At 43.3% G+C, this 63,375-nt stretch overlaps 1 protein-coding gene across 3 annotated transcripts; it reads right to left on the minus strand.

Annotated features, from left to right (window-relative positions):
- Positions 1 to 10,061: 10,061 nt before the first annotated feature.
- avil (advillin) lies at positions 10,062 to 45,476 on the minus strand. 3 transcript variants are annotated; one of them, XM_072249802.1, is made up of 20 exons: positions 45,411 to 45,476; positions 45,026 to 45,100; positions 43,073 to 43,269; positions 38,503 to 38,611; positions 36,293 to 36,403; positions 35,467 to 35,672; positions 34,642 to 34,720; positions 34,004 to 34,102; positions 32,259 to 32,412; positions 29,969 to 30,069; positions 25,789 to 25,926; positions 24,100 to 24,258; positions 20,103 to 20,282; positions 18,906 to 19,051; positions 17,602 to 17,746; positions 12,825 to 13,013; positions 12,141 to 12,209; positions 11,865 to 11,898; positions 11,017 to 11,102; positions 10,062 to 10,175 (listed from the first exon to the last, which is right to left on the minus strand). In XM_072249802.1, the coding sequence occupies exons 1-20, from the start codon at positions 45,474 to 45,476 to the stop codon at positions 10,062 to 10,064; spliced, it is 2,457 nt and encodes an 818-aa protein (XP_072105903.1). The 3 variants fall into 3 exon arrangements, with proteins under 3 accessions (XP_072105903.1, XP_072105902.1, XP_072105904.1); XM_072249801.1 differs by lacking the exon at positions 11,865 to 11,898 and having other exon boundaries at positions 11,017 to 11,133; XM_072249803.1 differs by lacking the exon at positions 11,865 to 11,898 and having other exon boundaries at positions 11,017 to 11,111; positions 12,137 to 12,209.
- Positions 45,477 to 63,375: the final 17,899 nt, after the last annotated feature.

Here is a 63,375-nt window from a genome sequence, read left to right on the forward strand (position 1 = left end):
GCAGGCAGTGTCTGCTTGCCTTATACTGTTCTCTCCTGGAGGGGAATCAGATGAGAATACTATCCACTGAGTCATGAAGCAGCCAGAACCTTCTTTGAACATACTGCAGAACATTACAACACAGTACAGGCTATTCAGCCCAGAATTTTGTGCTGATCCTGGAGTACATTAAAAGGTCAATCTAACCCTTCCTTCCTACTTAGCCCTCCATTTTTCCTATTATCCATGTGCCTATTCAAGTGTCTCTTAAATGCCGGTAATGTATCTACTTCTACCACCATCTCTGGCAAGGTGTTCCACATACCCACCACTCTGTATTTAAAATAAATTAAAAGCCTCTGACATTCTCCTTGTACTCTCCTCCACTCACCTTAAAATTATGCCCCCTTGTATTACCATTTCCATCCTGGGGAAAAAGTCTATGGTGATCCACTCAATTTATGCCCCCTATCATTTTGTACACCTCTATCAGGTCACCTCTCACCCACCTTTGCTTGCTGCAAAGAGAAAAGGTCCAGCTCACTCAGCCTATCCACTCTCTAATCCAGGCAGCATCCTGGTCAATCTCCTCTGCACCCTCTCCAAAGCTTCCACATCCTTCCTATAGTGAGGTGACCAAAACTGAACACAATATACCAAGAGTGGTCTAACCAGGGCTGCAGCATTACCTCGCAGCTCTTGAATACAATCCCCCGACTAATAAAGGCCAATGCACCACATGCCACCTTAACCACTCAATCAACTTGAGCGGCAACTTTGAGGGATCTGTGCATGTGGACCAAAGATCCCTCTGTTCCTCCAGTTCTTGAATTGCATTATTGACTTCCACACTGAACAGTGCATTCACCAATTAACTGATAAACCAAATATGGCTAAGGACTATTGTTCAGTTGAGCAGTGCACAATTATTTACATTCACACTGTCAATATAGTAACAGGATGTAGGTTATGCAGCTGTCTTCAATTCATGATATCAAGTTTGCTATCCAGTAGTAAAATTAGCTCTGAGGGCAACAAAGGTGAGCTCAGCTTCTCAGGAAATAGTAAGCAGTCAAATAAAGTCTGACAACAGGTGCATGCTTTCCATCTGCTGTAGTTAAAATCGCATAAACATTGAAGTCGCTGCTTAAAAATAAAATTATTTTGCGCCCCTATCTGTTCAGTGAAGGGAATGGGAAGCAGATCCTCAACTCTGACCATGTTGTGGTTGGTACTGACACTGGGTGCACACATAGAGACAAAATATTCATATCCCCCGTTAAGGACATTCCCTGCTGTAATGAACAATGTAGTTTTCTTCCTCTTTCCAGTCATAGCATCAGCTGGCACATGGTTGTGATTAGAAACATAGAAAATAGGTGCAGGAGTAGGCCATTCGGCCCTTTGAGCCTGCACCGCCATTTATTATGATCATGGCTGATCATCCAACTCAGAACCCCGCCCTAGCCTTCCCTCCATACCCCCTGATCCCCGTAGCCACAAGGGCCATATCTAACTCCCTCTTAAATACAGCCAATGAACTGGCCTCAACTGTTTCCTGTGGCAGAGAATTCCACAGATTCACCACTCTCTGTGTGAAGAACTTTTTCCTAATCTCGGCCCTAAAAGGCTTCCCCTTTATCCTCAAACTGTGACCCCTCGTTCTGGACTTCCCCAACATCGGGAACAATCTTCCTGCATCTAGCCTGTCCAATCCCTTTAGGATCTTATACGTTTCAATCAGATCCCCCCTCAATCTTCTAAATTCCAACGAGTACAAGCCCAGTTCATCCAGTCTTTCTTCATATGAAAGTCCTGCCATCCCAGGAATCAATCTGGTGAACCTTCTTTGTACTCCCTCCATGGCAAGGATGTCTTTCCTCAGATTAGGGGACCAAAACTGCACACAATACTCCAGGTGTGGTCTCACCAAGGCCTTGTACAACTGCAATAGTACCTCCCTGCTCCTGTACTCGAATCCTCTCGCTATAAATGCCAGCATACCATTCGGCTTTTTCACCGCCTGCTGTACCTGCATGCCCACTTTCAATGACTGGTGTATAATGACACCCAGGTCTCGTTGCACCTCCCCTTTTCCTAATCGGCCACCATTCAGATAATAATCTGTTTTCCTATTTTTGCCACCAAAGTGGATAACTTCACATTTATCCACATTAAATTGCATCTGCCATGAATTTGCCCACTCACCCAACCTATCCAGGTCACTCTGCATCCTCTTAGCATCCTCCTCACAGCTAACACTGCCACCCAGCTTCGTGTCATCCGCAAACTTGGAGATGCTGCATTTAATTCCCTCATCCAAGTCATTAATATATATTGTAAACAACTGGGGTCCCAGCACTGAGCCTTGCGGTACCCCACTAGTCACCGCCTGCCATTCTGAAAAGGTCCCGTTTATTCCCACTCTTTGCTTCCTGTCTGCTAACCAATTCTCCATCCACATCAATACCTTACCCCCAATACCGTGTGCTTTAAGTTTGCACACTAATCTCCTGTGTGGGACCTTGTCAAAAGCCTTTTGAAAATCCAAATATACCACATCCACTGGTTCTCCCCTATCCACTCTACTAGTTACATCCTCAAAAAATTCTATGAGATTCGTCAGACATGATTTTCCTTTCACAAATCCATGCTGACTTTGTCCAATGATTCCACCGCTTTCCAAATGTGCTGTTATCACATCTTTGATAACTGACTCCAGCAGTTTCCCCACCACCGACGTTAGGCTAACTGGTCTATAATTCCCCGGTTTCTCTCTCCCTCCTTTTTTAAAAAGTGGGGTTACATTAGCCACCCTCCAATCCTCAGGAACTAGTCCAGAATCTAACAAGTTTTGAAAAATTATCACTAATGCATCCACTATTTCTTGGGCTACTTCCTTAAGCACTCTAGGATGCAGACCATCTGGCCCTGGGGATTTATCTGCCTTCAATCCCTTCAATTTACCCAACACCACTTCCCTACTAAGATGTATTTCGCTCAGTTCCTCCATCTCACTGGACCCTCTGTCCCCTACTATTTCTGGAAGAGTATTTATGTCCTCCTTAGTGAAGACAGAACCAAAGTAATTATTCAATTGGTCTGCCATGTCCTTGCTCCCCATAATCAATTCACCTGTTTCTGTCTGTAGGGGACATACATTTGCCTTTACCAGTCTTTTCCTTTTTACATATCTATAAAAGCTTTTACAGTCAGTTTTTATGTTCCCTGCCAGTTTTCTCTCATAATCTTTTTTCCCCTTCCTAATTAAGCCCTTTGTCCTCCTCTGCTGAACTCTGAATTTCTCCCAGTCCTCAGGTGAGCCACTTTCTCTGGCTAATTTGTATGCTTCTTCTTTGGAATTGATACTATCCCTAATTTCTCTTGTCAGCCACGAGTGCACTACCTTCCTTGATTTATTCTTTTGCCAAACTGGGATGAACAATTGTTGTAGTTCATCCATGCAACCTTTAAATGCTTGCCATTGCATATCCATCGTCAATCCTTTAAGTGTCATTTGCCAGTCTATCTTAGCTAATTCACGTCTCATACCTTCAAAGTTACCCCTCTTTAAGTTCAGAACCTTTGTTTCTGAATTAACTATGTCATCTCCATCTTAATGAAGAATTCCACCATATTATGGTCACTCTTACCCAAGGGGCCTCTCACAACAAGATTGCTAATTAACCCTTCCTCATTGCTCAAAACCCAGTCTAGAATAGCCTGCTCTCTAGTTGGTTCCTCGACATGTTGGTTCAAAAAACCATCCCGCATACATTCCAAGAAATCCTCTTCCTCAGCACCCTTACCAATTTGGTTCACCCAATCTACATGTAGATTGTTAATTATCAATATTTTACCTTTGACAATGAAGTATTCAGCAGGTCATTTGTGTTATCACAGCACAGCCAAAACCTAGTTATATCCAAGTCAGTGACATGAGACACTGCAGATGCTAGTAATCTGGAGGAATTCAGCAAGCATCTATGGAGGAGGAAGAATATTTGCCATTTCAGGATGAAACCCTGAATCAGGACTATTTCTCAGAGATACTCAGAATCAGGTTTATTATCACCAGCATGTGATGTGAAATTTGTTAACTTAGCAGCAGCAGTTCAATGCAATGCATAATATAGAAGAAAAATGTAATACTAAATAGGTAAATCAATTACAGTATACGTATATTGAATAGATTAAAAATCGTGCAAAAAAATAGAAATAATATATATTTAAAAAGTGAAGTAGTGTTCAAGGGTTCAATGTCCATTTAGGAATCGGATGGCAGAGGGGAAGAAGCTGTTCCTGAATCACTGAGTGTGTGCCTTCAGACTTCTGTATCTCCTACCTGATGGTAACAGTGAGAAAAGGGCATGCCCTGGGCGCTGGGGGTCCTTAATAATGGACGCTGCCTTTCTGAGACACCGCTCCCTGAAGATAACCATATAACAATTACAGCACGGAAACAGGCCATCTCAGCCCTTCTAGTCCGTGCCGAACTCTTACTCTCACCTAGTCCCACAGTCCTGCACTCAGCCCATAACCCTCCATTCCTTTCCTGTCCATATAGCTGTCCGATTTAACTTTAAACGACAACATCAAACCTGCCTCAACCACTTCTGCTGGAAGCTCATTCCACACAGCTACCACTCTGAGTAAAGAAGTTCCCCCTCATGTTACCCTTAAACTTTTGCCCTTTAACTCTCAACTCATGTCCTCTTGTTTGAATCTCCCCTGCTCTCAATGGAAAAAGCCTATCCACGTCAACTCTATGTATCCCCCTCATAATTTTAAATACCTCTATTAAGTCCCCCCTCAACCTTCTATGCTCCAAGGAATAAAGACCCAACTTGTTCAACCCTTCTCTGTAACTTAGGTGCTGAAATCCAGGTAACGTTCTAGTAAATCTTCTCTGTACTCTCTCTATTTTGTTGACATCTTTCCTATAATTCGGTGACCAGAACTGTACACAATACTCCAAATTTGGCCTCACCAATGCCTTGTACAATTTCAACATTACATTCCAACTCCTATACTCAGTGCTCTGATTTATAAAGGCCAGCATACCAAAAGCTTTCTTCACCACCCTATCCACATGAGATTCCACCTTCAGGGAACTATGCACCATTATTCCCAGATCCCTCTGTTCTATTGTATTCTTCAATGCCCTACCATTTACTATGTATGTCCTATTTTGATTAGTCCTACCAAAATGTAGCACCTCACACTTTTCAGCATTAAACTCCATCTGCCATCTTTCAGCCCACTCTTCTAACTGGCCTAAATCTCTCTGCAAGCTTTGAAAACCTACTTCATTATCCACAACTCCACCTATCTTAGTATCATCTGCATACTTACTCATCCAATTTACCACCCCATCATCCAGATCATTAATGTATATGACAAACAACATTGGACCCAGTACAGATCCCTGAGGCACACCACTAGTCACCGGTCTCCAATCTGACACACAGTTATCCACCACTACTCTCTGACATCTGCCACCTAGCCACTGCTAAATCCATTTTACTACTTCAATATTAATACCTAACGATTGAACCTTCCTAACCAACCTTCCGTGTGGAACCTTGTCAAAGGCCTTACTGAAGTCCATATAGACAATATCGACTGCTTTACCCTCGTCAACTTTCCTAGTAACCTCTTCAAAAAATTCAATAAGGTTTGTCAAACATGACCTTCCACGCACAAATCCATGTTGACTGTTCCTAAACAGACCCTGTCTATCCAGATAATTATATATACCATCTCTAAGAATACTTTCCATCAACTTACCCACCACTGACATCAAACTCACAGGCCGATAATTGCTAGGTCTACTCTTAGAACCCTTTTTAAACAATGGAACAACATGAGCAATACACCAATCCTCCGGCACCATCCCCGTTTCTAATGACATTTGAAATATTTCTGTCAGAGCCCCTGCTATTTCCACACTAACTTCCCTCAAGGTCCTAGGGAATATCCTGTCAGGACCCAGAGACTTGTCCACTTTTATATTCCTTAAAAGCTCCAGTACTTCCTCTTCTTTAATCATCATAGTTTCCATAACTTCCCTACTTGTTTCCCTTATCTTACACAATTCAATATCCTTCTCCTTGGTGAATACTGAAGAAAAGAAATTGTTCAGAATCTCCCCCATCTCTTTTGGCTCCACAAATAGCTGTCCACTCTGATTCTCTAAGGGACCAATTTTATCCCTCACTATCCTTTTGCTATTAATATAACGGTAGAAACCCTTTGGATTTATTTTCACCTTACTTGCCAAAGCAACCTCATATCTTCTTTTAGCTTTTCTAATTTCTTTCTTAAGATTCTTTTTACATTCTTTATATTCCTCGAGCACCTCATTTACTCCATGCTGCCTATATTTGTCCTGGGTAGCCAAGATGGAGCTGACTAGATTTACAGCCCTCTGCAGCTTCTTTCGGTCCTGTGCAGTAGCGCCAACCCCCCCCCCCCCCCATTACCAGACAGTGATGCAGCCTGTCAGAATGCTCTCCATGGTATATCTATAGAAGTTTTTTGGGTGTATTTGTTGATATACCAAATCTCTTCAAACTCCTAATGAAGTATAGTCACTGTCTTGTCTCCTTTATAACTGCATTGATATGTTGGGACCAGGTTAGATCCTTAGAGATCTTGACACCCAGGAATTTGAAGTTGCTCACTGATCCCTCTATGAGGATTGGTATGTGTTCCTTCATCTTACCCTTCCTGAAGTCCACAATCAGCTCTTTTGTCTTACTGACGCTGAGTGCCAGGTTGTTGCTGCAACACCACTCCACTAGTTGGCATATCTCACTCCTGTACACCCTCTCATCACCACCTGAGATTCTACCAACAATGGTTGTATCATCAGCAAACTTATAGATGGTATTTGAGCTATGCCTAGCCGCACAGTCATGGGTATATAGAGAATAGAGCAGTGGGCTAAGCACACATCCCTAAGGTGCACCAGTGTCGATCGTCAGTGAGGAGGAGATGTTATCACCAATCCGCACAGATTGCAGTCTTCTGGTTAGATACTGATGCTGTTTGTCCTTCTGTTCATCAGCACTCCCCTGAGTTTAATTAATGATACTCAGTAGGAATGTTAACATTTGCCAGAGAAATTTAAAATCACTGTGTGATGTGTTCCATTAAGTAGCGCCATATTGACATGCAGGTGACCACAAGTCTCTCAGCTTGGACTTGACCAACATTGATGAATGTGCAAAAGAAAGCTAAGTGTTTAAGCTAGAGTGTAGTGAACACAGACAAATTAATGGTTTTGAAACTATTTTTATTTGTTGTGAAGACACAATGGAAATAGTTTTCTATTAAAATCCCATCCCCAATGTGCTGTGGCAGAAACTACATCGACTAATTTCTAGTAAATACACAAGTTGCTTTAGCAAGAAATAAGATGCTTAGAAATTGAAATTGTAACAGAACAAAAAAATTGTTCAGCAAAGTTTGTGCAGTTGTTTCTAAACTCAAACACGAGGAAATCTACAGATGCTAGAAATTCAAGCCACACACATCAAAGTTGCTGGTGAACGCAGCAGGCCAGGCAGCATCTCTAGGAAGAGGTACAGTCGACGCCTCGGCCCGAAACGTCGACTGTACCTCTTCCTAGAGATGCTGCCTGGCCTGCTGCGTTCACCAGCAACTTTGATGTGTGTTTCTAAACTCAGTTTGCTAAACTCAGTGCAGAACCAAACAACACTTAACTGTAACACAATGGGCTCAGTTATGTAGGATATGGGAGAGGTTCTACTGTGGCTGCATTAAGCTGATGGTAAGGTTTCATCTGATGTAATGAGAGGGATTAGACAACAATTGTAGTTCAATCTAGTTATAATGAAATCTAAGAGATGCTAAAGTTTTATACTTGCTGGTTTTCTGTATTATTAGGAAAAATTCCTTACATAAAGCATTTTTGCAACATTCGCTGCTCTAAGAAACCCTTTAGTTTGCTGTCAACCATTGAATATTTGAATGTATGTTTAAACTCAAAGCAACTACTAACTTTTTCCAAAAAAGGAAATGTCATTGTTGGTAGGTGTGACCCAACAATAAGATACCCAAATGATTAAACAAAAGTTAACTGGATCACGGAAAACTGTTTCATAATGAGCAGGTTGCACTCCTTTCAAGTTTCATTAATCAAGCGAAGACTGAAAAAGAAGGCTTAACTTCTCAGGAAAGGCAATTTAATTGAAGTCTTAAGGCTGAATCAAACTGCATTCTCTAAAGTCTGAGCTGTGTGGCCAAATTCATCCAATTCATTTGCGACAAAACAACACAAGTATGCAGATACTTTCCCATTTATGATTTTAATTCAAACATTGATGACAACGATAATCTGCCGCATGCATTACTTGCGAGCTGGTTGCAAACTTTAATCTGGCTACTGACTATTTGCGGGCTATCTACACGTGAGCCAGCTGCTCACAAGTCGATGCTATTTGCGAGCCGTCTGCTGACTATTTGCGAGTGGTCTGCCTACTCCGACCTGGCTACTATGTGCATACGGTCTGGTTGCGGACTATTTGTGGGCTGCCTGCACGTGAGCCAGCTGCTCACAAGACGCCTGCTACTTGCGAGCCGTCTGCTGACTATTTGTGAGTGGTGTGCTGACTGACCTGGCTACCATCTGCATGCAGGCTGGCTGCAGTCTCAGCTTGTGACCTGTTTGCCGTTTGCTGTTTGCACAGTGAGCTACGTGCAAGCTTGCTGCTCACTAGCAATGAGTTACCAGTTACTGTTTGCCACTGCTGGTCTCTGCTCATTTGGTTTCAGACTTTCCATTGTTTGCTCTTCATACAGCCCACTTAGATCCTGTGAAGGCCTTTCTCAAAGCCTGGTTGGTTCAAATCTAGAAATTGTTTCTACTTTTTAAATTAAAAAAAGTTATCCTGACAAATGTGAAAGGGTCAAACAATATAATGGAGATAAAAAATTTAATATATATAGTGCCTTCTTCACAACCTCTCCCACCACTGTACCTCGTGTCACCATGGATTCTGGTGTCCAAATCGCACAACAGAGATGAAGTCTGTCACATCAACAGTGAGAGTGTAATTCCTAAAGGGCTACAACAAACTTTCTGGTAGCAGAGTCCAGGAAATGTGGTTGAAAATTTATAAAAGAACTAATTAAATAAGATAGTTTATTTAGGCCGAGGTGAATCGCTCTCAATTCATTCCCAGATACAGGAGAAAACTCAGTCACATGGACTTTCAACATTCAGCATCAAAATGGCCTTGCATCGACCGCAGCTATGTCCTACCTGATCCATTTCTATTATGTCTGAGTTTCCAGGGTTTGGATCTGTCTCATCAGCTTTGGGTATTTGAGGTCTTGCTCCTCTGTAATTATCCTAAGACTCTGGAATACCACTCCACTGGTTAATGTAGGCTGCTCAAACAGAATTGCAAAATATACTGCTCCCCAGTTACCCTAAATGGGGTAAATAAGGTACCTCCACCTTGTTTCTCCTCCTCCTTCCCTCCCTACTAGTGTGACCTCCTGAGCACCTGTTGAATGGCTTCTTGATGACAAGCCTTCAATGATTGGCATATTAGAGGAGTCAAATGTTACCTCAGCGGGTTTGGGTTAGATGGTGGCACAACTATTTTGATTGAACCTCAAATGGGCGGGGTAGAGTATGAGGCATAACATACAGACTAGAATGACTCGGACTCCTGGGCTTTAAGTGCTTTCGACCTTTCGAGATTTATGTGCATCTTGAGGAAGATGGGGGGGGGAGGGGACTAAAATCATTGACTTTATCATTAGGACACCTTGGGTCTAAACATACATTTTTATGTGTACTTTTGTTTATAAGCAGTCATACAAATCATCCATTTGGTTAGGAATTAAGAGATGGAAGATATGACATGTTTTTATTTGAGATAATTCCCTGCTCCTGAAAGTGGATCAGAATTATTATCTGACAGAAAGTTTAAAACAACGAATAAAGGGTAGTTGTGGACATAGAGCCAGGTGGGGCTGCTGTGATCTTTCCTGGTCCTCCTTTATGGCCATTGAGCCTTGAATGTTATCCAGTTCTCCATCTTTTAGAACATTCCTTTTGACTTCTTCAAGTTTACCTGTTTCCAGCTGGGCATTGCAACGAAGACCTCTCTCAACAGGCCAAAAACCAGTTTGAAATCTTGGTCTGTCAGTGCGTCCTGCAAAGGAAGTTCATGAGCTCAGTTTGATTCTTTTCCAGCCTCTGCTAACACCCTGCAGTATTGGGTAACCTTTGGAAAAATCTCTGAACTTTACTGGTTCTCTAACGACCCAGATTTTGCTCTGTCACTGATAGCTTCCTCTCCACAAGTGACTAACTTCTCTTTCTCTAAACCAAAAGGTCTTTGTCTATCTGATCCCCACAATCCATTAGCACCAGCTGCAAATCTGCAGGGTATTCCTGACCTGTCCCTTCCACTGGGAATGGACAGGCTTGGTATTAGTTACTTAATCCTTCTGCGTTGAGTTGGCTGGTGCTAGGTAACTGGAATGGTTCTATTCGTCTCATTTCTGGGCCTGGGTTCCCAGTGTTTTAAACCCAACCCCCCACCCCCAGCGTAGTTGCTGGATGTGGAGCCTGCTCTATCGTTCTTTTATGTAACGTATAGAGACCCTCAGCTGTAAGAAACATGCAGCATGAGGTTTATAGCATCAGGATCACAGGTTGCTAGCACACGCAGCAAATGATGCTTTGCTAATACATCTTAAAAAGGTGGCCCTGGAAAGAATAACACATGTCCTGCCACTTTAAATTGGGTCAATGCTAGGGTAAGTGACCCAGAGAGAGAGTGTGTTTTATCTTCACCTGTGACCACCCCCACCCATACAACTTTCTCGCAGTCTCTTGGCCCTCTGGCTGAGTTAAGAAATGCATTTTGTGCCCATTCACACTGTGGAGGCAGCTAACAAAAGCAGAGATATCAGCTTCTATCCTGTCATGTGCTTTCAATTTCTTACACTCCACACGTCCATTCCTGCATCACCATCATCAGAACTAACCTCTTTTCTGGCTGGGTTGACACCATCAGGCAATTCATATGTTTGTTTGTTAATCAGCGCCTCCGGTGGATAGTGCTTGTGGGTGGCTACACAGTCTAAGTCCATCCCAGCTACATCCTGCAATAAATAAAATGCATTACTGGATTTGTTACAATTTTTTAGATCTCCACTTAAGATAGCCTGTCACATAATGCTAAACTCTCTCTGCATCCACATAGAGGACCGCTCTAATAAGTGATGACTCAAATTCATATTTCCTCCCATAAACCCAAATTTCTTGGTGACTTCATGCTAATTATCTCAATCTTGAGTATATTTAGCAATGGAGCCTCTACTTGGAATCACAAAGGTTCACAACCCTCTGCACATTAATAGATTCAAAAGCAACAGGGTGGAGTGGGAAGTGAAGGAAGTGAGAGATTTGGTGCACAGCCAGGAAAATGAGATTGATCCAGAGATTAGTGTTTGCCTCTAATTATCAATTTTGATGCTAGAAGTTTGTGTACGACTCACATATAACCCCTTGGTATGTTACAGAAGAAATGAAAGAAAACAAGTCACACGGGGAATAAAACTGCAGCAGATTGCATTACATTAACAATGTACACTTGGGAATGACTTGATCTTTTGCTGGTCTGGGAAATCCTAAAGAAGTCAAAGAAAACCAACAAGCAGGTGAAAGAAAGCTTGTATTAAAAGCCAAGAGATGGCAAAACTGAGGGAAATCAGACTGGTGAGGTGCAGGAAATGATTGATTTCAAGCTGCAGACAGAAAGAATATTGCAGACTTAGGTAGTGGTTAAGTTATTGGGCAAGCAATTCAGAGCTTGTACCAGGGAGCTAGAGGCAAGAATTCAAATACCAACTGGGATTCTTCCAATTCTTTAAAAAAAGTTATCAAATTACAATGAATATGGAACTAATTCCCTTTAGGAAAGACAATCTTCTTTCTTTACCCAGCCTAGCCTATTTGTGTCTGCAAACCCACAGCGTTATGGATGACTCTACAATCATCCAGCAAGAAACAATTAGCGATGGGCAATAAATGTCAACACACCTGCATGCCACGAGTGAATAAGAAGGAATTACAAGACGTGGGGCTGGTAATAGGAGAGGATACTTACAGATGAGACCTGCACAATTGCTGCAATGTCTCCAAGCTCCCTTTTCATTTGATCATAAGTTTTACCATCCTGGAAAAGACAGCAGAAACACGAATATTATGAGCTGGACTAGCTTGATTCTTTTCTAAGAGAATTCAAAGGATAAACTTCATTGGTTGAAGTGAGAATTTCCTGCCCACATTTCTTTATGTATTTCAAACTGAAAAACAACTGGACAATTACATATCATTCTTGACTAAAATACAGTGACAAAATTTGGGGAAGTCCAGTGGTAAAGCTAGGCTTGATGTTACCTCTTTATACATGATAAACTGTTTATAAGAGTCCTACAGCACAGAAGAAAGGTCCTTCTACTCTGATGTTCCAGCATTCTATTACTGCCAGGTCTGTTCTCAAGCTCCTATGTGCTAATGCAATTCCATTCATTGTGCTTTAGACAAGACTAACCAACATACAGTATGAGGGGAAACTTTTAAGACCTCCTCTCTTATTAATACATAATAATACCAGAGTCTTTATGCACTCATTTATTGAAAATGTATTAATAAGAGAGGAGGTCTTAAAAGAATCTCTAGCTTAGTCTTGCTCTGTTTTTCTAAGCCCTAGCAGCAATGCACAGAACGTTATTCTCCCTTTATCACTGACAGTTCATTACACAAAATTCAAAATTCTGAAGTTCCTTACGCTCCATTTGCTAATGTCCCATGCCACAAACCAGCCGGTGAATGTGGGCGGTTCAAAGCCCTGTTTGATCATGATTATGGGGGTGTCCAAGTCCCGGTCACTAGGATGAGTCTTCAGGTATTCCTGCACTGTTGTCAAGGACAGCCTCTTTTCAGTTTCGTTTGCATTTTTGCCGATCCATAGGAAAACCTGCAACATAATAAGGAGGAATCCAAGGATGATGAAAAAGATGGTCAGACTGAAGCTTTCAAGTTTCTACAGGGCCTTCCAGTTCTGTTCTTTGGCTCCAGTTTCCCATTATGCCCCCACAAAAAGCAACTCATTATGCTCCTTCATATCCACATTTCATCTCAGATATTTAACCAGTCCTTGAGTTGGGGTGGGTATGGTGAGGGGTGTAGTGGGGATTGTTAGATAGCAGCAAGGTTGTTTCACTAGAAGACCCACAAAGACTTGAACTGCAGGAAATGACCACGAGACATAAGAGCAGAATTAGGCCATTTGGCCCATCGAGTGATCCACCATTCATTCAAGGCCGGAGGAAATGGGTGAAGGAAAATGTGGTGATGTGGGGTGGGTGGGGGGTGGTGAGGAGTACAATTCCAGACTAATCATGATAAGGTAGCACATTGGTTAAATTACCAGCCTAGTAATCCAGGAACATGGGGCAACACAGGGTAGTAGTTAGCACAATGTTTCACAGTGCCAGCTGTTATGGTTCAATTCCCACCACTATCTGTAAGGATTTTGTACATTCTCCCCATAACCATGTGGCTTTCTTCCCATATTCCAAAGACATACGGATTAAGGTTAATGAGTTGTGGGCATGCTATATTGGTGCTAAAAGCATGGCAAAACTTGCGGGCTACCCCCAATACATCCTTGGACTGTGTTGGTCGTTGATGCAAACTATACATTTGACTATGTTTTGACCTCCACGTGACTAAATCTTTAAATCTTTCTCTTTGGCTGCAGGATTTGAATTCAGTTAATAATCTGGAACTTGGAAGCAAATAAAACAACTGGTCTTAGCAATGATAAAAAAAAACTAATTGATTAATTGTTAAGAAGCCATCTAGGTTACAGATATCCCCCACTGAGGCAAAGCCCTGTGCTTACATGGATGAGGGCTATATGCAATCCAGATGCATCCCTTATGGTTAGCTATCAACTGCCCTCTTAAGTGATCCATCAAACTGTACCAGTACGACTGAACTGCAGTGATTCAAGGCAGTAGCTCACCAGGATGATTAGGGATGGGCAGATAAATGCACGCATCCCCAAAATATCCACACATCTAGTGGGTAAACCCTGGCATGTGTCTGTGTGTACTCAAGTAAAAGGACAATGCACTCCAGAAAATAGAAATTTCAGTCATTATTTGGTAACTCATTGTAAATAACCTTAATTTACAGTGAATAGCTTGAACAGGGAAATATGGGAAAGTCTCCCCTTCAGCTGAATGTGCCAGGCCCAGTCAGCATGCTCACTGGAGCAGCAATTACTCAAGAGTGGGGAAGGGGAGAAAATATATCAGCCAGGCTTCTCACTGTCCAGTGGTCACCTCTCCACAAGCACTTCCCAAGAAACAAAAGTGTGTTTTGTATAGTTTGAGGAAATGGAATGAGGGTTGACTGATAGCTTTGCAGTTAGACAGTGTTTGAATTTGGAGAATATTCACATGGTGTAAATTGTTGGAGACCCTTCGCTGGTCGTGGATGGGGAACATAACACAGAAGGCAGGGGGCGATAGTAGATGAAGTATATTCTACCTGGAGGTTGCTGACCAGTAGTTTCTGCAGGAATCTGTTCTGGGACCCCTGCTCTTTGTGATTTTTATAAATGATTTAGATGAGGAAATGGAAGAGTGGGTTAGTAAGTTTGCAGATGACATGAAGATCGGTGGTGTTGTTGATAGTGTAGATAGAAGGTTGTTGAAGGTTACGAGGATACACTGATAGGATACAGAGCTGGGCTGAGAAGTGGCGGATGGAGTTCAATCTGGAAAATGTGAGGAGATACACCTCAGACATATGGTATGTTGGTCTTCGTTAGTTGGGGGACTGGGTTCAAGAGCCACAAGGTAATGTTTCAGGTCTATAAAATCCTGGTTAGACCACACTGGGAATATTGTGTTCAGCTCTGGTTGCCTCATTATAGGAAGGATGTGGAAGCTTTAGAGGGAGCAGAGGAAATTTACCAGGATGCTGTCCAGATTAGAGAGCATGTGTTATGAGGAAAGACTGAATGCTAGTGCTTTTCTCTTTGGAGCAAAAGAAGATGAGAGGTACTTTGATAGAGATGCTTAAGATGATAAGATGCATAGATAGAGTGGACAGCCAGCAACTTTTTCTCAGGGCAGCAATGCCTAATACAAAGGGGCATAATCTTAAGCTGATTGAAGGAAAGTTTAAGACCATAAGACAGAGGAGTAGAATTAGGCCATCTGGCCCATTGAGTCTGCTCCATCATTCAGCCATGGCTGAATTTTTTTCTCCTCCACAATCCCAGTTCCCAGCCTTCTCCCTGTAACCTTTGATACCATGTCCAATCAAGAACCTATCAATCTCTGCCTTAAATACACCCAATGACCTGGCCTTCACAGCTGCATGTGGCAACAAATTCCACAAATTCACCACCCTTTGGCTAAAGACATTTCTCTGCATCTCTGTTTTGAGGCTGTGCCCCCTTGTCCAAGGCTCTCCAATCATGGAAAACATCCTTTTCACATCTACTTTGTCTAGGCCTTTCAACATTCGAAAGGTTACAATGAAATCCCCCCATCATCCTTCTGAACTCCAGCAAGTACAGACCCAGAGCCATCAAACGTTCCCTATATGATAACCTTTTCATTCCTGGAATCATCCTTGCAAACCTCCTCTGAACCTTCTCTAATGCCAGCACATCTTTACTAAAATGAGGAGCCCAAAACTGTTCACAACACTCAAGGTGAGGCCTCACCAGTGCCTTATAAAGCCTCTGCATCACATCCTTGCTCTTGTATTCTAGACCTCTTGAAATGAATGCTAACATGGCATTTGCCTTCCTCACCACCAACTCAACTTGCAAGTTAACTTTTAGGGTGTTGCTGCACAAGGACTCTCAAATCCCTCTGCATCTCAGATGTCTGGATTTCCACCCCATTTAGAAAATAGTTCACACATTTATTTCTTCTACCAAAGTGCATGACCATGCATTTTCCAACGTTGTATTTCATTTGCCACTTTCTTGCCCATTCTCCTAATCTGTCCCAAGTCCTTCTGCATCCTACCTGTTTCCTCAACACTATCTCTGCCCCTCCACCAATCTTTGTATCATCTGTAAAATTGGCACAAAGCCATCTAAATCATCTAAATCATTGATATACAGCATAAAGAAAAGTTGTCCCAACACCGACCCCTGCGGAACACCCCTAGTCACTGGTAGCCAACCAGAAAAGGATCCTTTTATTCCCACTCACTGCCTCCTACCAATCAGCCAATACTCTAACCATGTTAGTAACTCTCCTGTAATACCATGGGCTCTTAACTTGGTAAGTAGCCTCATGTGTGGCACCTTAGGGAGGGAAGTGTTAGATTGCTCTCAGAATAAAGATACTTTATTGATTCCAAAGGAAATTACAGTGTCACAGTAGCATTACAAGTGCACAGATATATAAATATTAGAAGAGAAGTATGAAAGAATGAAAAATAAGTTACCTCAAACAGTCTAGCAGGAGGTGGTCATCACTTCCCCAGCTATTGGTTGACTCATTATAGAGCCTGATGGCTGAGGGTAAGAATGACCTCATATAATGCTCTTTGGAGCAGTGCAGTTGTCTAGTCTATTACTAAAAGTGTTCCTCTGATCAGCCAAGGTGGCATGCAGAGGGTGAGAAACATTGTCCAGAATTGCCAGGATTTTCCACAGGGTCCTTTGTTCTACCACAGTATCCAGTGTGTCCAGTTTGACTCCTATAACAGAGCCAGCCTTTCTAATCAGTTTATTATATTATAGGTTAAAGAGTCAGCACAACATCATGGGCTGAAGAGCCTATACTGTGCTGTAATATTTTATGTTCTTTGTAACCATCCAAGATTCAAATTTATATATCATGTGTACATCGAAACATACAGAGAAATGCATCGTTTGTGTTAGAAACCAACACATCTGAGAATGTGTTGGGGCAGCCTGCGAGTGTCACCACGCATTCTGGGGGCAATGTAGCATGCCCACAATGCTCGACAGAACAAGCAACAAAACAAGCCCCATTCCTCCCTTCCACCCATGCATACACTCAGTCTTCTAACCCCAAGACAGGCTGCCTAATTCGGGCTCCAGCAACCAGCGAATCCGGATTCGGACTCTGATTCGAACATGGACACAGAGACCTTTGGCCTTCAATTACCCAAATGGACTTGCAGAGATTCACAGACCCAGGGATCTGGCCAACGGGCCTCGACCGCCGGACTTCCAATTTGACCGTCAGGCTTCAATCTTGATCAAATTACTTGAATTTAAATTTCCCGCTGCCATGGTGGGATTCAAGATCATATCTGAATTACCGGTCCAGAACTCTGGCTGCTTGTACAGTGACTGTTCCCATCTTCAGCCTCAGTGGGATATGCTCAGGAAGACAGCTCCAGACTCAGTGGGATAAACTGGCTGTCCATCCCAGTCATCCTGCAATAAGTCAATCACTGACTGACAGGGCACGTGAAGGGAATAGAAAACTCAGCAATCTAATTTCCAGGTCACCATATTGAAAACAGCATTTCCACTGGTCAGTTCTATTTACCTGATCCCATGTATCCAGGAGCATGACATCATCTTCACTGAGGTCATCCTGAGTGAAATTTGTAATCTCACTTGCAATGAATCGCCCTGTTTTGTTGGAGCATTCAAAGAGACGGGGTTGATAGTCTGTATTTTCCTCTTGTAGCCTGTACAGGAATGGAAATATCCTTCATGAGGGACAGAGATAACCTATCAAACAGGAGCACAGTTCCATCTCTTTTCATGAAGGGTCTTCAAACCTTCAACTAGCTGGGCTGGGTGGGGGGTGGGTGCTTCGAGCTCTGGCTGGTTTGTATTGCTAGAGTCATTGCTGGCTGTTCCAAAGTAAAAGAACTTCTGTATCTAATGTCAAGAAACAACGGAAAGGAGGAAGAGTTGAAATGGGCACCCCTGAACCCAAGCCTTGGTGAAAAGAGCTGGTGCCACTGTTCTGCCCAAATCAAAGCCCTGGCTCCTGCTGCTCCAAGAAACAAAGGCACAGGGGTTTAAAGGAATTGGTCGAAGGAGTAGCAGGGAGATGTAAAACATTTGCACCTGGAGACAGGTGAGGCTACGGAGGTCACCACCTGAAAGCGTGGTGAGGCGGAAATTCCTCCCCACCGTTAAACAGGACTTGGATGTGGACTTGAAGAGCAGTGGCCTGCAGGGCTACAAAGGTAATGAGAGGCATTGATCGTGTGGATAGTCAGAGGCCTTTTCCCAGGGCTGAAATGGCTAGCACGAGAGGGCACAGGTTTAAGGTACTCGGAAGTAGGTACAGAGGAGATGTCAGGGGTAAGTCTTTGTACGCTGAGAGTGGTGAGTGCGTGGAGTGGGCTGGCAGCGACCGTGGTGGAGGCGGATACGATAGGGTCTTTTAAGAGACTCCTGGATAGATACATGGAGCTTAGAAAAATAGAGGGCTATGGGTAACCCTAGGTAATTTCTCAGGTAAGGACATGTTCGGCACAGCTTTGTGGGCCGAAGAGCCTGTATTGTGCTGTAGGCTTTCTAAAGCCAGTGGGGCCTACACTGAGTGGCTCTTTATCAAACAGCATAAACACAAAAAGCTGAATATCCTCCTTCTGCCTTCTTTGAGTCAAAGTCCCAATTGCTTTTGGTCTCCTGCAAGAGGTCATGTGTGACTAACAGACAAGAACAGGATAGAACTTGGCAATAATACCCACTCCACCAAAAGGTCACCCACTAACACCACCTGTGCAAATGTCAAATGGACATGTAACCAAAGTAAAAGAGGAAGCTGCAGCCCAAGGAACCTTAGCTCAGTGATGTTAAGGAAGAGCAGTTGCAGGATTTGGTTTTTACCTTTTACCATTTGCATAAGGTGCCTTTCCACCGAGTGCTTCCCAAAATTCCATTGATTCTTGGCCCTCAGCAACAATGGCCTCACTTCCATTGGAAATAATGACAGCCAACTCCTTTGCCATTTCACGTTCATCCCCATTGGATCCCTACAAATTGGAAGAGCAGAATCAGAACTATGACCTTAAAGAACTTGCAGCAACATTATTCCTCCTCTCCGCCCTCTTCTGTGACAGTGTTTGGTTACCATTGGGAGGCGTGTTTGAATAAAGGACTTACTCCTCCTGAGCACACAAGGCTATTCCTGTGACTTCCACCCGTCTTCCCAGCACAACAATAGCTCATTTTGAGAACAAAATAATGAACCTCACTTGCAGTCATGAGCAAAGCCTATCAGCAATGGTAATGTTCAGCATGAGTGTCGAGAAGACAGAGGCTATTTTGTTTCTTGTTCTCAGGCAAATCTTGGACAAAAGTCCTTGAAATCATGGCAGACTCCACTTTTTAATGCAAGGGTAATCAGACACGGTGACATCGTCTTTGGTGATTATTTGACCAAAGTTCCAAGTAAATTTATTATCAGAGTACATGCATGTTACTATAGACTACCTTGGGATTCATTTTCTTGCAGGAATTTACAGGAAAAATAAGAAATACAATAGAACTTATGAAAATTTATACATAAGCTGACAAAATATCAAATAACCAATGTGCAAAACAAGACAAACTGCAATAAATAAACAAAACAGAGCCTTTTTAGAGCTGATATCAAATAGCCTATGAAACTGAAGATTAATTTACAGGATGCCAATTCACTTTCTACTTTTGCCTTTAACAATGTAAACGAGATGGAACAAAAGCTGTTTGACTTGAGGTCCAGCAATCATCAAATCAGGTAATGAAATGTTTTCACAGGAATTAGGTGTGCCTGGGGAAGGGGAAGTATGAGCAAGCAGTGGTGGTGTGAGTACTGAGTGGAAGCATATGGTAAAAGCGTTGCCAGACATTATTATGAGATGCAGTGCGGCAGAGGCGCCAGTGCTCACTGGCTAGTGACATCGAAAGGACACCGTAGCAGTACCTCCTGCTTGGAACAGCCAACAGCACAGACCACGGACTGAACTTCCAAAAGGGTTTGCCATTAATGTCTTCCTAAATATTTAGCTGATAGCTTGTCATTTGTATTTCAAGTACTTTTACCTTCCCAAACCAGAGGTAGCAAATTGCTTTGGTCGTTAGGAGAAAAACGTCATTTGAGTTCAAGGATGAAGCGTAGGGTGAGACCTCGATCGCTTTGGTGTTGGACTTATCATAGCTGTGAATCTGAAAGAGTCTGACAGGCGGCTCTTCTTGTTTGCTGTTCTTCCTTGAGGTGCCCCCCTAACAAATGATTAAATAATACACAGTAGTTATTTTATTAAAATAGCAGTTCCTCCATTCATAAATTGCTTGACAAATACTTAAACGAAATAACTTCAACGCCGAAGATTTGGAAAAATTAAAGAATTCATTTAAAAAGCAAACACGCCGTGTATATACTTAATTCATAAACAGAACAGTGCATTGAGGCCACATTAGCCATCGTATCTTTGCCGACTTTTGAGCAAACCAAATGTAATTCTAATACCCAACACTTTCCCATAGCCATGCATATGCAAGCAGCTAGAAATTGTAGGCATTCTTGCCCACAAAGTAAACCATCTCTCCTTCCCTTTATTCCATCCAAATAACACCACTTCAAATGTTAGCTTAAGGTGAAATGTTTAAGGTCAGTCCCTTGTATTAGTTTTTGTACATCTGCTCAGTTACTGGTGATACCACTTAAAAAAAATATAGCACTTTATTCAGTCAGCACCTTAAATCTTTACAGTGGCTAACATGTGTGGAAGTATATCATTCAGGCAATGGCAGGCAATATTTTAAACAGCAGTCAGTGGATCTCCTTTGTCATTCTCTTCTCCACCCCCACCCCCACCTGTTTTTCTCAGATTCCAATTCAGATTTATTTATCACATGTACATCAAAACAGACAGTGAAATGTGTCGTTTGCATTAAACACCAACATAATCCGAGGATGTGCTGGGGGCAGCCCACAAGGGTCGCCACATGTTCCAGTGCCAACATAGCAAGCCCACAATGTTCAGCAGAACACAAGCAACAACAACGGAAAAACAAGCCATGTTCCTCGCAACCACCCCCCCACACACAGATAGTCCCGTGTCCATTCATCCCTCCCCACTGATCTCCCTCCTGGCACTTATTCCTGAAAGCGGAACAAGTGCCACACCTGTCCCTACACCTCCTCCCTCATTACCATTCAAGGCCCCAAACAGTCCTTCCAGGTGAGGCAACACTTCACCTGTGAGTCTGTTGGGGTCATTTACTGTGTCTGGTGCTCCTGGTGTGGCCTCCTGTACATCGGTGAGACCTGACATAGATTGGGAGACTGCTTCGCCAAGCACCTACACTCCATCCGTCAGAAAAACGGGATCTCCCCGTGGCCGCCCATTTTAATTCCACTTCGCCTTCCCAAACGTCTGGTAATGCCCCACCCCCCACCCTCCCACCTTCACCATTCCCTATCCCCTTTTCCCTCTCTCACCGTATCTCCTCGCCTGCCCATCGCCTCCCTCTGGTGCTCCTTTCCCTTTTCTTTCTTCCATGGCCTTCTGTTTTCTCCTATTAGATTCCCCCTTCTCCAGCCCTCTATCTCATTCACCAACTTCCCAGCTCTTTACTTCATCCCTCCCCCTCCCGGTTTCACCTATCACCTTGTGTTTCTCTCTCCCCTCCCCTCACCCTTTACATCTACTCCTCATCTTTTTTTTCCTCCAGTCCTTACGAAGGGTCTTGGCCTGAAAAGTCGACTGTACTCTTTTCCATAGATGCTGCCTGGCCTGCTGAATTCCTCCAGTATTTTGTGTGTGTCACACAGACAATCCTTCAACCCAGGACAGAACACCTCGGGGTCTCCAGCGGACTTGGACATCAGACCTCTGACTTCCCCAGTGGATTCGCAAACCAAGGGCTTCGGCCATCAGGCCTCAGCTTCTGGACTCGTTGACTTTGATCTTTGACCTTCAGTATCGACCCAGGACCCAGGACCACGATCTTCAGGCCTCGAACTCCGGACTCACCAAACTAGGGGGTAACGGGTCCTCATGCCAGAGGAGTATACCAGAAAATGTGTCAGTGAGCTCAAGTGTGCATTCTTCATGTATGAGTAGGCTAACTGATTGTGAGGGGCATTACAGAAAGTCTGACTTCCATGTACATGGCCTTCTGCATCATAATGATCAAGATTATCTTGGTTGATATTTTGTTATTAAACATAGGATCTAAAAGTTAGCTCACCTCCAAAGCACAAATACAGAGAGACTTGTGTTTAGATTCTGAATAATGACTTAGAGATGTGGCCTTCACATAGTGAAATAATTTTCTAGGAGATTCCCACATGAGCCAGACAAACCAAAAGGTGTGTTGAATACTTAGAAGAATGACCAAATAATCTGTTTTAGTGGCGTCAGTTGAAGAATTATGTAAAGCATCTTAGCTTATCATGCTGTGGGATCTTTAACAACTACCTGAAGCACCAGAGGGATTATTCAAGACCTTGGTTTAACATGTAACAATGTGGCAACACCACAAAATGCTGGAGGAACGCAGCAAGTCAGACAGAATCTATGGAAAAGAATAAACAGTCAACGTTTCAGACTGAGAAGGAAGGGAGAAGACACCAGAGTAAAAAGGTGGGGGGGGGGAAGGAGGCTAGCTGAAAGGTGATTGGTGAAGCCAGATGGGTAGGAAAGGTCAAGGGCTGGATCTGATAGGAGGGGAGAGTGGACAATAGGAGAAAGGGAAGGAGGAGGGGACCCGGGGGAAGTTATAGGCAGGTGAAAAGTAGTAAAAGGTCAGAGTGAGGAATGGAGGAAAGGGGGAGGGGTACAGAATTTGTTTAGCAGAAGGAGAAATTGATATTCATGCCATCAAGTTGGAGACTACCCAGATGGTATGTTGCTCCTTACATGAGGGTGGCTTCTTCTCGGCACAAGAGAAGGCCATGGACCAGCACATCAGAATGGGAATGAGATGGAAATTAAAATAGTTGGTCACCGGGAAGTTCCGCCTGTGGCGGATGGAGCAGAGGTGCTCGACGAAGTGATCCCCCAATTTACGACAGGTCTCACCAGTGTAGAGGCGACCACATTGGGAGCACCGGACACAATAGATTCACAATTGCAGTGTTGCCTCACCTGGGAGGATTGTTTGGGCCCTGAATGGAGGAGAGGGAGGAGGTGAATGGGCAGGTGTAGCACTCTGGCTGCCTGTAGGGTTAAATGCCGGGAGGGAGATTAGTGGGGAGGGATGAATGGACAAGGGAACTGCAGTGGGAGCGATCCCTACGGAAAGTGGAGGGGGTGGGGAAGATGTGTTTGGTGGTAGGATTCCTTTTGTGACGGTGGAAGTTGCGGAGGATAATGTGTTGTATGCAGAGGCTGATGGGGGGTGTGGTAGGTAAGTACAAGAGGGACTCTGTCACTATTATGATGGTGGGAAGATGGGGTGAGCAGGGATGTACAGGAGGACATCTCTGATGTCCTGCAATGAAAAGCTGCATCCTGGGAACAGATGGGGTGGAGGTGAAGAAACTGAGAAAAGGGAACAGCATCTTTACAGGAGACAGGGTGGGAAGAGGCACACTCGAGATAACTGTGGGAATCAGTAGGTTTATTAAAGATGTCAGTTGACATTTTGTCTCCAGAGATGGAGACAGAGTGATCGAGAAAGGAGAGAGAGGTGTCAGAAATGGATCAAGTGAATTTAAGGGCAGGGTGGAAGTTGGAGGCAAACTTAGTAAAATTGACAAGCTGGTGCGTGAAGCAGCACCAATTCAGTTGTCAATGTAGTGGAGGAAAAGTTGGGGAGTATTACTGGGGTAGGCTTCGAACATGAACTGTTCTACATAGCCAACAAAGAGGCAGGCATAGCTGGGGCCCATGCGAGTGCCCATGGCTACCCCTCGAGTTAGAAGAGAGTGGAAGGAGCTCATCATTTTTGAGGTCACTTGTGGCAATCCAAACAAGGACATGCAATTTAAAACAAACAAGGATCAAGGATCAAAGTCGGCACACAATTCGATGTCACTGTTAACCCAAGTTTTAATACCATACAAGTTCGCATTATACAAGAGACTTACTTCAAAGATGATTAGTTTGCCTTTGAAGATGGTCAAGAAGTGTCGAGGCTCCTTCCCCATAGTGACCCGAACCTGCACTGGTTTATTGCCAAACTTCTGGTCAACCTGGACCGCATGATAGGCTGAGGCAGCCAGTTCATCTCGGGTGGCATGACGCCCCTAAGAACAGAGTCACTAACATGGTTAAAGAGGCTCAGAACCAGTCACTTTTAACCATACTGGACCACTATTTTGGCTCACTGAATGGGAACCACATGAAGCACTAATGCCCCTAGTAGACTGAAGAGGTGGGAGAAAGCCATTAAAGAATTATTGGGGTGGTTTTCACCCTTAAACTTTCAGGTTCTGAGTCAGAATTTCCGTGAACAAACAAGAACTGGCGCTGCTCACCTATGTATGACGTTATTAGACACCAGGCAAATGTATAATATACAAAGAATTAATTGAGGAAGCTGGTCTGAGCACTTCCAATGGTTATTGATAAACCTTGAAATTATCGTGAAATAACACTATGCTCAAATTGGGCAGAAAAATCATGCAAAAGAAACCAGTTTCTAGGCATGTGTGTCTAACTGCTCAGTCTAGAAAAAGTATGATATTTTTCAGTTAAGTTGGACTCTTGGTCACATTTTCTCATGAAGAAATGGTTGTATAGCTGACCTCACGAGGTAAAACGCCTCAGGACTGACCAGTTTTCAAGGGGTGTCCACACATCAAAAGGTTCTGGATGTCTGATGTCATAGCACTTCTTGAAACAGACTCTCCATTATAAATCTAGCAGTCAATTACTAGACAGCAAGATCCTATAATAGCAATGTCAATGACCAGATCGTGTGCTTTTGTGAAATTGGAGGAAAAATAATATTGAGCATGACGATGAGTGAACTTTTCTGCGCTTCTTCAAGATGATTCCTTGGCATCTTTCAAACTCACCCAAGGGGTGGGGGGGGGGCTTAACATCTCATCAGAAGGATGGTGTCAATAACTGTGCTGCACATCCTCAGTAACCCACTGGGAGTCTAGGCCTACAGCTTGGGCTCAAGTTTGTTGAGTATGACCTGAAATTTGAAGCTTCTAGAAAACATGCTACCTACTCAGCTATGACTCATACCTTGTACTTTCTTCATGCTTATGATTTTGTTTGTTAAAATGATACCAATGGCTCCAACAACTCTCTTCACATCTTTAATATCCATGTGCAATATCTGTATGAATGGTTATGGGTCTGGTAATCTAGAGACCAGAGTTCAAACCCCACCAGGACAGCTGTGGAGTCAATAATCTGGAACCTGGTTTTAGTAACAATGACTGCAAAACTACCAGACTGTCGCAAAAACCCGTCTGGTTCTTGAATGTCTGCCAACCTTACCCAGTCTGACCTAAGTGTGACTGCACGTCCATCCCATATGGATGGCTCTTAAATGGCCACAAAAGTGAACCATAATTCACGTTGTACCAGTACTATCATCACTAATTGACAAATATATTCAAGTTATTGTTTCCCATTACCAAAACAATTTGGGTACATGGATGAAATACAAAAGCTTGGCATCTTGAAAATGTGTGGGTTGCAAAAACAAAATGAAGTGAGAAGGCAAACTGGTCACTTAGCTTAGCTCCAGCCTCAATTGGAATTCGACTGTAGTGTGGTTTATGATATGTTTTTGTGTCCTCTTCAGACAGCAATACCTGCCAAATATAGAGGATAAAATTCTCCTTCCTGTTCACCAGATACGTGTACAGGAGCAGGTAGCAGTCACCTCCGTAGAAGAATCCGTATGTCTTCAGGTCCACAGGAACCAGTTTAAGGTTCTCCACTCTCCAAACCTGCAATGAGAATCCATAATCAAAAGAACAAGCCAGAGTTCATCAATGATAACAATGCAGAGGATGAATTCCTGCAATGCATACAAGATTAGATGAGCACTTGTTACGGCACGGGAAATCGTTTGGCCCATTTAGCCTATGCCAGCTCCCAGTAGAACAATTCTGTCAATCCCTCTCCCACCCCTTATATTATTCATCTGTGTATCCCTTTATATACCCACCATTTTCCCCCAAATTAGTTTTTCAATTGCCAGCAATTTACAGCAGCCAATTAACCTAGAAGCTTACTTTGAGGATGCGCGAAGAAACTGAAGCAGAGAAATTTCACGCAGTCATAGAAAACATACAAACTCTACACAGACAGCACCCAAGGTCAGAATCAAACCTGGGTCACTGGAGCTGGGAGGCATTAAGGCAATCCTCTCAATTTCATTCCCTCACTTATTTCAAGATTCAAGATTGTTTATTGTCATCCTTCGGTACACAAGTGTAAAGGAGAACGAAATAAATGCCCGGTTCGCTGCTGTTGTTACTACGCGATCGAGAATCTCCGGAGGGAAGGCCCCAAAATCCCCCACTTTGCCTGCTGCTGGCAACCGAGGCTGAGGTCAAAGTGTTCGGCAGAGGTGGTGCTTGGTACTTGGTGTCGGAGAGCTGATCGGAGGCTTGAAGTTTTCGGATGACTCAGAGTCGGACTGTGGTCGGGCATGGCAGGGAGAGTTTGCTTCCTTCTCCCGTCTGCATGAGATGTGGGACTTTCGAGAGACTTTGAACTTTTTTACTGTGCCATGGCCTGTTCTTCATCAAGTTATGGTATTGTTGCACTGTTGTAACTATATGTTATAATTATGTGGTTTTTGTTAGTTTTTCAGTCTTGGTCTGTCCTGTGTTTTTGTGATATCACACCGGAGGAATATTGTATCATTTCTTAATGCATGCATTACTAAATGACAATAAAAGAGGACTGCGTGTCCTCATAATCTAATCTAATAATTGTTACTCCAGATACAATGCAGCATAAAAAATACAAAATAAGTATAAAGAGCACAATTTAAAAAAACGCTATAAATATAAAAACAATCCTATAAAGCACAATGTACAAATAACTGCTATGTAGACAGACTGATTGTACTGTATATACATCAAGTGATGATAGGCGATGTGGATGTAGTGGTGGTGGAGGTTGGCCCTGACGGCTTGGGGGAAGTAAATGTTTTTGAGTCCAGTGGTCTTGTAACCTCTTATGTTCCTTTCAACCCCCTTTGGGTTTGCAATACTAAAATCTAATAGAGGAAATAGCTAAGCAAAGTTAGCACAGGTGGAATTGGGGTCAAGATCCTAGTGTGCATTGAAAATCTGTTAATATATAAAAAATAAGGATTAGAAACAAATGAATCTTTCTCAGGTTGCCAATCAGTGATGTATCACAAGGATGTCACCACTAATAACCTGTATCAGTGATTTGGCGAAGGGAGCCAAATAAGACATTTGAAATTTAGTGATAACACAAAATTAGGTGGGAATGTAAAGAGGCTTCAAGGAGATATATGTAAACCAGATAAGAGAATGGACATAACAGATGGAGTGCAATGTGGAAAAAAAGTGAGAGATCATTCACTTTAGCAGAAAAACAGCTCCAAGACCTTGGCCTTAACACCTCCTTGTGTAATTGGATCCTCGATTTCCTCACTTGCAGACCCCAGTCAGATTGGCAACAACATCTCCTCCACAATCTCCATCAGCACAGGTGCACCACAAGGCTGTGTTCTTAGCTCCTGCTCTAACTGCTTTACACTTATCACTGTGTGGCTAAGCACAGCTCCAATGCCATGTTTAACTCTACCGATTGTTGTTGGTCGAATCAAAGCAGGTCATGAATCAGGATATAGGAGGGAGGTTGAAAATCTGGCTGAATTGTGCCACAACAACAAACTCTTGCTCAATGTCAGCAGGTCCAAAAAGGAACAAACTGGAGGTTCATGAGCTAGTCCTCATTAGGATATCCTTGGCTTTGTCATATTTGAGGATCTGTCCTGGGACCAGCGTGCAAGTGCCATTACAAAGTAGGCACAACAGTGCCATTACTTTCTTAGAAGTTTGCACAGATATGGCATGTCATCTAAAACTCTGACAAACTTCTATAGATTCATAGTGGAGAGCATCCTGATTAGTTGCATCATGGCCTAGTATGGAAACACCAATGTTCAGGAGCAGAAAAGCCTGTATAAGTAATTGATACAGCCCAGTTCGTCACAGAAAAAGCCCTCCCCACTACTGAGCACATCAGTAAGAAGTGCTACCACAAGAAAGTAGCATCCATCATCAGAGACCCCCACCATCCTGGCCTTGATCTTTTCTCTCTACTGCCATTGGGAAGGAGGTACAGAATTCTTATGCTCCATACCACCAGCTTCAGAAATAGTTATTACCCTTCAACTATCAGGCTCCTGAACCAGCGTGGATAATTCACTCACTTTAACTCTGAATTAATTCCACAAGTTAGTGTTGGCCAGAAAGAACTACAATCTACAAATCAGCTAATAGCAATGAGGCAACAGCAGTGGAAACAGACAAAGCAAATGTCTTTGTTCTTGCCATGTGGTCACAGGAATGGAGATGACCATTTTGTAAGACTTTCCTTGTGGCTGCCATTTTGTGAACTGTTTGCTGAATTAGTTCTTGCTCAGGGATAGCTTAATTGTAGCAACTGAAGATGAACACAAGGAGTTCATGCTAGTGATCTGTTCAACCTGAGACCATTCTCGGATAAGAACATAGAACATAGAAAAACTATAGCACAATACAGGCCCACGTGCTGTGCCAGACATGTACTTACTTTAGAAATTACCCATAGCCCTCTATTTTTCCAAGCTCCATGAGGAGTCTCTTAAAAGACCCTATCGTATCTGCCTCCACCACTGTTGCTGGCAGCCCATTCCACACACTCACCATTCTCTGCATAAAAAACTTACCCCTGACATCTCCTCTGTACCTACTTCCAAGCACCTTAAAACTGTGCCCTCTCGTGATAGCCATTTCAGCCCTGGGAAAAAGTCTCTGACTATCCACACAATCAATGCCTCTCATCATCTTATACACCTCTATCAGATCACCTCTCATCCTCTGTCGGTCCAAGGAGAAAAGACCAAGTTCACTCAACCTATTCGCATAAGGCATGCTCTCTAATCCAGAAGCTGTTTATTATGTAAAGTGGCAGGCTTGCAGAAAGATCAGCTTGTGATCTGGCCATCTGGGTCCAGTGTTTGGCTGACTTGGTTGGACTGGTTTGAACCAGTTTGAGTTGGAAAGAGCAAAAGAAACTACCGAGGTCACAAGACCGGAGGCAAGAGCCATAAAGTAATACTGCTTGTAGCCTTGGGGCAGAACCAGAGAGAAGCTCACACAGGTCTGTCAAATGATCTTGACCAACAAGAGATGAGAGGGCATACAGGAGTGAGATATACCAACTAGCTGAGTGGTGTCACAATAACAAGCTTAACTTTGCTGAATGGTGTAACTAGCACAAGGGATGCTCCAATTTCTTATGTTCTTTAGTTTTGGCATCATCTCTTCACTGTTCCCATTCATTCCACTCTATCCATCAGCCCAACCATGTCTTCAATGGTTCATACCATCTATATACTTTTTGCCTCTCAGTATCCATACAAAATGGACAGAGTGGATGTGGCAAAGTTGTTTCCCATGATGGGGGAGTCTAGTACGAGAGGGCATGACTTAAGGATTGAAGGGCGCCCATTCAGAACAGAGATGTGAAGAAATTTTTTTAGTCAGAGGGTGGTGAATCTGTGGAATTTGTTGCCACGGGCGGCAGTGGAGGCCAAGTCATTGGGTGTATTTAAGGCAGAGATTGATAGGTATCTGAGTAGCCAGGGCATCAAAGGTTATGGTGAGAAGGCAGGGGAGTGGGACTAAATGGGAGAATGGATCAGCTCATGATAAAATGGCAGAGCAGACTCGATGGGCAGAATGGCCGACTTCTGCTCCTTTGTCTTAAGATCTTGTGAAAATAATAACATTGTACCTCAGTTTTCCCTGTACCATCATCAACCATCCTCTCCTGAGATGCCACTTTCGGGAAGGCATGCATTTGGGTGGCATCGAACTTCTGTTGGCTAATCTGGGCTGGAAAGGAAACAGAAGGTGTGAAAGATTAGCGATATCATGAACTCCTAAAGAGTAAAAGGACAAGGCCATTCACCCATTTTTCCATGGTTGATCTATAGCTTTACTTGGTCTATTTGTCTTATTTCCATATCTACACTGCACTTATTTGCCCCCATCTCACCCCAAAAGCCTAAACTCTAGTGCTCAGACCATAAAATGTTGTCAAAGCAGGCCTTTGTATGGCTGCAGCAAAACACCTTTTCCTTTAGATTTTAGCCATCAAGTTCAATGGCACATCATTCCATTCAAAGGGCCAGATTGACAACCCAAAGTACTTCTGAAGGCCAATCACATGAAGTGAGTATAATCACTATTACTAAGGAGAAGGTGCTTGGGAAGCCGAAAGGTCTGAAGGTCACCTGGACCAGATGGACTGCACCCCAGGCTTCTGAAAGAGGTGGCTGAAGAGATGGTGGAGGCATTAGTAATGATCCTTTAAGAATCACTAAATGGTTCTGGAGGTCTGGAAAATCGCAAATGTCACTCCTGTCTTTAAGAAGGGAGGGAGGCAAAACTCAGGAAATTATAAGCCAGTTATCCTAACTTCAGTGGTTGGTAAGATGTTAGAGTCCATTATTAAAGATGCGGTCAAAATCAGCATGGTCTCCTTTAGGGGAAATCTTGACTGACAAATCCGTTGGAATTTTTTTTGAGGAAATAACAAACAGGATAGACAAAGGAAAGTCAGTGGATGTCGACGTCTTGAATTTTCAGAAGGCCTTTGACAGGGTGCTACACATAAGACTGCTTAACAAGATAAGAGGGCATGGTATTACAGGAAAGATACTAGTCTGGATAGAAGATTGACTGACTGGCAGGAGGCAAAGAGTGGGAATAGATGGTGTCTCTTCTGATTGGCTGCTGGTGACTAGTGGTGTTCCACAATGGTTGGTGCTGGGACCGATTCTTTTCATGTTATATGTTAAAGATCTGGATGACGGAATTGATGGCTTTGTGGCCATGTTTGCAGATGATACAAAGACAGGTGGAGGGGCAGGTAGTATTGAGGAAGCAGGGAGTCTGCAGAAGGATTTGGACAGATTAGAAGAATGGACAAAGAAGTGACAGATGGAATGCAGCGTAAGGAAGTGTATGGTCATGCACTTTGGTAGAAGGAATAAAGGTGTAGACTAGTTTCTAAATGGGGTGTGAATTCAGAAATCAGAGGGGCTTTGGAGTCTTAGTGCAGGATTCCCCAAAAGTTAACTTGCAGGATGAGTCCATCATAAGGAAGGCAAATGCAATGTTAGCATTCATTTTGAGAGGACTAGAACACAAAAGCAAGGACGTAATACTGAGTATTGGTCTGACCACATCTGGAGTATTGTAAGCAGATTTGGGCCCATATCTGGGAAAGATTGTGCTGGTGTTGGAGAGCGTCCAGAGGAGGTTTATGAAAATGATCCCGGGATTGAAAAGGGAGCATTTGATAGCGCTGGGCCTGTGCTCACCGGAGTTTAGAAGAATGAAGGGGGATATCATTGAAACCTATCGAATATTATTAGAGTGGACATGCAGAGGATATTTCCTATAGTGGGAGAGTTCAGGACCAGAGCACACAGCCTCAGAGTAGCGGGATGTCCATTTAAAACGGAGATGACGTGGAATTTCTTTAGCCAGAGGATGGTGGATCTGTGGAATTCTTTGACAAAGACAGTCGTGGAGGCCAAATAATTAAGTATATTTAAAGCCGAAGTTGATAAGTTCTTCATTAGTAAATGTGTCAAAGGTTAAGGGGAGAAGACAAGTGAATGGGATTGAGAGGGAAAATAAATCAGCCACGAATGGATGGTGGAGCAGACTCGATGGGCCCAATGGCCTAATTCTGCCCCTATGTCTTATGAATGTGGAAGTTCCAATTTTCCTGAGAAGGCCTCACAATACATGTGAACTGCTCCAAAGTTACAGCCCTCCTGGAATTTGCTGTTCCAGTTTTACAGGCCAACAAACTTATCATTTCAAACATTTCCCCCCCTCTGTACACAATTGCCATATCTTAGTGATTTGTGTAAACAGAGCTCAAACCTCTCTGGACCTTCACTTGGATTATGAAAGACCATGTCCATCATCAGAAAAGACATAAAAGTTCATTCATCTTTCCACTTATTCCTGCCCCACAGCAAACAGTTCATACTGTGCATACTCACCAACTTTGCCAACTGTGTGTGTCTTTCCTAAACCCACTGTCTGCCCCTTCACCGTCCATTTCTTGAACAGCTGTTTGAACATGGCTGACTCAGCCCCATCATTGACCATCTCAATGCTAGTAGTGTTTGGGTATCCCTTCAACTTCATAAACTCCTGTGTGAGATTAAAGAATTCATCGATTCAGAGCAAAATTGTTAAAAGTCATTCGTGAATAAAAACAAAAACTGCTGTATAAAATCATGAAGACCCATTTTCTTTAACCAAGAGTTCCAAAACCAGGGATGTACATTTAAGCTAATTGGCAAAAAAGATTAGAGCGGAAATCAGGATGGATGGTAGGTGTCTGGAAATTTCTTCCCAAGAGGGGTGGGTGGTACAAATAGGCGGCAGAAACCTTTAGTACATTTAGCTGTTGCCTGGATGTGTACTGTAGCTCTATGGATACAGGCCAGGAAGGAGAGATCAGGCTGGGTAGCACTCGGACTGGCATAGATACAATGGGCCAGCTGGTCTCCTTTGCCATTAATTTTTATTTTGGATTCTGTAGGTCAATTTGATTCCAGTGATAATTTCTGAGCAGGTTTAGATAAGCTCCAAGCACAGGAGATGCAACCAGAGTTCTGCACTCAGCAAGCATTGCAATGGCTTCCATCCAGTTGAGCAATGCTGACTCTGCCTAGACTTGCAATCTTGCTGATCTCAAATGAGACACTAAGGCAACCGCAGACACTCTTTTATAAACAGAAGTTCACCAATATTTTTGATATTGGCCACTTGTGCTGAGAAGGAGCATGTGTAGACATTAAGCAGGGAAGGATAAGGTTAGTTTGGGTTGCATGATTTTCCCATGGGCTTCCTCACTCGCTATCCAAGTTCAACGTGGAGAATATGCAGAGAGGAGCTGTCTGTCCACGAGTCAGAGCTTTTGGCAGAACACAGCAACTAAAAGTTATCCCCCCTTCCTTCCACCTCCCCCCTCCACCCGTCTGAGGATTCAATCAAGTAAGTGGCTATCTAGATCAATCTGGCACCCAAAACATAAAACCGACAACTGGATGTCCAGACGTTGCAGGATGCTATTCTGAACCAGTAGACGTAAACACTGCAGCTCTTTAAACATCCCAATGGTTGAGGATGTACAACCTAAAGGACCACAATTTCAAGAAAATAGTCCAAACTGCGATTTTCGATAACGAAGCTGCAACATCTGCATAAGCATCAAGAAATGAAAGACAAAGTAAAAATTGCTGCCTGGCCTGCTGCGTTCACCAGCAACTTTGATGTGTGTTGCTTGAATTTCCAGCATCTGCAGAATTCCTGTTGTTTGTAATTGTTTTACTTCTTTAGATTCCCCCCCAGTGTAAATTCAGTTAGAGTAAATTTTATTCTCGATCTCTAATTTTTGGGTAGTGGTTGGTCAATTCTGCAAGGGTGAATTTCTGTTGCCCAAATGGCCGTAACATTAGGGTTGCCTGGATTGGTCTTTCCACCTGTGCAATCAATGATGCAATAACACTGATCACCAACTACAATGGCATCCATATCACTCACTGCACAGACCTGTTTTACCTCAGGCTATCACTGCACTGCACTCTCTTACACATGTCATAAAAAGAAGGGAAGAGGTCTATAACTGAAAGATCATTCGGGTGCTTGCAAATATGAAAGGCAGGAGTACAGTTATCCATGATAGCCATTATAGAAACCACCATCCAAACCCTTCAGTCCATTAGATTGAAATTACCAGAGCTCCAGAGACTGCTGCTTGTTTTTCCTTCTTTGAAGCTCGTTTTCCTTTCCAGACATAAATCTTGGTTCCACCTTGATCGAGAATGAAGCAATCCTGGAAGACATTGAACAAGTTCACATTATTAAAATGCAAAAACTCAGAAGTAATATATCTGACCACAATATAAACAAAGGTCTAAAGGAAAAAAAGTCTACATTTTCTCTAGTTAACTGTCATCTCTTAAGGTCAAAACCCTGATAGTTTCAAGGCTGGAGGTGTTAAGCCTTGGCTAAAGGCTTGTAACAGGTAGTTCAATAAATCAACAATTAGCAACAAATTCAATTCAATGAGCAGTAAAGAGAGGAGCAGAAACAGAAGAGGCCTTCTGGCAAACAGGTCCTCCCGGAGTTACAAACACCCAACTTGCATACATTCAACCATTTGAGAGACCAGCAGGGTGGATTTGCCAGCTGCTGTAGGGCTGCAGGAATCTTCTACCCAATCAAAACTCTATCCAAGGCCACACTTCCAACTTGCAAACTGCTTGGGTGGCGAACAGCTCACAGGAATGGAACCCAGTCATAACCTGGGGAGGAGCTGTATTGAAAATGCTTACTGTGTAAAGGCATCAGGAGGGTGTACTGTATACTCACATTGTGATCCAGCACGTCCTGGACGAGAGGCCATGTGGCAACTTCTGTAACCTTCATTTGTCCACAAGCATCTGAAACACTGAGTTATCAAGACAGCTTGATTTGGTTTTCAGACCTTTACTGTTTGTAGCTATCATTTTGTTTGAATGCTATACTACACACATACACCTCGAACAGAGAACACTACAGCACGGTATAGGCCCTTCAGTCTACGACATTGTGCCAACATTTTAACCTACTGCAAGATCAATCTAACCCTTCCTTCCCCCGTAGCCCTCCATTTTTCTATCACCCATGTGCCTATCTAAGAGTTTCTTAAATGCCCCTAATGTATCTGCCTCTACCACCACCCTGGCAGAGCATTCTGCCCACCCGCCACACTGTGTAGAAAAACTTACCTCTAACATCCTCCCTACACTTTCCTCCAATCATCTTAAAATCGTGCCCTCTTGTATTAGCCATTTCCACCTTGGGAGAAAGTCTCTGACTGTCCACTCTTATCTATGCCTCTTATCATCTTGTACACCTCTATCAAGTCACCACCTATCCTCCTTTGATCCAAAGAGAAAAGCCTGGGCTCACTCAACCTTTCCTCATAAAACAAGTTCTCTAATCCAGGCAGCATCCTGGTAAACCTCCTCTGAATTCTCTCTAAAGCTTTCACGTCCTTCCTATACACACAAAATAATACAGTAATCCACAAACTCAGTTTGCCATAGAATGATAATAGAGACATACTCCACACATCTACTCCCCAATACACAAAACATGCTCCATGTAATGCTTCATATTTACTATTTAATATAAAACCCATTCCAATCTTACTGGTAGAGGGCAAGTTTGGCTTTCTGCTGCTGATCTGCCATCTCATCAGGTGGCGAAGGGTTAATTGCCTTGGTCCTTTTTCCGAGAAACTTTATTAAAACCTTCATCAGCTTGGGAGATTTTATCTCCTCATTCCCTTCGATTATTCCGATCCCTGCACGTCCACCTCGCTCCCGATCGCGAATATCCTTAGCGAGTTGCATGCCCTATGGCAAGAACAAATGGGAGTTCTAAAAACCATTAACTCGTCTATTTTTTTGTGAGGAGGCACTATGCTTATGGTCTCTGGATATCCCAAAGTCCTTTACAATTGACATACTTTTTGAAGTGTAGTATCAGTTGTACAGTAGGAAGCACACCAGCCAAATTGTTCAGAGCAAGCTCCCATAGACAATAGCTAGAGCATCTGTTTCATCATTGGCTGTGGGATATACAGTACTGTATTCTAGTCAGGGCACAAGGAGAACTCTACTTTTATTTGAAAGAGCGCCAGGCATCTTTTACATCCACCTAATGGGCGGAGAAACACCTAGTTTAATATCTGATCTGAAAGACAATGCAAGGAATACATCTGTGGTTCTGCAACAAGAGTGCCAAATTTTGTGTTCACGGCTATCGGAGCTTAAGCTCAGAGGTGAGGATGCTACCGAATGAACATGCCACTGAGTTAAGAAGCAAGGCATCTCATTACGCACAGAGGACATTTGTCACAGACACAATTAACCAGATAATAAGGTCCCTCATCTGGCTTGCACTGACCAGAACAGATATTTATTTCAACTCATCTACACCATTGTAGTACAGCAGGATTTCTAGACAACTGTACCTTTAACCGTTCCATTCGATTACTCTCTGGCCCATTCCACTGAATGATGACTTTGCCGACATCTAGAAGAAGGACATCACCCAAGCTGTAACTTTCCCAACTCATTTTAACCTGAAAAACACAAAGCACACGTTAGAATAATAGACCCCAGTGCAAAGCCTGCAATAATATCATCAAGCTTCTAAGATGTTCCCTCAGGCTTTGACCATTCTGGGGCATTTAAAACAGGCACCACAGAGTGTGTGGCAAACCAGGAGATCAGGACCCACCTGCTAATCTGCGATACTGGGAAAGAACATCACTCAATGGGCAATTTGCATTCAGTAGAGACCTTCTCCCCAGCAACACCCTATGGTTGGAAACAGAGTGCTGATGAAAAGGAGTTTCTATTTGTATGCCTATGTTTCTCCGAATGGATGAATTGAAAGCTTTGTTTCATAAGATAGAGAAAACACGGCAAGGTGAAATGATTGATCACCACCACCCCTCCAGTAGAGGAATGTTTGAGTATCACTGTATGGCTGTATGTCACTATGTCTTTCCTTTGTTGTAAATATCCTTGATCTGATAGGAAAGGGTGTGTGAATTTGCTTTGGTTTTGCATATATTTAAGATCATAAGACCTAGGAACAGAATCAGTTCATTCGGCCCATCGAGCCTGCTCTGCCATTCCATCATGGCTGATTTATTTTCCTCCTCAACCCTGTTCTCCATCCTTTTCCCCATAACTGTTGACACCTTTACTAATTAAGAACCTATTAAACTCTGCTTTAAATACACCCAACAGCCATCTGTGGCAATGGATTCCACAGATTCACCACCCTCTGGCTAAAGAAATTCCTCCTCACCTCCGTTCTATAGGGATGTCCTTCTATTCTGAGGCGGTATCCTCTTGTCCTAGACTTCCCCACTATAGGAAACATCCTCTACACATCCCCTCTATCTTAATAGATTTCAATGAGATCCACCCCCTACCCCATTCTTATTTACAGAACAATCAAACACTCCTCATACATTGCCCCTTTCATTCTGGGATCATTCTTGTGAACCTCCTCTGGACCCTCTCTAATGCCAGCACATCTTTTCTCAGTTAAGGGCCCAAAACTGCTCACAATACTCCAAGTGCAGTCTGACTGATGCCTATAAAGCCTCAGCGTTACATCCTTGCTTTTATATTCTAGTCCTCTCAAACTGAATGCTAACATTACATTTGCCTTCCTCACCACCAACGCAATCTGCAAGTTAACCATTAGGGAATACTGCCTCTGATCTCTGACTTTGTTCCCAGCTAGAAAATAGTCTATGCCTTTATTCCTTCTACCAAAGTGCATGACCATACACTTCCTGACACAGTATTCCATCTGCCACTTCTTTACCCATTCTCCTAATCTGTCTAAGCCCTTCTGTAGACTCCCTGCTTCCTCAACACTACCTGCCCCCTTATCTTTGTATTGTCTGCAAACTTGGTCACAAAGCCATCAATTCCATCATCTAAGTCATTGATATATAATGTAAAAAGGACTGGTCCCAACACAGACCTCTGTGGATCACCACTAGTCACCGGCAACCAATCACAAAAGGCTCCCTTTATTCACACACTTTCCCTCCGGCCAGTCAGCCAATCTTCTGTCCATGCTAGTATCTTTCCTGCATTACTATGGGCTCTTATCTTGTTTTGCAGCTTCGTGCATGGCACCTTGTCAAAGACCTTCTGAAGGGTTGAGCTGAAAGATTTAGAAGGTTGAGGGACAATTTAATTGAGAAGTTTCCATTCCTTCACCGAGTTTTTTTTTAAAAATAGGAGTTGAAACACAGAGACAATTTTCTCGAGTGGGAAAGAATAGAACAAGGGGTGGATTAATGTTAAAATTGGAGCCAGCTGGTCCAGGAGTAGCAAGAGGCAGTGGCCACCATGATTTGTATGGAGATGTAACGATCTCAGCGAGTCACTCTGTCAGATCAGGCTGCGGAAAATTAGAAGTTGCAACATACAGAACCTGAAACTTGCTCTGCTGTCCAGTTAGTTTGTAGCTGATCTCAACCTCAATATTATTTATCTTCTTTTGACCCAGCTCTGGATAGCTTTGTTCATTAAAAATACATTGATCTCAACCCTGAAAGCTCCAGTAGTGACCCAGTATTTACTTCCACAACTCTCTACCACAGATATGGATCACTGGCCTTCAGCTGTGCTGGAGGTACATTCTTACCTCAGTAGCCGTGACATTCCTTTTCCCTTTCACATGGAGGAGACGCTGCACATCGTAAGTGTTGGTTTCTACGTGCTTCATACCAGAGTTCACTCCTCCCTTCTTGTAACTGCAAGGAACAGGCACATTGTCATGGAAGTGTGGAGGTGGGGGCAGCAGGGAGCTCAACACTGCACCTACATGTTCCTACCGTACTGCGCTTACATGGTGCCTTCTGTAAAACTGGTGGGTCAACACGGTTGCAGAGGATGTCAGAACATAGAGATATAAGTAGGGTGAATGTTCAAAACCTCTTCTGTTTCACTGAGCTTCCAATTCAAATGGTGTAAAGAAAAGACGTAAATCATAATGTGATATAGATCACCAGAACATGAAGAATGATTACATTTCTATCAAGACAGAGCCTGTCTCAGGCCCCTTGTGAGGTATAGAAGGATGTCAGCACCTACCTCCTTCTCACTACTACCATTCAAACACAAAGGTCAGTTGCCAAAGCATTAATTAATTTCCCTCTCTAATTCGGAGGCATTTGTTGTCTTCCTCCCACTTCCACTTTCCTACTTTCAAAACCCAAGATTGTTCAACAGACTGTAGAAAAGGACAATGTTAGCACCTAATCCAAGGAAAGTCAGCAAATTACTTCCAAGTCACACAGTATCATGACTTGGAAACATGGTCTTCCTTTCAACATTGGTGGACTTGTCCAACATCCGCACAGAGATCTTCCACTGAGACTAAAGCAGATCTAGAACAAAACCCGTCACCACTCTAAAGATTACTAGCAATAGACAACAGAACCTGAATCATTGCCAGTATTGATTCTTGTTCGATGCCAAGCATAAAACACATGACAATACTATAACAGACAACACAATAACAAACAACAATTTACAAGACACTAGTGCAAACAGCCATGAGCAATTAACAATTAGCAGAATGGTCACATGTCCAAATGTCAATAATCAAACTTAAATAAATGTGAACATATGAACAGACTCAATAATTATTAACAGAACAAGGAGGGCAGGAAAGGTGTTTAACAGATGTTGTGCAGGGACAACAGAGTGAACTTAGACAAGAAGCTGGATAGCTACAGGAAAGAAGCTTCAGAGATGATGTGTCACCCTGGTGGTGATGGACAACCCAACACTCTGACAACAATTTATACAAAGTCCGCATAGAGGTTTAACGTGGAGCTAGGAGCGGCACAATGCTGCCCTGGAACCTCTCAATGACCAACGCAGGGCTGCATTGGTAGAAGCTTAGACAAAGGCTGGCTGTCCATCAAGCCTCAGCATGTGTCTCAAGAACAACCAACAAGCATAGAAGCATAGAATAGAACAGAGCTTTATTGTCATTGCTGAAGACAACAAGATTGTGGTGGTACCTCAGTCCATGTAATGCAGATACTTACAGTGCATGCGGTACGGCTTAATTTTTTAAAAAAATTCGCATATTTACATGAAACAAATGGCTTTGATAGTCCATGACACTAAAAAGCCATTGGCAAGCTGGGGTGTAGCATTATTCAGCTGCACAACAGCCCTCAGGAAGAAGCTGTTTTTCAGTCTTGCTGCCTTGGCTGAGATGTTTCTGTATCTCCTACCAGATGGCAGGAGATTGAACAGTGTCTGGGATGGGATGGGTCTTTAACGATGTTACGAGCATGCCGTAGGCATTGAGAGTTGTAGATTGTCTCCAGGTTCAGTAGTTGAGTCCCAGTGATGTTCTAAGCCATCCTAATCACCCACTGGAGTGCTTTGTGCTCTGCCTTGCTGCAGCTAGAGTACCGCATTGTCATTCTGTATGTCAGTAGGCTCTCTCTCACACATTGCAATTTTTGAGGCAGATTAGCTCTCCTTAAGCACCTGAAGTAATATCATCACTTGTTGTGCCTTCCCTACTATTAAGATCGTGTTGATAGACTAAGAGAGCTCCTCAGTGATGTTCATCCCCAAAAACATGAAACTAGAGACCCTTTCCACCACCATTTATGAATAGTGGGTTTGTCTGGGGCCTCTTACTTTCCTGAAGTCGAATTATCATTTCTTTCATCTTCTTGATGTTGAGTGATAGGTTGTGGTTCCTGTACGAATTGGACAGTTTCACCGCCTTCTCTCTATCTGAAGATTTGTTATTGTTTGTGATTAGGCCAATCACAGTTGTGTCATCTGCAGATTTGATGACTGAGTTTGTAGCGTGAGCATGAGTAGCATAGGTGAAGAGAAGTAGAGAAGTGGCTCAGTTCACACCCCTGCGGGCACCAGGGTTCGGGATTGGGGTGGAGGAGGTTAATATGCACTTGCCTAGTTTCACATTTTGGGTATGATTAGTGAGGAAGTCCAAGATCCAATTACAGGTTGATATGTCGAGGCCTAGATTGTGGAGCTCAACAGTCAGTTTGTTCGGTAGTGTGGTGTTAAAGACCGAGCTGTAATCAATAAAAAGCATCCTGATGTAGGTGTCTTTGTGCTCCAGGTGTTCTGAGACAGTATGAAGGGTGATAGAAATCATATCTTCAGTTGATCTATTCACCTTGTAAGCAAACTGGTGCTGGCCCAAGGTAGCCAGGATTACATCCTTGATGTGGGACATGACCAGTCTTTCCAAGCACTTGGCAACTATAAGGATGAGTGCCCCAGACTGTAGTCATCAACACTTATCGCTGCTCACATCTTGGGGATTGATATGATGGTTGCTGCTTTGAAGAATGCCTGAACCATAGCCTGGGAGAGTGAGGGGTTGTAAATATCTATCAGAACTTCTGCCAGATGGTTGGCGCAGTCCCTGACAACCCCTCTGGGTATGCCATCCGGTCCCACTGCTCTGCATGCATTGACATTACGAAGTACATACCTCACCTTATGTATGTGTCTCAAGAACAACCAACGCTGAAAATGTTATGGAAGGAGACTGTAACCTAACATGAATACACATTTTGATTGACCTGTTAGCTCGATAAATACCTAGAGCCTATCCCATGTTGTTAGCTGAATCCAGTAGGCTGGTGCAAGAGGTGTTGTAATTAACCACTGAAGGAGGTGGGAAAGAAAAATTTGTCCAGATTTTCTGCTCAAGCCCCCTCCAGCAATTCCACCTGCAAAGCACACGTCTTGGGAACAGCGAGCAGAACTGGAGCAGCTGGAGGTCATGCCCCACCCATGAGTGAATTGTCCCACACTTCTCATTGTTGAAGGTTACGTGTGACCTCTGGTTGGGTAGGTGAAATGCACAATGTCAACTAGTGCCTGAGACACCGTAGTTCAACAAGTAATGAATGCACTTGGCGGTGAGTGAGGAATAGCAAAACACAATGATAAATGTCCGGGCATTACCAGGAAGAGTAGAAAGCGCGAGACAGCTCTTTCGTACGAGTAGCAGAGGTCATGATGGACCTTCTTCTGTGGTTTAACGTTCTAGGACTAGAAGTTATTTGTGGATATACTTTCAGTTCTAGGCTACAGTAAAACAACAAAACATTCCCTTTGGAAAAGGATCTAGTGCTTTCCTGGTGTACATGACACATAAATTCTTCTCGAGCTTCCAGCCAGGTCCAGGTGTCGATTCTAACCGATGTTTCAATGACAAACTCCGCCATCTTCATCAGGGATGATACCTGGGCATGTCTAGTCCGGTGATAGATAGGTAGATATATATATATCATTCTATTCTATTCTCTAGTTTTATTTCAATGGCTTCCTTCACCAGATGGTCCCAAAAGCCAAAAGCTTCCATGCTGTCAAAGTCAATCAATCCTGTAAGGGAGCTCAAATCCCAGCTTATGTGGGTCTAAGATGACCTGGGATGGCTGGCATTTACAGGATTCCCTGTGAATACTAAGTAACATATATTGGCCAGACTGGGAAACCTGCATCAAGGAGCACAGGAGGACAGGAAGTGTATCCACTTGGGTTACCTGGCGAAATCGGCAGTAGCAGAACATTGCATTCGCAATGGCCACAGGATTGACTTTGATGGCACAGAACTACTGTGCCGTGCCAACAGCTTTTGAGGCTGCCTGGTGAAGGAAACCATTCAAATAAGACTAGAGAATATGAATTTTAACAAAGACAAAGGTTTTGCTCGAAGTAAGAACTGGAATATGACTTTAAACAAGTTGGGACAATGGAAACCTGATAGGTTGAGGACTACCAATCAGGAGGGAGGGACGACAGGAGTTGAGTATATATGCTACTAAACTAGACATGCCTAGGCGCCATCCCTGATAAAGATGGCAGAGTTTGTCATCGAAACGTCAATTAAAATTGACACCTGGACCTGGCTAGAAGCCCAAGAAGAGTTTATGCATTCCCTGTGGAAGTTTCACAATAAATATGTGTTTCAAAAATTCAGATTCAGGCTCAGTATTCTTCAAATATTGAGCACTATATTAAAAATAAAAAGTGTAGGATAGAAAGAAGTGTCCCATTTTCCTTTCTGCAAATGCCGACTGGTTTGTTGAGTGTTTACAGCACTTCCTCTTTTTACTGAGCACTATACTCTGCATTCCCCTAATTACCAGGCCCCAAGTTCTCTGTCCTCCCATTCACAGACAAGAGAAAGGACTCACATGATCCCACTTTTGAAGTAACCCTTGAAGGTTTCTGACTCATGCCCCTGAACTTCTCGATGCTGCACTGGACTTCCATTGAGGTAGTCATCCAGATGTATGGTGTAGATCGCAGCCAGACCCTGCTCATCCTGCGACGAGTCCAACCCAATCCAGTAATGGATATCACGATGTAAAGCACTGCCAACACTCTGGGTCTGCATGATGGATGAGAAAGAGACATTAGAGCAAAACTAGACCATTTGGCCCATCAAGTCTGCTCTGCTATTTCAATCATGGCTGATTTATTTTCTCTCTCAACCCCATTTTCCTGCCATCTCCTGGTAACCTTTGACACCCTTACTAATTAAAAACCTATCAGCCTCCGCTTTGAATATACCCAATAATGTGGCCTCCACAGCCACCTGTGCAATGAATTCCACAGATTTACCACCTTCTGGCTAAAGAGATTCCTCTTTATCTCTGTTCTAAAGATACGTCCTTCTATTCTGAGGCTGTGCCCTCTGTTCCTAGACTCTCCTGCTATAGGAGACATCTTCTCCACGTCCACTCTATCTAGGGCTTTCAATATTCGATAGGTTTCAATGAGATCCCCCTCCGTTCTCCTCAAAAGAGAATACCAACTCTGTAAGCACCAGTTATATTTAAGCACATTTAATATAACAAATGCTTTTCAGAAACACAAGAGGGCAAAAATGACAATGCCACTTAAGTAGTGTAGATGACCAAAAGGTCAAAGAGACTTTTGAGGAGCACATTTTGGGAAAAGGAGGTAGAGAGTGATAATAAGAGTGAAAAGGCTTTTTTTTTTAAACAGAGCAATGTTTGACCAGGAGCCAATGTAGGTCATCGAGCAAGGGTTTAATGAGACAATGTGTTACACATGATTCGAAGGGTGTAGATGCAGGCTCAGACCTGTATGCCCTGCCGCTAAGCTTCATTAATGCACTGCCCCAGAACAGGCCATTCAGCCCAACAGGTATGCATGGGAGTTTATGCTCTACATGACCTTCCTCCCACTTTATTACTTCTAATCTTCTCCCATGGTTATCTTGCTTCTCCTTAAAAGCACCTCTACTCTTCACCTTGGCCACTCCTTCATACCACCCTGTCATTTGCAGTCAAAAGATGCTTCCAACACCAGTTGGTTGATGAGGTCAGAAGCTAACATTCTGGCCAATTTCCTTCTCTAGTCCAGGGGCATGGAGATCAACACCCAGCTCAAAAAATTAAACACGACAAACATTTTTTCAAAATGTTAGTCCTAACCTGAAGATCTTCAAACAGAACAACCCTCTCCCATCCCCACCAATATACCCAATATACATGAACACATCTATGGGAAAACAACTGTCACATTGGTCTCAAAAATCTTTGTATCTAAGCCTGGGATTGTTTGATAGGACGGTGCATTATTTTATAGCTATTCTACTCTTTTACTTCAATTTAGTTTACAATTTTTCAGTTTATGTACCACATTAATACAGAGCAGGGAAGCATTTATTATGTAATCCACGCTGCCCATGCCCAGGCAGTGTTTGACTGGGTAGCATAGAAGGAGCTTAATATTGTATCTAAGCCTTTTTTATTTGAATTTTCCCACCCTTTATCTTTATTGGAAAAGCAGCAAGTAGGATTCCAAGTTTCAAAGCTACATATTTATTTTTAAACTGACATGAACATGAAAATATTTCCCTATACACAGAATGGCAAAGACATGATTTTGATGTGCTGTCCTTGCTCTGGGAGTGTTTAGATGGAACAGTGCAGAGGATTGTAACTATGCATCTAACCTGTGATATTCCTACCCTGTGTGATATCGCATCCAAAAATTTGGAATATTTTTCATTCTCTATCACCGATTTCTATTGTTTTAATACGCATAAAAAGTCAACTATAAAATAGGTTTATTATTAATTCCATTTCTGATGAGCAGCCAGATCTTTAACTTACCGCCAGGAGGATGTAACAATCACCATCAAAAAAGTTCCCGTAAGACTTCTGAGGAACAGGCACCAATTCCATTTGCTGATAAAATTAAATAGGTCACATTTAACAGAGAAAAGCAATAAAACTAGTTAAATAAAAGTCTGCAACGACATTGGGCGTTCACTTCCAGTGTTTAACAAGGTCCAAAACAAATAATGTGCAATTGGTTTTAAATGTGTAGTTGGTCAAGGATTTTACTTTGCATTAATGTTTGTTGATCCCCAAAGAAGCCTTTACACAGATGTTTGTCCTCCAACGTGTCAAACTTACACCAGATTTACAGCTGCTGACTGAGATGGTCAACACCCTTCATTTGCTTATGAACCTCAGACCCAAAGTGCCAACTAACCTCAATTCTCCAGACCAGGATCCCAGGAGTATCGGTGACAGCTTTAAAAGCAATTTCCAGTGACATGATAGCTCAGATCCGGCAAATCAGTAGTATTTCCTACAAAAAAAATGAAGCAGGCAGAGCCAGGATTGACAACTCTGGTTGAACGAATTTCTGGAAGTTTGGCAACATAACCTCCTGCCTCCTGTTACCCCTTCCCTGCTCATCCAACATAACAGCCCACATTGAGCCCCAATCAGAAAGATTTTTTATTACCTAACTGATGATTCTTCACTCTCAGCTGAACAATCTTTTCTCTACCTTCAGTATTTTAAAATCTAGATCTAAAAGAGTTCACAGGAAGTTCAAAGCTGTTATATTTTAACTGGACATCCCACCTCTCCCGGAAGTTCCGGAAGTCTCCCGCATCGGCAAGCTTGCGGCGCTGGAGGTTCATGGCAGGGAGAGTTTTTTTTCTTCCTTCTACCGTCTGTGTGAGATGATGGGACTTTCGAGAGACTTTGAGACTTTTTTTTTACCGTGCCCATAGTCTGTTCTTTATCAAATTATGGTATTGCTTTGCACTGTTGTAACTATAGACTCAGGGCAATCCCATTCTTCTAATTGGCTCCCTGATGCTCGCAAGTTATATACAATATCACGGAAATCAATTTTTTTGAGAGTTAGTGAGAGAAAGCACGAGAGAGCACGAGAGCGACCACGAGAGAGTGAGCGAGAGAGAAAGCAAGTGAGAGCGCGCGAATGACCACGAGAGAGAGAGAGAGAGAGAGCGACAGCGCGCCATTGCAAAAAAATATAAAACGTACGTCACCCCAGACTACACTAAAGTGTACCCCTGCCTACTAGGGGTCAAAAATAATGACATTTGCAACAATGACTTTTGCCCATGGTGGGTTAAGACTGTAAAAGACGTGTTGAGGTGAGTTTAACAGGTGTCATTCATTCATTAGCATAGCTAATGTTATTTAAACTAGCTGGCTAGCTGCTAAGGAGCTACTCTATTGCAGACATCCCACCTCTCCCGGAAGTCTCCCGCAAATTGATGGTGCTACCTCCCTGATATGAGTTTGTGCAGGGTAGGATGTCTATTTTCACCCCTGTGATTTTCCTCCCAGATTAACCTCCAGGATAGTCCTGGAAGCAATGTTGGTTTCCTGGAGAGCAATGGGAACTCTACAAGAACTGAAAGCATAAGTAGAACTCAGAGTAACCCACAGGCACATATATCGTGCATACTTCTGTGTTTGCCGCATAAATGCAGTTTCACAAAATTTCAAGCATGGAGTTATACTGCTTCTTTTTGAACAGTGACCTTCCCTTACTCATAACATCGCTTTCCCCATTAAACAATTTCACTGGGTGTATTAAGAGGAATTTAAGATGAAGCAACAAACAGGAGAAACAACAGAAGAGAAATTGCAGTGATATGTCCAAGTAAAAGAACAGTACTCAACTGATTAATTTCTCAGGACTGCACCTCAAGGCTCTACATTGCTGATCTTTAACAAGAATGAGAATGATATAATTTGTGCACTCTCCTGAACCAGCAACCTGCAAATTTCAGGTGCTGTCCGATGTAAAAATGAAAGCTGAAGAGCTTTATGATAAACTTACATGTACATTACCTCAATGGTTCGCTGATCAAAACTCAGCTGTAGGCTGGGATGAGAGGAGAGCAGGAGATCAGGCAGAGACAAACGCAGAACCACTTGCAATCAAAGCTCAAAGAGCTATCAGATGGTGTGTTCTAGCTGTTCTGGGCGTTGCCATGTATTTGCATGGCACATGATTTCATCTGTTTGGATTTAAAGAGAGAGAACAAAAGATGTTACTAATTCAAACTCACGGAAATATGACTGACAGCAAAGCCATTCATTCCTCCTGCTCACTAATCTACATGGCGTTACAGATAATCAGGAGAGTGGCTAGAGTCTGTCCTTTTAAAGGCCGCCACTCAGATAGTCACAGGTTGCTGCAATCGCATCCCAAGATTAGACATGAAAGGCCAAGGAATGTTTGTAAATTGGTTAAATGTACCAAGGTACAGTGGAAAAATTTTGCTTTGCATGCCATGCATATATATCAATTCACCGCGTCAGTACATTGAGATAGCACAAGGGAATACAATAGCACAACAACAGAATACAGAATAGACGATTACAGAACACTACACCATGCCGTGCAAGTGGATTGGCCAGAATGAGGTAGATTGTGAGATCAAGAGTCCATCTTATCATACTAGGGAACTGTTCAATAGTCTTAAAACAGTGGGGTAGAAGCTGTACCAAGCCTGGTGGTGTGTGCTTTCAGGATTTTGTATCTTCTGCCTGATGGGAGAGGGGAGAAGAGAGAACGTCCAGTGTGGATGGGGTCTTTGATCATGTTGGCTGCTTTATGGAGGTAGTGCGAAGTGCTGACAGAGTCCGTGGCGGGGAAGCCAGTTCCTGTGATGTGCTGAGCTGTACCCAGAGCTCTCTGCAGTTTCCTGCAGTCATGTGCATTTACCATACCAAGGCATTATGCATCCATTCATCTGGATACAATGCTTTAACTCCACCATAGACAGTCCCAAGCCCAGGTGCGAAAGGAGAAGGGTTGGACAAAGGGATAGACACCCCATCCCATATAAACCCAGATCTACAGATATGCCAACAAGGCTCAAAAGACATCTCTGGGAGAGGAAGGATCTTCACCTAGAGGAGCAACTTGAAAGACTGGCCCAGGACAGAGGACCCTGGCAAGCTACTGATGGTGGCCTACGCCCCAGTAGGGGAGATGGACTTAAAAAAATGCAATGCTTTCTATGGTACATCCATGAAAATTGTTAAGGGTCAAAGGGGACATACCAAATTCCTTTAGCCTCCTGAAGAACCAGGGATGTTTGTGAGCTCTCTCAGCCATGGTGTCTATGTGTTTGGACCAGGACAGACTGTTGGTGATGTTCATGCCTAGGAACTTGAAGCTCTCAAGCCCCTTGACCTCAGCACCTTTAATGTAGACAGGAGCATGTGCACCACCACCCTTCCTGAAGTCTCTGCCCAGCTCCTGTTTTGCTGACATTGAGAGAAAGATCGTTGTTATGACACCATGTCATTAGGCTCACTATCTCATCGTTATTTGAGATTCATCCCACTACAGTGTTGCCACCTGAAAGCTTGTAGATGAAGGTAGTGATGGGCAAGGACAGGTAGCCGACAAGTTATACTCAATAATCTAAAATGTGTTCATCTCTGGCTGTGTGGCCAAGTTTCATATTTCATACATCATAATAGGCCATAATAGGCTCAGCAGAGATGGTGCTCGGTGCTCGGTGTCGGAGGGCCGGTCGGAGGCTCGAAGTTTTCGGACGGACTCAAGAGTCGGCTGTGGTCGGGTGCTTCCAGGGTGCTGCATCGGCAAGCTTGCGGCGCTGGAGGTTCATGGCAGGGAGAGTTTTTTTTCTTCCTTCTACCGTCTGTGTGAGATGATGGGACTTTCGAGAGACTTTGAGACTTTTTTTTTACCGTGCCCATAGTCTGTTCTTTATCAAATTATGGTATTGCTTTGCACTGTTGTAACTATAGACTCAGGGCAATCCCATTCTTCTAATTATTTCCTGGTAGACCATTCTCTTCCAAATACACATCAACATAGTTAGATAAAGGGGCAGGTAGTGTTGAGGAAGCAGGAAGTCTGCAGAGGGTCTTAGATTAGGAGAATGGGCAAAGAAGTGGCAAATGAAATATAGTGTAGGGAAGCGTATGGTCTTGAACAGTTAGAAGAAATAAAGGTGTAGACTATTTTCTAAATGGGGAGAAAATTCAGAAATCAGACATGCAGAGGGACTTGAGAGTCCTCGTGCAGGATTTGCTAAAAAGTTAACTTGCAGGTTGAGCTGGTGGTGAGGAAGGCAACTACAATGTTAGAGTTCATTTCGAGAGGATTAGAATGTGAAAGCAAGGATGTAATGCTGAGGCTTTATAAAGCATCGGTCGGACCGCACTTGGAGTACTGTGAGCAGTTTTGGGCCTCTTACCTGAGAAAGAATATGCTGGCATTGGAGAGGGTCCAGAGGGGGTTCATAAGAATGATCCTGGGAATGAAAGAGTTAATGTATGAGGAATGATTGAAGGCTCTGGGCATGTACTCACTGGAGTTTAGAAGAAAGAGAGGGATTTCATTGAAATCTATCAAATATTGGAAGGCCTAGATAGATAGCATGTGGAGCGGATGTTTCCTATAGTGGGGGGAGTCTAGTACCAGAGGACACATAGAAAGATGCCCCATAGAACAAAGATGAGGAGGAATTTCTCTAGCCAGAGAGCAGTGAAGCTGGGGAATTCATTACCACAGACAGCTTTTGAGGCCAAGTCACTGGGTATATTTAAAGTGGAGTTTGAGAGGTGCTTGATTAGTAAGAACATCAAAGGTTACAGGTAGAAGGCAGGAGAACAGGGTTGAAACGGATAATAAATCAGCTATGATGAAATGGTGAAGCAGACTCGATTGGCAAAATGGCCTAATTCTGCTCTTATGTCTTATGGGCTAACACCTCCAAATCTCCTACCACACACTTGCACTAGGGCAATTTACATGAGCCAATTAACTTACCAACCAACACACCGTTCAGGGGCACCCACAGAGGCACAGCGAGAACAAGAAAAATCCACAGGATCAGCACCAGAGGTCAGGATCAAACCAGGGTTCCTGGCGATGTCAAGCAGCAGCACCTACTGCTGTGCCACCAGTCAGCTATCTGGCACAAAATGAGCCATGCTGGGTCTTGGGTCAGGCAAAGGCCTCGAATGTTCACCTGCACCAATTAAAGATATCCAAAGAAATCGTAGAACTGTTTTTTCAATGACACGTGCTTTTCTAGAAATGGAGCCACAGCACAGGAACTTTGCCAGAGGCTCTGTTTTGCTCTGTGCATCAAGCTAAAGAAAAGTGTGTTTATTAAAAGTGGGATTCCAACATCAAATTGTCCACTCACAGAAAATCTAATGCTTTCAGATACAGCTTCATCACTTTTCTGTGCCAAGCTTAGCCAACTCAAAAATTCTTTAGCCTTTATGAAAAATGTGACCCAATTTCCTTCCTAACTGGTATTATTCTAATTATAACATTGCCCATGTGTGTTGTATATTCTCCCACCAGAGACAGCAGTCATTTTGCATCTGTCCGATACCTTGACTTCAAGCATTATTGTAATGTAACTTGCCACCTCCAGCCTTTGTTCAAAATTCAAAGTACATGCATATATGAAAAAGGACCTAATGCTTTCCTGGTATATATGGTGAATAAACTCTTCTTTGGCTTCCAGCCTGGAAGCCTGAGAAGCGTTTAAACTACATGTATGTCACCAGATACTACCCTGAGATTCATTTTCTTGTAGGCATTCACAGTAAAATAAAGAAATGCAAGAGAGTCCATGAAAAATTGTACACTGACTGACAAGCAACCAATGTGCAAAAGGCAAACTCTGCAAATGCAATAATAATATCAATAACAAAAAAGTAAACAAATAATACTGAACATGAGTTACAGAGTCCCTGAAATTGAGTCCATAGGTTGTGTACAGGGTTGTGGTGAGTGAAGTTATCCATGCTGGTTCAGGAGCCTGATAGTTGAAGGGTAATAACTGAATAACTGTTCCCAAGCCTGATGGTATGGGACCTAAGGCCATGATAGCAGTGAGTAGAAAACTGGTGCTTCCATACCAGGCAGTAATAAAACCAGTCAGTACTCTCTCCACGGTGCATTGATAGAAAGTTGTCCAAGTTTTAGATGACATGGCGAATCTGCACAAACTTCTACGTAGAGAGGCACTGCCATGCTTTGTCTGAAATGACATTACTTGCTGCATTGTGTCTTAAAATCCTTGCATTCAAAACAGAAAGTAGAGCAGGCTTGCATGTTTTAAGACAGAGATTCAGGGGGTTGTGTCATTTTTTAAATAGGGAAATAAACGTTTTTTTTAAAGTATTTGTTATCTCCATGATAGGATTCACCCTGTAGTATGAGAAGGAGAAACTAAAGTCAGACATGTCAGTGTTACTGTGGAGTAACGGGAATTACAGGGGCATGAGAAAGGAGCTGCCAAAGTTGATTGGAAGCGGACACCAGCAGGGATGATGGCAGAGCAGCAATGGCTGGAGTTTCTGGGAGCAATTTGGAAGGTGCAGGATCGTTATATCCCAAAGAAGTAGTATTCTAAAAGGAGGATGATACAACTGTGGCTGACATTGGAAGTTAGAGTCAGCATCAAAGCAAGAGAGGGCATACAATAGAGCAAAAATTAATGGGATGCTACAGATTTGGGAAGTTTTTAAAAACCAACTTAAAGCAACTAAAAAAGCAATAAGGAGAGAAAAGATGAAATATGAAGGTAAGCTAGCCAATAAAATAAAAGATACAAAAATATTTTTCAGATATATAAAAAATAAAGGCGAGGCGAGTGGATATCAGACCACTGGAAAATGATGCTGTAGGAGTGGTAATGGGAGACAAGGAAATGGCAGACAAAATCATTAATATTTGCGTTTGTCTTCACTGTGGAAAACACCGGCAATATGCCAGAAATTTGTGAGTGTCAGGGAGCAGAAGTGAGTGTATATGCTATTACCAGGGAGCAGGTGTTTGGGAAGCTAAAAGGTCTGAAGGTAGTTAAGTCACCTGGACCAGGTAGTCTACACACCAGTGTTCTGAAAGTGGTGGCTGAAGAGATTGTGGAGGCATTAGTAATGAACTTCCAAGAATGACTAGATTCTAGAATTGTTCTAGTAAACTGGAAAATTAGAAATGTGTCTCCACTCTTCAAGAAGGGAGAGGCAGAAGAAAAGAAACAATAGGCCAGTTAGTCTGACCTCAGTGGTTGGGAAGATGCTGGAGTCCATTTGCTAAGGATGAGGTTTCCGAGTACTTGGATGAACATGATAAAATAGGCCAAATTAGCATGGTTTCCTGATAAATCTGTTGGAATTCTTTGAGGAAATAACAGGCAGGATAGACAAAGGAGAGTCAGTGGATGTTGGTTACTTGGATTTTCAGAAGGTTTTTGACAGTTTTGGTCTCCAAATTTGAGGAAGGACATTCTAGCTATTGAGGGAGTGCAGCATAGGTTCACGAGGTTAATTCCCGGGATGGCGGGACTGTCATATGTTGAAAGATTGGAGCAACTGGGCTTGTATACACTGGAATTTAGAAGGATGAGAGGGGATCTGATTGAAACATATAAGATTATTAAGGGATTGGACACGCTAGAGGCAGGAAACATGTTCCCTATGTTGGGGGAGTCCAGAACCAGAGGCCACAGTTTAAGAATAAGGGGTAGACCATTTAGAACGGAGTTGAGGAAAAACTTTTTCACACAGAGGGTTGTGGTTCTGTGGAATGCTCTGCCTCAGAAGGCAGTGGAGGCCAATTCTCTGGATTCTTTCAAGAAAGAGTTAGATAGAGCTCTTAAAGATAGCGGAGTCAAGGGATATGGGGAGAAGGCAGGAAAAGGGTACTGATTGTGGATGATCAGCCATGATCACAGTAAATGGTGGTGCTGGCTCGAAGGGCTGAATGGCCTACTCCTGCACCTATTGTCTATTGTCTATTGACAAGGTGCTGCACACGAGGCTGCTAAACAAGAGCAGAGGCCATGGAATTACAGGAACGATACTAGCATGGATAGAAGATTGGCTGACCAGGAGGAGGCAAAGTGTGGAAACAAAGAGGGCTTTTTCTGGTTGGCAGCCAGCGACTATTGGTGTTCTGCAGGGGTTGGTGTTGGGACTGTTTCTTTTCACGTTATATGTCAATGATTTGGATGATGGAATTGATGGCTTCATGGACAAGTTTGCAGACAATACAAAGATAGGTGGAGGGGCAGGTAGTGTTGAGGATGCAGAGTCTGCAGAAGAACTTACATTAGGAAAACGGTCAAAGAAGTATCAGATGGAATACAGTGTAGGGAAGTGGATGGTTATGCACTTTGATAGGAGGAATAAAGGTGTGGACTATTTTCCAAATGGAAGCAAATTCAGAAATTAGAGGTGTGTAGGGACTTGGGAGTCCTCGTGCAGGATTCCCTAAAGGTTAACTTGTAGGTTGAGTTGATGGTAAAAAAAGCGAGTGCAATGTTAGCATTCATTTCGAGTGGGCTAGAATAGAGTGGGCAAGGATGTAATGCTGAGGCTTTATAAGGCATTGGTCAGACTGCACCCGGAGTATTCTGAGCAGTTCTGGGCCCCTTATCTAAGAAAGGATGCGCTTACATTGGAGAGGGTCCAGAGGAGGTTCACAAGAATGATCCCAGGAATAAAAGGGTTACCATATGAGGAGTGTTCAATGGCTCTAAGGCTGCACTCACTGGAGTTTAAAAGTATGAGGGGGGATCTCATTGAAACCTTCTAAATATTGAAAGACTAAGGACTGAACTAAATCACTCTCCTACATAGCGGAGATTGCATCTGATGTCATGTGGAGATGACAAATTAATCAGTTGAGGAGAGCAGAGTCAATTGCTGGAGAAGAAAGTTGTCCAGAGCTGTCAGAAAGAACCACTTTCTGCAGTCCCAGAGTCAACTCCTACAACCACCACTAGGAGTCCCCAGAACCTGAGATTGTTTCACAGCCACAGGTCTCACCTGCCAAGCAGAGTGATTGCCCCTCCGCCTTCCACCTCCACCCCCCTAGGTCAGGAAAGATGTTATCCCACAAGAGTAAGAAATCTTCTACTGTAGTTAAACTTTTAGGCCTAAATGGGACAATTTAAAATTTACTCTGCTGTGTATATAAGTTGAGATGCATGCTATATTGAGCTGGAGTTTATAGCTAAGCAGGGGGGAGTGTTGTGTATTTAATATTTCAATAATATTTGGGTAATAGTGTAAATTTGTTGTTTGATTAAGCATTCTTTGTTGTTTACATAATTCACTATGGGTTGTCTGTAAAAGTACGTGAATGACATATGTCATCATGCCACCATGCACCTCACTTAAAGTAAAAATGAAACTGACAGTTAAAAACAAGTATCTATGGCTCCATGTTTTTCTTTAATTCATTTTGTTTTGGAGTTACAAAACATAACAGTAATACTCCTTTATTTCCTTTAGCACCTCACTTCAGGAAAGTTATGGTAGCATTGGAGGTCTTGAAGTTGGACAAAGGCCAATCAAGGACTGTATCAGAAAACACTTTTTTCTACACAATGCATTATAAATTTAGAAATCTCCCTGGAGTCTGGTGACCTGAATCTGATGAGGCCAGACTACATTGTCAGGCTTCGATTGGGTCAAGTATCAAGCAATAAGCCCTCAGGTTTGGATTGGCAAGGGTCACGTTTTAATGTTATGCCCGAGCAGATCTCCAACTCTCCTTCAGAAAAGATGCTGTTGAGTCACTGGAAATATTCCAAAACTAATATCACTAGATTTTTGTTAGCTAAGGGTATTAAGGGAAATGGAAGCAAGGGAGAAAACAGATTAGAGGTAAAATCGCCATGATCTAATTAACTGGCAAAACAGGTTATTTTTGTCCCTACAAAACCGACAAGGGAAGGTGGTGTATAGTAGCATCATGACTTGAAAATTACCCTTTAAGTCACACACAATCCCCACTTGCAGTTATCCACTGTTCTTTCCATCGCTGGGTCAAAATCCTGGCAAATGTTTTCAGCACTACATGGACCACAATACTTCCAGAAACTGCCCACTACCACCCTTGCTAGAGGCAAATAAATGTCATCAATACCCACATCTAGAGATACAAACACCAAATGCAAGGCACATGATACCTTTTTACAGCATCTGTCATGTATGCAAATTCTCTCCCGCCCTTCCCCCTCCCCAAACACGCACACATACACAGGACGCTATCTATGCTGCTCTGCGATCTAAGTTTCATTTAGGTCATTAAGATAATAGTGTAAAGCAAACAACTGTTAGAACTCAGCTCAGGACAGTTGCTTCCCTCCTACCCATCCTAGACCACCTTTAAGTGCAAATCAAAGCAGATGGCCCAGACAGGTATTCAGATAGCTAAAAGTCCAGACATACTTAGTCTTCGACAAATTTTGGAACATCGATAAATTTTCAGAGTGGGATTGTGCGGGTTCTAATTTCAGTCATGCTTAAATCAAAAAAAAAGTGTGCCATGGTTCAGTTCACATTCCTCTGGGTCAATGGATCATAGATACGCGATTTAGTGCAATACAATAAGAACAAAGAACTACTTGCACTCTCGCAATTACACTACCCAGGTCTCATCACATACGAAGCAAATGGCGGTACACACGTGTACAGTATGAGTGCCAATAAACTGAATTTGAACAGCTATGCTGACACACCTCGTGTACGAGGAAATGCCGTTCCAAGTTGACGGTACCTCGCAGCAAAGTTTCGGCTGCTCTCACAGATGCTCTTTCTTTTTTATCCTGGTCATATTCATCTCTAAATTAAAGTATTTTCTAGGTGAGAACTTGCTGTATTTGAAATTAGCTGCGGTTCCCCCACGTTAGAAATAAGTGACAAGAGCCAATACATTTTGTGAGGTACCATGGGAATTGCAGGGTGTAAAGTAGTCTTAGATGCCTCCTCCTTTCAAGTTATAGAATTCATTATCACAGTTAATAGATGTGAGAAATTAGATTGGATAGGTGGATGAAAGAGATAAAGATGAACAAAGCAATGCAATTATAAGCACAAGAGATTCAGCCGATGCTGGAAATCCAGAGCAACTCACACAAAATGCTGGAGGAACTCAGCAGGTCAGGCAGCATCTATGGAGAGGAATAAACAGTCAACGTTTCGGGCTTTGACCCTTCCTCAGGACTGAAATGGAAGGGGGAAGATGCCAGAATAAAAAGTGGAGGGTGGGGTGGGGGGGCCAGAGAGGAAGGAGAATAGCTGGAAGCCAGGCGGGTGGGTAAGGGAAAGGGCTTGAGAGAAAGGAATCTGATAGGAGAGGAGAGTGGGCCAGAGAAGAAAGGAAAGGAGGAAGGGCACTGGGGGGAGGTGATAGGCAGGTGAGAAGAGGTAAGAGGTCAGAGTGGGGAACAAAAGAAGAGGGGAGGGTGAGGGGGAAAAATTACCGGAAGGAGAAAACTAAATAAACAAACAGATGTTCATGCCATCAGGTTGGATGCTACCACAACGGAATATGAGATGTTGCTCCTCCACCCGGAGAGTGGCCTCATCATGGTAGAGGAGAGGGCCAAGGACTGACATGTTGGGAGGGGAATGGGGAAAGGATTTGAGATGTTTGGCCACCGGGGAGTTCCACTTTTGGCAGATGAAGTGGACGTGCTCAATGAAGTGGTCCCCCAACTTACGATGGGTCTCACCAATGTAGAGGAGGCTGCATCAGGATCACCAGACACAAGAGACGACCCCAGTAGATTCATTGCCTCACCTGAAAGGACTGTTTGGGCCCTGAATGGAGGTGAAGGAAGAGGCGAACGGGCAGGTGCAGTACTTAGGCTGTTTGCAGGGATAAATGCCGGGAAGCAGATTAGTGGGGAGGGACGACTGGACAAGGGAATCGCAGAGGGAGTAATCCCTATGGAAAGCGAGGGGGGGAGGAGGAAGGTAAAGATATGTTTAGTGGTAGGACCCCTTTGGAGATGGCAGAAGTTGCAGAGGACAATGTGTTGGATGCAGAGGCTCATGGGGCATTAGGCAAGAACAGGAGGAACTCCATCATTCTTAAGGTGCTGGGAAGATGGGGCAAGCATGGACGTTCAGGAAATGGAGGAGATGCAATGAGAGCAGCATCAATGGCGGAGGAAAGGAAACCCTGTTCTTTGAAGAAGGGGGACATCTGAGTTCCTGGATAGGAAAGCCTCATTCTGGGAGCAGATGCGGCAGAGGCAAAGGAACTGAGAAAAGGAAATAACATTCTTACAGGAGATAGGGTGGGAAGAGATATAGTCAAGATAGCTGTGGGAATCTGTAGGTTTACAAAAGGTATGTGTTGGCACGTGGCCAAGTGGTTAAGGCGTTCGTCTAGCAATCTGAAGATCACTAGTTTGAGCCTTGGCTGAGGCAGCGTGTTGTGTCCTTGAGCAAGGCACTTAACCACACATTGCTCTGCGACAACACCGGTGCCAAGCTGTATGGGTCCTAATGCCCTTCCCTTGGACAACATCAGTGGTGTGGAGAGGGGAGACTTGCAGCATGGGCAACTGCTGGTCTTCCATACAACCTTGCCCAGGCCTGCCAAGACGCAAATCCATGGTCTCATGAAACTAACGGATGCCTATATATAACAAAAGATGTCAGTTGACATTTTGTCTCCAGAGGTGGAGAGAGAGATTGAGAAGAAGAGGGAGATGTCAGAGACGGACCAAGTGAATTTAAGGGCAGGGTGGAAGTTGGAGACGAAGTTAATAAAATTGATGACCTCGGTATGGGTGTATGAAGTAGCACCAATGTAGTCGTCAATATAGTGGAGGAAGAGTTGAGGAGCATTACCAGAGAAGGTTCGTAACGTAGACTGTTCTATGTAGCCAATGAAGAGGCAGGTATAGCTGGGGACCATGTGAGTGCGCATGGATATCCCTCAAGTTTGGAGAAATTGGGAGGAGCCAAAGGAAAAATTATTGAGGGTGAGGACCAGTTCTGCCAGACAGAGAGAGTGGAGGACATGAGTTCAGTGGGACAGGTGCTGGGAGAGACAGTGGTCCTAGCCAGACAGTCCAGTTTGTGGATCTTGGGTAGAAGGTAAAAGCAAGCAGAGTGGGGTAAGGGAACTATGAGTTTGGTGGCAGTGGATGGATGTTCTCCAGAGTTGATGAGGTCAACGATGGTGTCAGAGACAGTTTTCTGACTGCCCAGAGTGGGGTCTTCTTCAAGGGGTAGGTAGGATGTGTCTGAGAATTACTGCCTAGCCTCAGTGAGGAGTGAGGTTGAGGTCAGTTCACCACACTACAACAGCACCCCCTTTGTCTGCAGGTTTGACGGTAAGGTTAGGATTGGTACGGAGAAAGTGCATTCAGAGGGGTCAAGGTTCAAGGAGGAGAGAGAAGTTCTGAAGTCAAGCTGGTTGATGTCTCATTGGCAATTTGAGATGAAAAGATCCAGAGCAGGTAGAGAACCAAAGCGGGGTGTCCCAGAAGAGGAGGAGAGGAGGAGAGTTGGAGACAGGAGAAGAGGCCATCAGTGTGTGGTGGGAAACTCTTGCCAATGAAGTGGGCTTGGAGGTGGAGGCGACGGAAGAAGAGCTCAATGTCATGGGGGGCGCAAAACTCACTGAGGTGCGGGCAAAGGGGGATAAAGGTGAGGCCCTTGCTGAGAACAGAATATGCTGCCTCAGAGAGGGGAATGTCAGAGGGAATCGCGAAGACATGGATCAGAGCGGGGTTGGGGGCAGGGAGAGAAGAGAGTTGGTGGTGCCAGAGGAGAGAGAGGAGTGTTGGGGTGTCCAAGGAAGGTGGAGTGGGAAGCATCTGTACAAGAACAGATTTGGGGATTATTTTGAGTTACGTCATTAAATTCCTCAGCCCTCTCCATTTCAACATTGCATACAAACTTGTACATTGACATTCAGATTTCAAGGTAAATTCTCATTGTGCACAATGGTAAAGAGATGCTTGTTATACAATGAGCTGTTTAATATTTCTGATGGTTCCTGTTCCACGTCTGAGCTGGAGCCTGCATCAGCTATCTATGAGCTTGCCTCTGGAGGTGTCTGGATCCTACTGCCGCACCTAGAATTGAGCACGTAACCTCTCAACCATGAAGTGCTGAGTGGATATCTTGTTTAAAATTGGTGTTTGGAAGGTTGTTGAGATAGATGCCAAAATGAGGGGAGAAGTATTACAGTAATTCAATCTTATCTTTTTATTAAATGCAGATAGGATACTGAGGCAGGTTAATGGTGTGAAAACCACTGACCAGATAAGAAAATCTGTGCCACGGTAGTGTGACACTATTATAGCTCGGGGCAGAGTGTGGAGTTCATTTCTGGCATCCTCTGTAAGAAGTTTCTACGTCCTTCCCTCGAGCAGGTGGGTTTCCTCCGAGTGCTCCATTTTTCCACCCACAGTCCAAAGACATACCGTAGGTTAATTGGTCATTGTAAACTGTCCTGTGATTAGGCTCGGGTTAAATAGGTGGGTCGCTGGGTGGTGTGGCTCATTGGGCTGGAAGGGCCTGTTCCACCCTGCGTATCTAAATAAGTAAACAAACAAACAAACAAACAAATGCAAAAAGAGGGGGAATGGTTTGAATAACCGAACTTTATTTCCCTTTGACAGAGGTCAAGCTTCCTAGAGTGGAAACTGGTAGCTTAATCAAAATCTGTTTTCTGGTCTTGTTTGTAAATATTTTGATACAAAAGATCCTTCATACAACAAGTTGTCTCATTATGGTCAAACATTATGAGAGAGGGGGAAAAATTACTCCACTATACAGGATACGAAAAATTAGATTCCACCTAGACTTGCCCGCAAGTAATTGAACCATTAAAAAACAGCTACAATTATTCACCAAAATAGAAGGAAAATGCAGAAGGAAGTTTTTGATCATCTCTCATTCAAACTGCAAGGCTTGTTAAAGAACATGAGTGAAGAAAAGGTGTACATACAGTACATTAATAATTATTTTGCAAAAATATTTCATATTTTAATAGCATTAACTTTTAATGATATAATTTCTCTCCCCCCCCCCCAAAAAATGATGTTGCCTTCAAGTTCTCTCATTCCCTCCACACCCCCCAACCCACCCCACAAAGAACAGTATAGTATGTGGTCTCATTCATTTTGAATATCCCACAACTGTTCCCCAAGAGTCAGGGCAGCTAGCATTGGCTCTTTTGCTTTCAAACAAAAATTTCCCGGCTATCCAGAAAAGGCTGTGAAATCCAGAAATACAATACTGCCACCTACCCACAGGAAGGAAATCCTGAAATCTTGAAATGTTTATTTCAACCTTTTTTTAAAAAATACTACAAACAGTTCTTGTAAGTATTGTGAAAAGGAACTCTTGAGCACAGTTTAAACAGCATGCATTATAATATTAAAAGATTTTCCCCGAAAAACAAGCACATGCTTACTGAAGTGATGATGCTATAGCCTTTAATATTTTTTGTTTAGAATGGTGTATTTTATTTTATTGGATATCAACTTCCTGATCAGAATGTTTTCCTTGTGGCAACAGAAGCCATCACATTTGCTCCATGGCTGCTGAGAAAAAGGTCAATCACAGCTCTGAGCCAAGATTTTTTTATTCTTTCCCCAAGTTGCAGGAGGTGTGTCCCTAGGTGACAGGAGAGGAAAAGGGAATAGACAGCCAGTGCAGAGTACTCCTTTGGCTGCTCCCCTCAATAATAAATATGTATGTGTGACTGAGGAATTGATGCAGGGTTTCAGATTTGTGGATCATTGTGGTACAGTATTGACATACCACAGGTTACAATAGGAAACAAGGGAACAGATTGCTGTATCTTTGTCACTGACCTTCAGAGTTCAGAGTCCAAAGTAAATTCATTATTAAAGTACATATATGTTACCATATACAAGTTTGAGATTCATTTCTTGGAGGCATTCACATTAGAACAAAGAAATAGAATCAAATGCCCATCCTTCCTCACGGTCTGTCTACATGCTGCACCTACCTGTACACCAACTGCCCCATCCCCTGACCTATCACTCTGGTTTAAACCCTCCCCAACAGCTCTTGCAAATCTGCCCACAAGGATATTGGTCCTGCTCAAGTGCGAATGTAACCTGTCCTTTTTGTACAGGTCACGCCTTCCCCAAAAGAGATCCCAATAGAATCAATGTAAAGCTACACACAAAGACTGACAACCAACCAATATGCAAAAGATGACAAACTGCAAATGAATAAATATTACTGAACATGAAGTATAGCATCCTCGAAAATCAGTCAAATTGATTGTGGAATCAATTCAGAGTTGAGGTTATTCACACTGGATCTTTGCATCCTCACTGGCCTCAGGGCTACTACCAGGAGATGGAGGGTGCATTGAACATGTTGCCAGGGGTGGTGGAAGAAGCAGATAGATTATGGGCATTTAAGAAACTCTGAGATAGGCACATTTTTCTATGTAGAAAGGAAGGCTTAAATTGATATTAGAGTAGGTGAAAAGGTCGGCACAACATGGTGGGCTAAAAAGCCTATACTGTGCTGTAGTGTTCTCTGTTCTACGTTCCCCATCATGCTGGAGTCTCGTCCCATGGTTGACCTTCATCACCTGCAACACATATTTCCTGTTACATCCCCATGAAAAATAATACGTAGAGATAACCAGCTTGTCAGATGAACAGTTCATACAGCACAGGAGGAAGAGGGTGGGGACCTGATACAGCAAAACATATTTATGAAAGGCATAGATAGGGACAGTCAGAGAGACATAGAGCACTACAGCAAAGAGAGGCCCAACAGCCTATCTAGGATATGGGAAACTGTTATTCTGCCTGGTGCCATCAACCCACACCTGGTCCTTACCCTCCAAACCACTCCCACCATATACTTATCCAAACTTCCCTTAAATATTGCAATCAAGCCCACATCCACCACTTCCAAAGGCAGCTTGTTCAATACTTGCACCACCCTCTGAGTGAAGATGTTCCCCCTCAAGTACACCTTAAATATTTCACCTCTCACCCTTTGCCTATGATTTCTAGTTCTAGTCCTAGTCTTACCCAACCTCAGTGGAAAAAGATTTGCTGCATTTACCCTATCTATACCCACCTCGATCAAAACTCCTCTCATTCTCCTGCACTCCAGGGAATAAAATCCTAACCTATTCAACTTTTCCCTATAACTCAGGTCCTCAAGTCCAGGCAACGTCCTTGATATCTTTCCTGTGGGTAGGTGACCAGAACTGCACACAATGCTCCAACTTTAGCCTCACCAGCATCTTATACAACCACAACCTGACATCCTAGCTGCTGTACTCAATGTCCAGATTTAAGAAGGTCAATGTGCCAAAAGCTTTCTTTACAACCTTACTACCTGAGAGACCACTTTCAAGGGATTATGGCTCTGTATTCTCTAATCCCCCTGTTCGAACACCCTCCTCAGTGCCCTACCCTTCACTGGGCAAGTCCTACCCTGGCCTGCCCTCCCAAGAGCAACATCTCACACTTGTCTGCATTAAATTCCATCTGCCATTTTTCAGCACCTTTTTCCAGTTGGTCCAGATCCCACTGCAAGCTTTGGTAGCCTTCTTCACTGTCCACTACACCCCCAATCTTGGTATCATCTGCAAATATGCTGATCCAGTCAACCACATTATCATCCAGATCATTGATATAGATGACAAACAACACCAGACCCAGCAATGATCCCTGCAGCACTCCACTAGTCACAGGCCTCCAGTCAGAGAGGCAATCCTCTACTACCACTCACTGGCTTCTCCCACAAAGCCAATGTCTAATCCAATTTTCCAGTTTACTACCTCATCATGAGCACTGAGCAATTGAACGTTCTTGACCAACCTCCGATGCGGGACCTTCTCAAAGGCCTTGTTAAAGTCCAGGTAGATCACATCCACTGCCTTGCCTCCATCAACTTTCCTGGTAAGTTTTTTGAAAAACTCTTAAGATTGGTTGGATATGACCTACCATGCCCAAAGTCATGCTGACTATCCCTAATCTGTCTCTGTCTATCTAAATACTCATACATCCTGTCCCTCAGAACACCTTCCAATAACTTATCCACTACTGTCTATAATTTCCCAGTTTATCCTTAGAGCCTTTGTTGAACAACATTAGCTCTCCTGCGGCACCTCTAGGACATTGTGAACACCTCTCCCAGGGCTCTGCAATTTCTCTACTAGCCTCACACAAGGTCTGACGGGACACCTTATTAGACCCTGGGGAAATAGGGAAATAATAGTGAGAAACATTTGCTTGCAGCAAACATGACTAAAACTAGAGAATGTAGGTTTAATGAAAGGGGCAGGAGGATCATCCTGCCCATTGCCTTAATAATATTCCAATTGCCCTCATCCAGTGGGCGACTGGAAT

The sequence above is a fragment of the Mobula birostris genome, chromosome X (assembly GCF_030028105.1).
Source record: "Mobula birostris isolate sMobBir1 chromosome X, sMobBir1.hap1, whole genome shotgun sequence".
In the NCBI taxonomy this organism is placed as follows: domain Eukaryota; kingdom Metazoa; phylum Chordata; class Chondrichthyes; order Myliobatiformes; family Myliobatidae; genus Mobula; species Mobula birostris.

Excerpts from the sequence above, each read along its gene's own strand:
- avil (XM_072249802.1), bottom strand. The coding sequence starts at position 45,476 with ATGTCACTGGAAATTGCTTTTAAAGCTGTCACCGATACTCCTGGGATC. Across the intron at positions 45,101-45,410 it reads TCCTGGTCTGGAGAATTGAG|CAAATGGAATTGGTGCCTGT; the intron begins GTTAGTTGGCAC and ends TAATTTTATCAG. Across the intron at positions 32,413-34,003 it reads CAGCAGTCTCTGGAGCTCTG|GAGTTTATGAAGTTGAAGGG; the intron begins GTAATTTCAATC and ends AATCTCACACAG.